Source organism: Mastigoproctus giganteus, chromosome 5 (assembly GCF_048544385.1).
Source record: "Mastigoproctus giganteus isolate SK-2022 chromosome 5, ASM4854438v1, whole genome shotgun sequence".
Taxonomy (NCBI): Eukaryota; Metazoa; Arthropoda; class Arachnida; order Uropygi; family Thelyphonidae; genus Mastigoproctus; species Mastigoproctus giganteus.
Window position 1 is genome coordinate 228,723,832 of NC_143579.1, and position 60,948 is coordinate 228,784,779.

General features: G+C 37.9%; 1 protein-coding gene across 1 annotated transcript; it reads right to left on the bottom strand.

The window, feature by feature from the left end:
- Positions 1-14,412: 14,412 nt before the first annotated feature.
- LOC150086198 (carbohydrate sulfotransferase 1-like) lies at positions 14,413-60,242 on the bottom strand. The gene is made up of 3 exons (XM_090373776.1): positions 60,156-60,242; positions 15,848-16,005; positions 14,413-15,675 (listed from the first exon to the last, which is right to left on the bottom strand). Exons 1-3 carry the CDS (start codon positions 60,161-60,163, stop codon positions 14,660-14,662), a joined length of 1,182 nt encoding a protein of 393 aa, XP_090229902.1. The 5' UTR covers positions 60,164-60,242; the 3' UTR covers positions 14,413-14,659.
- Positions 60,243-60,948: the final 706 nt, after the last annotated feature.

Consider the following 60,948-nt stretch of genomic DNA (forward strand, 5'->3'; position numbering starts at 1 on the left):
AGGGGTGTTTCCACGAATTACCGACTTGCCATTTGGCTATTCTTGAACGCGTTTGCATAACTATGCAATTCCTGAAATTAATCCAGCCTTTGTGCATTAAAACAAATGTCTCACTAGTCTAATAAAAGTATTTTTATTTATATTTTTGTATTTGTTCCTTAACTTTTGGGCATCAATGGAGTTAGTGTCCAATTTAATAGATATGTACCAGTGTTACGTACTTGCTGTAAATCTGGAACGACCATAGAGCCCCCCTTTTTCTTTTCTTTTTTTTTTTTGTATGCAGGAAATCAGAGATATCAGTAGCATCTATTAAGACTACAACGGATGATTTGAGTCAGCAGCAACCATCAGCTTCCTAGAGTCAGCAGCAACCATCAGCTTCCTAGAGTCAGCAGCAACCATCCTCAACATTCTTAGAAAAAGTGACATCAGAACACAACAGATGTCAACAGGATTGTTCATGAGTGCATCTGCTGCAAGTAGAAAATTGTAAGGGACTGGTTTCATGAAAGAGCTGCCTGCAAATGCCAAACAACGTTTGGAGCGGCGCACTCTCCAATGGAAAACTACCATACCACGAGGCCTGCCACAGAAGGAGAGTGGGAGCGAAAAGTAATGTTTTTGGAGGATAAATTTACATTTATGGCCATTTTAATAGGAAACAAGAGACCATTGTGTCAAAAGTAACCTTTGGGTAATTTTGGATAATTTCCAAAGGTAAAATATCTAGTAAAATAGCTATTGTAAAGAAAATAATAAAAGCAGACAACTCTACGTACAGTAGCTCTGTTAGCCACGTTTAATTTATGCCAACAAAAAATTAATTTATGGCTGACACACAAATAGTACTTCTCTGCTTCGGGAAAGCAATTTCAAAGACCTTTCCCTACTGAAGAGGCAGGGAGAAGATAGCAGCATTTAATCGGTCAATCATAATTAATCTGTCAACCAACACGGTGAAGTTCCTGGAAGGTGTTAAGAGAGTGGAACTGCTAAACACCAAAGGTTTCCTTCAGCCATGCGAAGAAGGGAATCATGTGATTTTTCTGAGTATAAGAGAAGATAATACAATGCCTCATCTTCGATTTTCCTTCTCTTTTTCTGTGAAAATCAACCCCATAATTCTGTTCTTTGTCTCAACTGCAAATTCAGCTGGAACCAGCCTTATAACTAGGAGCATGAGGCGGTACATGGGGTCTCAGCACTAAATGGGACCCTCTCTTGCTGGGAGTTTCCACTTACAATAAGCCTTCGGATACGATATTACCAGAGGAAAGAGGTGTTCTAATATCTGTAAAAAAATAATTTAATTGAAATAAATCTTTCCATATTTGAATGTGCGAAAATTATTTAGCTCCTCCTCACTCTGCAACAAATCTAACGAACTGTAAATGAAAAACAGACATTTCGTGGAAATATGAGATTGGGGAGGGGACGTTTTTATCTTTATTCCATAGAACAGCGTTTCTTAAAGTGAGGTCCTCCGTCAACAGCTCTGAGGTCCCCTCAGATCCCTACGGGTAACAAAGCTGTTGACGGAGGTCCGCGAGAAAAGTTCTTAATTAAAAAAAAAAACATTGAATATTTTTAAAATTAATTTCATGTGAACTGAAATTAAAATATCTAAATGTAAGCACATTTGTGCAAAAATTTATTTATTAAAATAGTTCTGTTTTAGGTACCGTAACAATGTACTTGCAGTAAGATCAATATATAATCTAGGGTCCCCGGGTTAAATGGGTTGGGCACGCTGAATTCTGATGGGATTCTTCCACTTGTTCAGATTACGGACCTAGGGGGGCATAAATTCAAATTGAGAAAAGACAGATGTAGAATAGCTGTGCAGAAATTGCCTTTAGCCAGCGGGTGGTTAATTGCTGGACCAAACTTCCATCTGTCGCTATGGAAGTTGATAGGTTAAATAAATTTAAGGAGGAACTGGACACACATAGGGATTTGTTTTGTATTTTTTTTTTTTTTTTTGGCTGATGCTGCATAAGCTCATACACTTGCTTTCTTGCATCACATGCCACTACTACTACTACCACCGCCACCACTACCACCGAAGTTTAAGAACTGCTGGCATAGAAATTAATTCCCAACCGAATCAAGAATCATCGAGGGCAATTTTTTATTCTTATTTCGTGGAAATTTATGAATACATACCATCTGTATTATTTCATCCTCAACAAATCTAATTAAATTTATAGTTCTCTTCGGGAAATTAACCATTGAGCCAAGGCAAGACATGGCCCGGGAGACCCAGATGCTTCGCGGTGCTCTTTTGGCTTGGCTTTTTTGTACAAAATTAATGCTAAAGGTGTAAATTCGGCTCAGGCTGGGACAAATGTCAACCACATACAGAGCATGAAATCTTCCTACAACACGAACACAATCAATTGAATTTTCCTCATATATTGCAACCAAAACATTCAATTTTATATTATTTGGCACACCCGAAAAGAATGTCTTAACATTACTGGCTGAGTTTCTACTTTCTTATCTGAAATTTATCTAACTGTTACTTTATAATATTATTCACAAAATTTAATTAATTATGACAGCTTAATGTTATTTAAGATGTGTACAGAGGCCTCCGCAGCCGAATGGTCAAGAGAGGAAATGCAGTAGCACATGTTCTTTGAGTAGACCGGGGTTCAAGCCCGTGACAGCTAAATAAGGTCGATCCGCCAAACCACACTGGACCAGCGTGGCAGATTATGGTCCATTTCCCCTCAACATGAATTGTTGAGGAGACTTCCATCCTGCAGTGGGTTGATTAACTGATAACAGCTACAGTTTATCTTTACGATGTGCACTTGAACTTTTACCGAGCACAGCCTGTTATGTGATGTACACATAAATAAAATAATAAGATAACCTTGAAGTACTTTCCCATCCATAGCTGCAATCTAGCTCATTTATCAACCAGTAGGTCGCGACCTACCGGTGGTCCGCAGAGAAATCTGGGTGGGTAGCAAAATTTTTCATAAAGAAAAAGGACCGCACTGAAAACAGTGAGTGGTTAGAAAGTCCTTTCCCATTTTTAAAAATTAATAGCTCGAACACTTCAGAATGGTGGCCCTAAAACCTGTCTCAAGCTTCTACTCTATTCAAAAGAGGAGCGTTAAGTTAATTAATGACCCTTCTCTTACAAAATCTCCGCAATCTATGTCTTATAGACATTCAGTTTCTGTTGCTTGCCTTTTCTATAGATATTTCCACAGGCACTGTTCTGAACTGGCATCTCTAATTCCTCCACTCAATCCCAATCAAGTGCCGCAACCAATCAGCATCCACTGACTATCCAAATCAAAACTCACAGAACCAATTTTCCTCTTCTTCATTTATCCTTTCCATTTCTGTTCTCTCTGGAAAAACCTTCTGTCATGTATTACCCGAAAATTAAAATCAACAATTCATGTGTAATTTCAACAAGTATCTTTCTTCTCAACCTTTGAATGGTACTAAATGCTATAGGTTCTAATATCTTTCCGTGTTTGGGGCTTCCTTAAAAAAAAAAAAAAATAAATAAAAAATGTTGCCTGTGGAAAGGCAATATTCAAAATGTATTTGTCGTTGGTGCATAAAAGAATTTTACTTTGAATATGAAAATGAGAAGGCAAATCAATGAATTCTTCCTTCTCTAAATACAACTTTTTGGTCGCATTACAGAAAAGGTTGAGAAACGTTGTTCTAACTGATACGTTGAAACATCATTAACTATTCAATAAGAGAGTTACGCATTAGAAAGGCCAGCCTCTAACCGTAACTTCAAGCGCGGCGCGAATTATACAACAAGAGAGCTCATTAAAAAGTCTTCTAACCGTGACTTAATGCGCAGTGCATGCCTCTACCGAAATCACGCAGTGCACTGTCTCTCTATAATGGAAGAGCCTGGCACTACAGCATTTCAGTACTCAATGTCAGGGTTAGACCGCGTCTCTAGTCCAATGACGTTGATCACTGATGCCAGATTGACGGTAGGGGCGTATATTTAGGACACAGAAGACTTCTCCACGTTCTAGTAGAGCTGTACCTAGTGTATATGAAAAGTGGACCAACCATGGAAGAACCACCAAACAGGAATTCCATGCAAGCCAGCAACGCGTTGTGGATCAAACGGGACTAGCGGAGGATATAATGTGCGGCCACAAAGAAGCAATTAACCACGCACGTAAGACAAAATAAGAATACACGAATATATTTTCATCAGGAGCATGCGCAGAATACCAGCAAGACTGGACTATCGCACACGAACAAGTAACTCATTGCTTATTATGTTTATAAACTGCGTGTCTCGGGTGAGGTCAGTTTGTCCTCCAGACAACCTGACCTCACCTGAGACCGACTAACTCAGCTACGTTGTTGGGAAAAAAAATATCATCCACTGATATATGGTATGATTTATTAGTGCTTCCAATTTGTGACCTAGAATAATGAAAAACTTCTTTATGCATAAGTAAACTGGAGAGAGACAGAGAAGCACCCAAAAACAATCAGAATTGTACAACCTTCCAGATTCCGTAGAACTCAATTTTGCGAGGTTTTACTGTAACACATCTTGACAAATTTTAATTAAAATGTTGCATCGACTCTACTTTATAAACACTATCCCCGAAGTAAAAAACAAAAACATTAAAGTACATTTAAAACAAGTTCTCTGCTATAGATCGCTTCAGAAAAACAGGTTACAAATAAAAAGGAAAGTGGAAATTCTCATTTTCCTGTCACGTGAACTTCGTCTAACCGCCACTAATACACAAACAGCCCTATGGATTACATCCGGTCCACCGGAAGCGAGCCAACTGTCACACCTACCGATCAACAATAACCTCGCGCAGATGGAAGTCATTAGATTTGTCTCTCGAAAGGTACTACACGCCTAATTGCGTTCTTTTGTACCATTTTCTCTCTTTCGGCCTGACTACGTGTTGAATGGAATCAGTTTCTGATTTCACGCTATGGAGAGATGATTCAACGTCTTTTAAAGCGCGCATTCGGGAAGTTGCACGGGTCAGTGGAAGTAATGTTTATAAACCAGAAAGTTTTATTTTTTCCGACACCATCTGCAAACTAGAGCGAACGCTGGACATTGAGTCCAATTAGTGAATTGGTAATGATATTTAAGATCATCTTCTAAATCAGCCCTGCCATTCTCCTTATGTCATCCGATTCCATGCCAGCTGCTTTACGTCCAACTACAAAAGCCTGATTGATAAACTCCTCACTACATTCATTTCCGGCTATTCAAGTTTTCTGGCAATCATATCGATTCTTGGTATCGACGTATGCTCTGGTCCGCTTGGCGGCAGGTTTTTCGGAGAACTTCTTTGAATTTAGATTCTATCGCCAGCTCCATTTCGATTTCTTAGCTTTACTCGATTCTCCTTTTTGAATTTCTAGCGGTTTTCCGGGATAACCTGTGTTCGATTTATGAAATTTCCAGCTGTGATTTTTCTATAATGACTAGAAAATCGGAATTCTTTGGTAATGATTTACATTTTAGTGCAGAATTCTGATATTCTGTTTTCATAACAGCAAAGCATACTCGAAATCATATTCGCACTACCCACTAATAGTAATAAATAGAACCTTTGATTTCCAACATAAACTACTGCACACTTAAATCGCAATATTTCCTCTTTGAATAGCGAACCATGGGCTTACTTATGGAAGCTATACCACCATTCGACTGATTCTGAAGTCGTGGTCAAGGAGAACACAAGCGAAAAAAAAAATTCGAGTAGAGTAGCTAAATACAGACTACTGCTGTTAAGCAGGTAGAAAAAAAAAGGATTCTGGGAAACAGAATACGTTAACAACAGCTTTTCAAGGTTGTGGTTCTCATGGTTAGAATACACCAGATGTATTGTCATAACTCCAAAAGCAAAAGAAGCTATGGCAATGGTCCGCTTAACCTTGGTCATTTAATTCGTGAAAAGCGCAACGCTAAGTGAAACAAAGATTTCCCCATACTAAAAGTTAGCCAATGAGAAGACAAACATTTCGACGATGAATATTGTCTTTCTCAAATTTGTAACTGTCTTGAGGCTCGTAGCCTCCTAAATACACTGGCAAAATACGTGGCTGAACCATGTAATCTTACAATGTCGTATGCAAATGATCTATACCACACGTCACATTAGCATATTACAATAAATGGATTATGCTAATACTCTTACTCATCATGATTATGCAAGGCATGAAGAGTGGTAAGAAGTGGCAGAGATCCATAGTTATCAGTGGTTACTTAGAAGTCATATGGATGGTATAAAATCTTGTAAATCATTCTCACTTAGAAATGTGTGGATGGTTGGACTCTTTGCTCAGGACCCTCCGCTCAAACCCTCTGGATCTTCCGATGCTTGGCCTCAAATTCCAATAACTTATATTTCGAACAAATCCACAGACACACACACAATTTCGAAAACCACTGCTTTAGAAAAGTTTGAAAGGACTAAGGCCATGAGTTCATAACTCTAAATGTGTTAGTAATATGTGTAAATTTATTTTCTACAGCGTTTCTTGTCACCGAAGGAAATATCCTTCTTGAACTAGTACGTGCATAAATTCCCAGAGGCTATAGGAGCGTAAATTAACTTAAGGTGATCCATGATCACCTTAAGTCGTTCCTATAACCATTCAACTGCCAAATCAAAGAAAGGTCCGCTTCTACTGGAACCAACAACATCCGACTTAGAATGACAAATAAAGCGATGCTTTTTTTGCAGAAAGTCAACATTCAGACTACGAACAAATTACTGATAACAGGAAGGCAGCATTTCGGTTCCTTTCTCTTTCAACACAGTGGTAAATTCAGTTACTGATTGCAGGCATGCTGATCTGACTAAGCGAAGTTCCAGTTCATCCCAAAGGTGTCCAGTAGGGTGAAGACCAGAGTTGTGGACAGATTAATAAAACTTTTGTATGCTCATCTGGTAAAAACCAAATCACTGCGGGCTACGAATGTGATGGTGCATTATCACGCCGAAACAGAAAAGGGCCTTTCCACATACTGCTACCATACAATGTAGACTGCTGGTAGGACATCCCTTAAGGCGTTTAAGGGATGTCCTACCAGCAAGTTTAAGGCGTTAGAATTGAAATCGTTGATACGTAATGAATAGAATTATTCTATCTAAGAACGAAATTTTATATATGAATTGAATTTTCTGGACTAATATCTTCTTATATATCTTCGAATAGTTGTTAGTCATTTTCAAGAAGAGGAGTCCTTTTAAAAGGAGAAAAAAGACCTGCTCTTTTCTTTCCAAGACATCGCAGTTTCTTCCCCTCGGAAGACTAGCTGTTACTCTTCTATTTCGTTTCATATATACCTAGGGCCAGGGTGGCATCCAACTTAGGTTGGGCTTTAGAGAACGCTTGTTCTTCCCTTAGTAGACCGTGTAAGTGATAGAAACCAGACGTTTAGTGTTCTGTAGGCCTTTAAGCTAAGACACCAATCACAACAACACACCACGCCATTGCACAAAAATACTGCATTGATTGGCCTTTACCATGAACGGCGTCTCTACGCTTCTGAGTGTCTAATGGCCCAGAAATACGTAAATTATCGAAATAAATAATAAATTTTCCGATCAGACGAACTGCGGTATGATGGATGCCTGGATAATATCTGCTGTTGGAGTGCATTTTATCAACAACGAAGTTCGGAAGAAATGTTGCAGTGCAGCAGTTTCTCAGGGTATGGCCTAGAACCTTTACTACTTGTGCAGAGAACCATGAACGCCAAAAACTACCTTAATGTTTTAGACAATTCCATGCTCCCTACAACATGGCAGTTATTTCGTATAAACTCAAGTTTTTTTTTCAACAGGTTAATGCCCCATGCCTCGCCGTCCGTGCTCTTCGCGAATAGTTTATGGACAATGGACAGGGCGGCGTTCCGGTTTCAACTCTGTGGAACACCCATACGTTGAAATCTAGACTCTGCGTCATTTCAATTCATCCTCTGTAGGATAATTTGAAACTGTGCAGGACCCATTTTGAGCCCTATAAACTCCAGAACGTCGGGTGAGGGACAGATCATCAAGTCCCCTATCGGTAACTCAACTGGTCTTCGGAAAGAATGGAAGGCTATTCCACCTACAGTCTATTATTCTTTGGCAGAAAGCCTATCAAAGCAGGTGCAGTGTACCACAGAGGCCAAAGGATGGGAGGGAGGAAGTGATATGATACTGGAGTGGCAGCGAAGTCTATGTGCAACCGACGTGTCCAGATATCTTTGGAGGGTAGCGTACATTATATGCACTTAAAACTCGCTTAACCACGGCTCTCCAGTAACCGAAAACCCATTCCTCATTACATCTGGATAAGAAGTCTTCTGCAATATAAAAATCATCCCACAAATATGACTATAAACCCCTGAACTGTGATTCTTTTTAACAAAGAAGTTTGGAGATTTCCAATAATGGCCTCCTGTAAATAATCAGTAAGGCGTAAACAAGCAAATGTTCCAAGTTACATTTGGATCTATTCCAGTTATTCGGCTTAAAACATCAATTACTATGTCAACGACATTGGCGATCTTTGAAATATAGCAAATCGGTATCACGAAACTGCTAACAATTTCAAATTACTTAGAAACTATCTACCACTTTCTCCTTGGTCATCAAATACATGTCATTTGAAATTCCTGCTAATTAATCAATATTTTCAATCTATTAATTTTGAATTAACTCAGCTCAAGCAAATCCATCACTGTTCTGCAATTCGGATTTACGTAAAAGTGTAAATAATTTGACAAACGCCGATGAAAGGATTCAAATATTTAATTTTCTCCTAATAAGGACACCACAAATACAGCTGTCTAAACAACATGACTCCAACTACCCAGTAGTCAGGAACAGCTTAAAACTTAAGCACTGACACAATTGATACAAAGTTCACACAGTACATTAATTAGAATGTTCTTAAACATGCACTAATTATTAAACAATTTATCATAATTCAATAAAGGCTACCTTTGGCAAATTCTTTCCAACTCGACTAGTTTCCTACATGTTTATTCTTTATTATTATTATTTTTTTATCATCTTAACTGCCACTATATTTAAAAGCTAAATGTTTTCCGAGCTACGTATTCTAAGGAAGTTTACTAAATTTCACTTTTTTTCTAGTAATATATTTTCATAAATGCACCAGTATTTGGCCATTTTTATCATTAATCTACGATTATAATCGCAGTTCATCTCTTACCAAGACGCGAAAGGGAAAATACATTAAAGTTTTATTTATTTAATGAAAAAATGTAATTGTGCAAGAATAGTAGTTCACAATCACAAGTGGAAGACTTTAATGGTGTTATGTGTAACATTTCTCATGCAGAAAATGTATACGTGCAGTAAATACCATTTTCCAGTTTGATGAAAAGGCAACGTTGAAAAATCGCATGAGTTCATTCCTGGCGTCGTTTACAATTCTGATTTAAAAAAAAAAACATCTTTCGATACTGGTGTTTAACTACGAATTTCTATTATTTGCTCACAACTAATCTGGACATTTATAGAACGAAAATATATTTGTTCAAATATCTATTTACATTTCTATTCAGGAATGTTTATAAATACGATATTCTAATTAAAATCATCCCACACAAGTAATAAATTCAAACCGTTGTCTTATGCACTGAACATAGTTTTATTTAACTTAATTTTCGATATTTCAAGCTTTAATTTCAAAACAAGCACACACTAATTAATAAGAATTACAACTAAAGGGAATTCATGCTTTTAATTATATATATAAAATTAACTTACAATCAATCTTACTGCTGCATGAATCAGAAGACATCTTCCAACGCACTAAAATAAATAAATCGTACATTTCCACTAGGGGCGCTATATACTAACTACCATTAAGACGTCTGCTTGATAAAAAATATTAAAATAAAAAATAATAATATTAAGAATAAATGCAAATCAAAGAATTAATTGAAAGTTGCTTGTATTATGTTCGACTTTAATATTAAATCGGCTGTACAATTTATTTTTATCAATGTACTACAATTATCAGAATTCAGATAATTCTATTTTTTTAAATATTTCAAGCTTCTCGAAGCTGTCGTGTTAACACATTTAACATTTTAGACTAGACTTTTGTTTATTCGTTAATCTCCAATAATGCGATAAACAAGAAAGGGGGAAAAAAAAAAAAAAAACAGGAATAAATCAACTGGTGTAATTAATTAAAGTAATTATGAATCAACAGGTAAAAAGGCACCTTACAGCAGAGGAACATTGCGAAAAATATGTTGTACTATTGTGAAAAATAGTTGAACCTGTCATATTTGCACTGAAAGCGAAGCAGTTGCATCACCATAATATTCTTACTGAAATTATTTTCGTTGTTGTAAGGTTTCAGGAGCACCAGCGACTATGGCCACCTTGTTCCGTATATGTAGTCTGTAAACTGCGTATGTTCTCAGGTCGATTTTCTGTTTCCTGGACAAAAAAACAGTTTCCAGGGGAAGAAAACCATGCTACCCTCGCCTGAAACCGACTAACTCAGCCACATTGGAAAAGAAGCCCATAAAAATTCCTCCCGTCATCGATGGGACTCGAACCCAGGTCTTTTCAACCCGTTGTGGGGAGGACGGTGATTCTACCAAACTGTGCTACCCACGAGGGCAATTATTTTCGTTGCTGCTTACAAACATCGAAGTACTCAATGCAACGTGAGGTATCCGCGTATAGGTATTACTAGAGATGAAAACTGATCCATTATTTTGGGTTTTTTTTTTTTTTTGGAGGTTCCATAAGACAACTACTTCTGTTCCCTTGTGTCGAATTCATATATCCTTCATGTAATCTTTATGTTATTAAAACACTGTGTTTATTATGTCTGTACAAGAATGTGTTTATTGGTCAATCTAGGTTGTGTAGGCTGAAAACCCCTTGCACTTTTTCTTCCACCTAAGATGGATTAACTGTAGTCCAAAGTGAAAACCAACTAATTAACGTCACCAAATACGGAGGATGCGGAAAGGTCAGGGAATGACCACCGCATATCCCGGAGCAATATGGCCTTAGTTGCTAATGCTCCTAAAAACCAAATAACAAACAAACAATTAACGTCATTTATAAGATAGATCAGTAGACCCGTTATCAGATTAGCTCGTTCTGAGTTCATTTTCGGTTTTGATAGTATCATTCTCGTGATTCTGCATCAATAGAACATGGATGTCTGTACTGACTATTGGCACACAGCACGACACTGAAAAAATATTAAACAATATTTTTAATTATATAATCCATATGTCGATGAGTGGTCCTGTTTTTATTTCTGTTAACATTTCGTAGTTTAATCATTGAGTGAAACTTGTTTATAATAAGCGTTAGTTTTTATTATTATGTCTGTTTATAGTAAAGAGGAAATGGAAGTGAGATGCTATTTGATGATCATATGGTTGAATTGCTGTAGTAATATTGAACATATGCTGAGAAACTAACTTATCTTATCAAGTTTAGTTTTTCTATATATGTATGTAGTTTCTCTATGTATATATGATGAGAAACTAAAACTTGATAAGTTTAGTTTCTCAGCATTTTCTCAATATTAATAGTACATGTTTTTGTCTTTGGCTTCAAGAGCAATCGCGAAATTTTACTTCCCCCCACCTTTGAAAAAGCAAAATTCAAGTGATATGGTTCCTTGAAATTACTTTTTTTAACGCAACTAAACGTTGAGATTATTTTTTTTTAAATAATTATGAAAATAATTTGTTTACTGCACAGCAAAATGACTATTAAAACAAATATTTTAAACCATGAAAAAGAGGAAGATACTAGAAGTTTTCACATTTTTCGAGAATTGCAGCTCAGTTAGGTCGAGTTGTAAAATGGTTCCGAATCCATTGTAATAGAAATTACATGTACTAGGGAGCTCTAATACCCAACACGAGGATACAGCTAAAAATATTAAAATAATTGCTTGTGTGTACAATCTGGTTCATTTTATTTTGAATAGAAATTTCATAAAGAAGCACTATTTCCAATACAGCAACCTTTTACTGTATTACATGATGGACTTTTCGTTCAACAGGTTGAATGCATCAGTTTCACCCAAGAAGGCTAAATGAACTCTACCAATGTAATCGAGGCAATGAAACGTACTCTACAATAAACTGAAAATATTTTGTAGAACAATTCATTCACATACTCACAAAAAATAAACTTTTAAAGGGTTACTTGGTAGTATATGATATTGTAAGAATATATTTCCAGCTGTGAATTAACAAACGCTATGCAGTCTACGATCAAAAGTGGAGATAAACTGAAACAGAGACCATCCATGTAGAGTAAAACCTGCACAAGTATGCCATTTCTCAAATACAATGCTTGGAATTGGAAGAATTTTTCGATTAAACTCTTGACCTTTTCTTTTCCATGACCAGATATTTGTTCCATGGAAAAATGTTTCTTGAATTCCACGCTTGAATTTTCTACTCCATACGAGCCTTCCCCCCCCCCAAAATCTAGTATTACTTTAATACATCACACACACACACACACACATTAACAGTAAGATAAAGTAGTATTAAGAAAATGTTAATGTTTTAACTCTTTATTTTAAGAGTAAAATGCTAATTATAGATGCAAATCCTATTATTCAAAAATCCCTATTGAGATGTTTCCTTAATAAACAGAGTAATAGTAGCAAAATATTAAGGAATTAGTATTTCACTTAGTAGAACAAATATATAGGTTAATATAATTCCTTTAAGAACAAAATACATTATTAAAATTTTAAATATGAAAAAAGCTTTATTTCATTTTTAAAATTATCTAAAAAAATAGTTTGATATCTGTTATTTTTTTTAACAAAAAAAAGTAAATAGCAAATTTTAAGTGTCCGATTTGTTGATTGCATTGTCTTACTTTTTCTTAGAATAATAGATATTTGCATCCAAATAGATTATCAAAAACGATGGCTGACCAAATTTGTTGTTGATGATGATGAAGAAACTGCTTCGCTTTCTAACTACAATTCTGTTCAAGTAAATGGGCATGTTTACCCGATATAACATGGAATCATTTAAGCCTAAGTATTCTAGCAAAACATTACCTTTTGAATAATACTGTTCAGGTTAAAAATATCCCATTTACTTACATTTTTTCCCCTTCCATATAGAAAATGAGACCGCAATACTTATGAACACCTTACATTTCAATGAAATAAATATAAAATTTCAAAAAACAAATACCTGTGTTGTTATCTTCATCTCTAGAAATCATTCTTCAGGCGAAGGAAGTAAGAATATTAAAATAGGTTTTAAAAATGGCCAGTGATTTTCGAACTGACAAATGCACTTCTGGAAAGATGTTAGGTGGGATACTGTCTTGCAACAAAATATTTCAAAAATACTGAAGTATAAGGACACTTAACACAGCAGACATTATCTCTACATTATGCAAAACAAGTACTGGGACCTTAAAATGAATATATAAACATTCATATCACTAACTTTAATATTCTCTGCCTACACTCCGCTATAACTTAATTTGAAATTAAATTTTCTAATGGTTCCACATGGCTATATGCTCTCAATTAAATTGAAAAAGTTTTAATGACTGCGTTTAGACTTAATGAAGAGTCCCTAACCAAAGGGAAAGCTGAAATCGCAGTAAAAATTGCGTTGTATGAGACTGGTCTCTCTGAATCCTGCAAATGCAAAATGAAAATTTCCAGGCACGTGAGAATATTCAAAAATCTGTTGATTTAAAGATGAAAGAAATGGCAGTTATGATATAGTTTAAGGATGAGTTACGTTGAAATATATATATATAAAAAATAAGATGACAATACATTTGTACAAGGCGAGTGCTCAGCATGCAGCCAAATAAATAAACAGAAGTGCTAACAATTATTATTAAACAGACAAGTAATAAATAACAAATATAATACATCTTAACGTTGTCCTAATTTGAGCTCATGTGCTATGCATTTATTATTAAACAGGAACTTCTCGAAAACAATATTATGTTCCTCTTATCACGTACCGAATTTGGAAATTTTAATTAGAGTAGGAATTCGATTGTTCGAAACTACCCACCATATACACCATTACAAAAAGAAACCGATTTATTCTGCACACGGTTAACTTTTTCATAACCTGATGAAGTATTCAAAGACCACAAAAACATTGACCTTTTTTATAAAAGATTTTCCCACCGCAGTGTACTATGGGTAATATCCAACAATCAGATTACTATCATGTACTGACTCTCAATAAAAATGGAACTAGAGTAGGAATGTATAAGGATGTCGATCACAAAGTATAAAACACCCATTCGTTAACACCGCCATTAATTTCAATGTGCATTTTTTGTTCTGAATTTTTCCTTTACAGATCACAGTTTAATATCACAACTGTCATTCATGGCGTACCCTTAGCAATCAAAGTGTAAATGAGCAAGACAGAGTTCAATGTAAATTATTCTGTTGTGATATGTAGTCCTAAGCTATTGCTTTCTTCAACACTACAGCGAATGCAAATAACGAGTATTGGAACTGCCGTCCAGAGAAGTTAAGTTTCGTATAAAACAACAACAGAATGCCTTAGGCATTCCCTTGAGATCATAGGTGTAACAACGTTCCATCGATGCATCTTCTTCCTTTTCTCCTATATGCATTACGTATCCAAACAGAATTTGATTTCCTTGTGACTTTTGTTGAGAACTTCTTCCGGTGATAACTCTGACTTATCTCTGACAATAGCGTAGCCCAACTTGTTCAAGACATTTCTGCAGTGTTGTTGAATCCTGAGGACCTCCTTGAAATCCAATCGCCTATACCAATCTGTAGCTGCTTGTGTGGAATTCCGCGTGGTCCTATAAGGAAACGTCAAATAGTAACCTAAACCAGCCGGTTCCGATGATGCTCCTCGAGTGTGGGTGTCCAAAAAACGCGTCACTTCCATAGGAACGGTATCTATGCCTAGGAACTGGAAAATTCGTTTGGTGGTCAGCGGAGGCGACAAAGCAAGGTCTTCGTAACGTAGAAGCATGTAATTGTTCGGAAACTTCCGTTGAAGGTCGCAGACGTACCTCAGATCGTATTCGACAAGACCGCAGAACGTCCTAGACGAAGAACAAGCTTTGTATTTGCCGCACCACTTGGCAATGTCCTTCTGCATGCGCGAATTCATCGTTCCTCGAGGATCCCGTATAAGATGAATAATTTTCAAATTTAAATCTTTACTTTCTTCTAAGAGATCAAGCGCTTGTTGTAGAGGTAGCCTGATGGTCTTGATTATACGGATGCGAGAAGACTTGCACTGAGAGCTCATGAAACATATGTTATAACAAATGGCTTTGGTCCGATCTTTGGCAGAACAAGTCTTCCAATATCTAGTACTACGTTGGAAAATCATGAAGTTATTGTTGCTGTAGGCCCATTCCGGATACGAAGTCCAGTCGGTGTAGTCACAGTTGAAAAGATCATGGGTCAGTTTACGAGCAAGGGACATCTGCGATCCTGGAATCATGCCACCAAAATAATGAAGAGGTTCAAAGTGATAGAAGGCAGAAGAATAGCTTTGGAGTAGGTCTCCGAGGAAGGACGAACCACTGCGAGCGTAGGATAAGATGAGGACGTGAATTGCCGAATGATTAGTGGAAGTTGAGATGTCTGCAGATGGTGAACAGCCTGAATAAAAAGAAAATAATAATAAGATAAGTTCGAATAGGTTGATGGTCTGAGTTTAACCATATTAGCAGATTGTAACGAAACTATATAAATACAAAAATGTAAGTAGTGCACCAAATAAGGCCTACACTATAAAACAAAAAGTAAAATAGTCACATGATATGGTACCTACTTAAGGGGGATGTTGGGAACCGCTGAGAACGACCAGGTGGATTGTTAACTATGGACATGTATCCCAGTAGAAAAACCGTGCAGAATCCACATATCAGTGCCATGAGGCTTGGGGCCATTTTGGTTTGTCGAGTCCTCGGCCAAAATACTTGCGATCTCCTGAAAAGATTAGTTAGGTAAGTTACTAGATGGGGAAAAAAAAAAAAAAAAAAGTAGTAAATAAATGTCTACAATTCATGAACTAAGATTTCAAAGACGCTAATACAATTAGCAAAAGACTATTGCATTAACGAACTATTATTATATATTTCTAAAAGCACAAAAGAAATAACATTTCTGTTTCACTAACTACAAGTCAAAGAGGTACTTATATATTTTGTTAATTGCGTCATGATAATTATGCATACTGCCCTACTATTAATATCTGGACACTTGCCTATCTACAAATAACTTTTATTTACAGGAAAGCTAATAAGGTGTGTTGAAACCCTTAGGCTTATGGCAGCCTCTAGTCTCCGTGGAATACCCTCCACCAGGCTTTTGGAAATGTAATCGGATATTTTTCTGCAGTCTGTCTTAGAGCGTCGACCTGTTCAGCTCCGTTTCTAGGTAGTCTCTCTTCACACGCACGCGACGATACAATTCACTCTACAGGTTTGAGGCAAGACTGTTAGCTGGCCAGTCCAACTTTCCAATACTCAAACCACTGCATCACAGCGCTAGCTGTACGATATAGAGCGCTGTCCTGCTGATTGAGGTGCCTCTAAAGCGTAAGTAAAGCATTATTGTCCAAGATATCTAGATAGACCGTAAAAACAACCAATGGTCCCAGGCCAAACCACGAAAAACGGCCCCAGACCTCACACTACCCTCCCAATCTACAACCGTTGGGATGATACAGTCCAGCAGGTAGCTTTCTCCAGGCATCCACCACACCTAGCCACGACTGTTACTCATCGCTCGAATGCACAGCGTTCCATTTGACTAAGGGCTGATCTGCAGATCTCTCCACCAGTCGTCCTAGTGGGATCTTCAGTGCTGTTGAAATGTCACGTGCATACCAATTTTTATTGTGGAAGCCTATAACATTCTGCGCAGGAAGTCCATCGATTGTGCCATCTTGCATTCACAATCGTACTTGTCTCCTCTTAAGGCATACATATTTATAGTTTTCTGACATGTGGTGCTTTCATTTGGCGTGTCCAAATATTACTGGTAGGGCAGTATATTTTGTTAAATTGCGTTACTTTCAGTTCTTTTTATTATTATTTTAAACTATATTCTTGTTTAGTTATAATAGTCCATACTGACTTAACATCTGTATTAACTGATTAAAAATATTTTGCTAATCGGTTGATTATGCCTTGTGCAGGCTACTTAGTTTTTAAAGTTACACAATAGATATCCCACTCAATAAAGGTTGCACATTCATTCTATCAGTTCATTTTACCTAAATATACAACGAACTCAATTTTCGACTTAACGAGTTTTATAGCTTTTTTAAGACATCGTTTTTGCGATTCTGAAGTGTTCTTTAAACACACTTTGCAGTAATGAGTAAACGCTTCATTTCACTAATTGAAAGGGCCTTTGGTTTGCTTTCCAACTGAAAGACCTCAGCAATTTTTAACAAATGAAAAAAGGTGTGCGCATCTCACACCAATCAATTTCCTAATGGGATTTTTTTTCATTTATCACCAAGGCTGACTTAAATCTATCTTCTCTAACTTGCAAGACAGGTTATTTATTTTCGAACGAAAAAAAAAAAAAAAAAAAACAAAAAAAAAGAATCAAAGTTTATGTGGAATCTATTATCAGGTAACAGCAAGCTCATCAAAGAGTAGTTTATTTGATAAACATGATGGATCGAACCGTGCAGCATATTTCTAAAGCTGTTTATATCTGATATCGAAGTGTTAGTCCTATTTGCTATTTGCTTTTCATATAATTGCATTACCTTGTTGTGTCTGATTCTAATATTTACTCAAATGACTGGAGATGTGCAAATGTATCCCCAATTCACAAAGGGGGGATCTAAGGGTGACACGAGTAATTACAGATCCATTAGTTTAACATCTGTCCGGGGAAAATAATGGAGTCATTTGTTAAGACGATTTGCAGGATCATCTAGACAAGACTGCAGTAATAATTCAGACACAGCATGGGTTTGTTAAGTCTTGTCTGACAAATTTGATTGGATACTATGATATGGTTACAAAGCAATTGGACGCAAAAAATAATTTTGATATCATATCCTTGGATTTCAGGAAAGCTTTTGATATTGTTGCGCATGAAAGACTGCTGTACAAATTGGAGCGGACAGAGAGTGGTAATCAATGGACGCTGCTCTTCGTGGACTAATGTTTGTATTAGTGGAGTCCCCCAGGGTTCGGTGTTGCGACTACTGTTGTTTTGTATATTTATCAATGATATTGATGAAGGTATATCAGGCTTAATGTCGAAGTTTACAGATGATACAAAGGTTGACAGGGTTGTTAATGGCAGTGTGCTGCAGCAACAGGATCTAGAAAATTTGGGCAGATGGGCTGAGAAGTGGCAACTGAAGTTTAGCATTGACAAATGTAAATTACTGCATATGGATAGAAGTAACCTCCAGAGAAACGTACCAACTGTGTGGTACTACGCTTAGGGTGATAGAAAATGAAAAAGATCTGAGAGTAATTGTGCAATCAGATATGAAGTTTTCTGAGCAATGCCGGCAGGCTGCCAGAGCAGGTCATGGGGTATTGTCAATGATATACGAGAATTTTACTAGTTGTAAAAAGGAGGTGCCTTTGTATAAAGCAATGGTCAGGCCCCGTCTTGAGTACTGCGTACAGGTCTGGAGGCCTCATTTTAGGAAGGATGTACAGTTGCTTGCGCGTGTACAGAGAAGGGCAACAAGAGTGGTGAGGTGAACGAAGGCCCTCTTACCAAGAAAAGCTTAAATTCTGCAAATTGCAGCGGCTAGAGACTAGACACCTGCGAGGTGATCTGATTGAGGTGTATGACTCCTTGAATGGGTTGAGCACGCTGAATTCTGATGGGATTCTTCCGCTTGCTCAGATTACGAACCTGAGGGGGCATAAATTCAGATTGAGCAAAGACAGTTGTAGAATAGATATGCGGAAATTTGTCTTTAGAGAGCGGGTGGTTAATTGCTGGCACAAACTTCCATCTGTCCTTGTGGAAGTTAATAGCTTAAATAAATTGAAGGAAGAACTTTTGCTGATGCTACATAAGCTCACGCGCTTTTGCTTTCTTGCATCACATGCCTCCATTACTACTACAAATAAATAAGTACATCACTACGCATCATAAACCAACCGCTTAGCTAAAACTGGAAAGCTAAATTTCTTTTAATTTTTAATCGACTCAAAGCTATGATTTACATGACGGCTTCGTACTTAACTATGGTTTGAAAATATTTTTGTTTTCAGCACTATTTCAAGGAGAATCACATATTACGCAGCTAACAAGGACTTATTAAGAGCTATTTTCTCATAATCTCATCTTAGAGGTGGTATTATATGAGCTATAATGACTTCTAGAGGATGGAATGGACAAGTCTTGACATGAACTAACTAGAATCTGAGTGCCAAAGGTGGTGCTTCGTAAACTCACATTGATTGTCAGATGTATAACGGTTTGTACGCAAATATCCAAACTGTGGCAGTCCACCCTGTGAAGTCCCATTAGGATCGTTTTGGATCCTTATGAGACTTCACATTGAATCATGTGTACATGATTCAATGTGAAAATAGAAGAGTTTCAACATTGAAATTTGTTTCGCCTCTTGGTAGAGACTAAGGTCCACGCATCACATTTGTTGAATATATGCTTCTTCACCTCCTCGGTTACCATGCCTTCTACCAGGCTGACATCTACAAAACAATTACTCCTAAAATTTCATCAAGGCATTGTGAAACCTCATTCTCGCCGATTCTAAATTAAGACCTTATTTATTAAAATTCGCTAGTTTCTGTAGTATGGAAAGATACATTACCCTTTAAAAATTATCCGGACACTTGTTTTCATAACCCATTAGACCTTTCCAGATAAACAGATTAAACAGGCGAATCAGACAGATACATCAGTTAGGTGCATGAACCAGACAAGTTAGTTGTTGTCCTCCTGGTATACAGCAGATTAATTAGTCTAGAAAGCAACGGAAATTGGTTCTTTCTAGTGAAAACTGTTGGATTGAATGGATAGGTGATGTGAGAGCTTGCTTGCTTGCTTTTATCTGGAAAAATCTCCCCACGTTTGGAATTTATGCTATCATTAAAACAGTATGTATTCTTTAGATATCTGTAATAATGCAAAATATATTCAATACGTATTTTTTCATCTTATTCCTGATTACTCCAGAATAAAGAAGTAGAAGTACCATCGGCTGTTCTCCGAATTTCGGTTGCAATTACAGGAAAAAGGCCTTGCTCAAAGTTGACCCGCATCAGTACACAAGTTTTCCCAGCCAAATTACGTTGTAGAGTCTGCTTCTTAAATGCGATGGAAGATGGTTAAATTAAGAAAATAGAAGGAAATGAAAATCTATGAATGTGTACTCTTTCCAAAAGATTGAGAATAGAAATTTGAATTAGGATTTACAACGTAAAACAATATCTTTAAGTATCTCATTCCCAACTCTTTAAGTTTCTACATTACTATACATTTCCTTTGCATTCTGTCCCCATTTATTAATTACAACGGTCGTTTCTATGGCAACTTCACCATGCCTTGACCGGTTATCTCCAGAGCCCTCCTTTGTTACCATGGTTACGCTTTAAACGATTGGAGTTCAGAAAGTCTCGTTTGTACACTTGACATTCGCCTCTATTCTTCCCCATCTTGCCTCTGACTTCTTTAACTGCAGATATTTTTACATTATAGGTAGCTGAACTTAACTCCCAAATGAATATCGCATTGCTCAAACATGTATAAAGAAAATCAAATGCTCTCTAATAATTCCTATAATATCATACCTCATAATGCTAATGTATTACTTTGTATTCTTATTATTGTCCAAGTCATCCAGATCCATAAATTATATCAAATATTCAACAAGAACTCTTGTACTTTATTAGCAAGTCGGCTTTCGAATGTAACTAATTAAAGATCCCCAAGTAAGGCGTCTTGTCTCAGAATAGTTAATCACTCGTAATTTGAGAACTGATACAGATCTTTAGTCTTTGCACCACCGCTGAGTTAGAACAACCTTAGCAGGAGTAGTTTCCGATGGAATTCTGTCTGTTGTCAATGCGGATAAAAATGCACGTACATTAGACGAACAAAACTGGCAAATTTTAAAGCCTCCCCCTTCTAAAATCACTTGTCGGTACAGCAAGGTCAAATGATACAATGAAGTGGACGTTTTCTGCATCGGCCAAAAATAAAATAAAATAATAACAGAATATCCATATTATTCCCCATTCCTACAATGTAATCATTCAATTCCACCCTTCTCTATACCCTCTCAGACATTAATAGGATATTCCAAATGCTGTCTAACCATCATCTTGTAAAGAGAGAACGTTTTTCTCCCTGTTAGCGAACGCCCTAGATATTTAACTCCTTCGAAAATTTCATGTCAGATTGAATCGGAACACCCTAGTCTTTTTCGTCTTCAACTACTTTTATCTCCTATCCCCCTCATCTTATACATGCCCCAGGTTTTCTGTTCCTTAAATCAATAGCCAATAAATTTTAGTTGACGTTTTAAATATCTTTTAAGATCTAATGCAACCATTAGATCTTAAAAGATATTTAAAACAAATTAGAATACAAATTTCTGGATATTAATAAGGTCTCCAGAAGTAATCTGAAGGCAATGCGGATTGGGCTGCTCCAGGATTTCCTTTACCCTAACTTTTTAGCTTCATTTATCTTGGTAAAAGCTTAATGACTTCTCACTGACGTAAACATTTCTTTGCGATTTGGGCATTCCACCCTTAGAGTAATGAACATTCCTCTGAGAATTCCTTTTCTTTCCGTCTCTTCTTTTTCCCCCACTCTAGCTGTATGATATCATTTGAAAAATGGAGTGTCCATGGACAATAAACTTCTTTAAGGAATTGGATAATTATTTCTTCATTTTCATCCGCTTCTTCTAACAGTAGGAGAGTCTAACATTTAACCTGGCGTTAAAAGCATTTGAAATACAACGGTATGTTCATTATCGGAGATGTTGGTAAAATGTAAACTCAAAAAAATGGAGTTCCTTTGTTTTTGATGCATTTCGCTATTACGCACAGGGTGTTTCAATTAAAATGTAACGAGGGGAGGGATCTACCCCATTTATTTTTAAGTTTACGCTGTTTGTTGTCTGGACCTCTTATATTTGAGTGGAAATATTCGAATTTGATGTTAAAATTAGACTAAGTATTACCACTGAGTCTCCGTAGCCAAGTGGTCAGGAGCGGGAGTGCAGTAGCACGCGCTCTCCGAGTAGACCGGGGTTCAAGCCCCCGACTGCTGAATACGGTCGATCTGCCAACCCGAACTGGACCAGCGTGGCAGATTATGGTCCATTTCCCTCAGCATGAATTGTTGAGGAGGCTTCCATCCTGCAGTGGGTTGATAATAGCTGCACTTTACCTTTTTTATTACCGCTGAGAAGTGGCACGCTATGCCTTCATGGGGCCCAAGGCAAATGGAATTTGAGAGACCATCTAAAGAAAAAACTAATAAATAACATTTTCGATTTCATTTTATTGTGATAACTGCCGAATTATTCCGCTGCATTTCATTTCTGCTTGGACATTCACTGAAGACTGGTTGATAAGTCGACTTGGCGCATTATAGCCTAAGCCGCCCATGCGCCATAAATACCAAAACCAAACTGGTTGATAAGATCGTGGTTACCTTCTCCCTGCTACTATACTGCCTTAAACGTAAGGGGAAGAAGAGCAGCGGTGTCGGTTACATACAAAGCAGCCTATTTTTTTTTTCAATTAACTCAAGGAACTATTTAAGGAAGAACTAAATATAAAACTTCATCAGAATCTGTAAAACCATTTTCGAAAAAAAAAAAACTTAATTTTCAAATTAATCTTCAACTAAAGTGCATTGACCTTGGCAGGTAGAAAGTTCCAATAAATATCACTTAAAAATATTAATAAAAAAACAGCAATGAGTTTTTGAAACAGTGATTTTGGTGCCCCCTCTGATCGGAGCCCCCTAGGCAAATGTCTTTTTGAAGATCTTGAGCGGTGCTCCCAAAACCTCTCTCAAGTTTCTAGATTCCATTCAAAAGAGGGCAGTTAGGTTAATTAACGACTCATCTCTAACAGAGTATCTTCAATCTCTGTCTCAGACGTTCTGTTCTGCTCCATGCCTTTTCTATAGATACTTCATGTGCACTGTTCTTCTGAATTGGCTTCTATAATTTCCACTCCCTCTTCCAAAGCAGTCCGAACACGTGCCGCAACCAGTCAAAGTCATTTTGCTGTTTAACTTCAAAAACTTGCAGAACCAACTTTTCTTATTCCTCATTTATTCATTCCACTTCCGTTCTCTGGAACAACCTTCCTTCATACGTATTTCCTTAAAATTACAATCTACAAAAGGTTCAAGTCTGATGTCAACAAATATCTTCTTTTATCGTCTTAACCTTCAACCCATGCAATGTACTAAGTACTATAGTTTCTAATCCCTCTCATGTTTGGGTTTTCGTAAAAAAAAAAAAAAAGAAAGAAAAAAGTTCCTTCAACTGTTAACGTTGAGGTGTTATTTTTTGTAACTATAATACCGTTGCAGGATTTTCTTCTGGGATCTCTTTGGACTGTTAATTCCTCATACCTAGCAAATTAATTCTAGCATTTTCTATAATAAGCTGACTTGGAAACCCTAGTCAGCCAAGAGATCCTGAGCTGTTGCCCATTTCGACACCAGTGCTACCGTTTTGGATCAGATCACAGCCAAGAGCGTGGTGCCCACAATTTGCTATTTTCCAATAAATACTATTCGCTAAGAAAAGCGATGGCCCTGAAATGGTGACCTTAGATACGGTATTTCTCTTTATAGTTTGCATGGATGAATAATTTTATTATTAACCCAAGAAACAATAAAATATACTCAGGAAATCTGCACCAAAAAATGAGAGCGAGTTGTTTGCATTTCTTTCAAGTCACTCGGTGCGCCTCTTATTGCAGTGAAGTTCAACTTCCTTTCGTTAGTGTATTTGCATTCAGAAGCAGTAACCATATGTCTGCTACGAACCAGTCGTCTTGGACATAATCCAGGTTACCTTATTGTTAGGCGTAAACGGAACTGAAGGTTAAGAAAGTACTGATCTGTAGTTAATCTAGTAGCGGGTTTGGATAATTTTGTCGAAGCTGCGACAAGTAAAACCGGTTGGGGGTTGAAAGAAGACTTACATGAAGCCTAGGTTGTTTACCTTCAACAAAACAGTGCTTCATGAACCCTGATAGTCACTAGGTATTTTTACATTAGCACACATTTTAAATATTCATATATTAAAATGTCTTGGTGGGGTTCTGCATGTAACACTGGATATTTTTGGAGCGTATGACAATTATGTAAAAATATAAAAATCCTAATGGCATACTCCCAGTTTTTCTTCCCCTCTCTTTGGCTGAGAATAATTTATGGATTCTTATTCTTAACCGGCTCTATATTTTAAATATATGACAAGTAGACTACATACATGTGCTGAATTCTTTTTTTTTTTTGTACAGGCCTAATTATTTAAACCTACATTTAGTTCATATCAAGATAACCTCTAAGGATTGGGTTGGGCTGAGGGAACTAAGGCCCCGAAGCATTATATTGTGTATATGCTATAACTGACTGGTCGACATACACTGAAAAAAAGAAACTTAATTTTTAGGAAATATGCAATATTTTTGTCAGACCGGCTAACTTGGCCACGAAATAAGTTACATGTAAAAATTCGACCGAATTTGTACCCAAGTCATTTCTGCACCGTGTGGAAGGAGAGCGATTGTCGCCATTGTGCTGATAGAAAAGGGGGAACCCTAAAGATACAAGGAATACAAAATATAAAAAATAAATAATAATGAAAAAAATTCACAACCGATCATAGAATGATCGTTAAACGATGTCCTAATATTCCTTTTCATTTCAGTTGAACGAATTTTATAAATAAGGCCCTTGACGCCTTTATAAATAAGGTTAAAACTTTGTTGTGATTTTAAGTAACAAGTCAATCCACACAATTGGCTACATTTACTGCCCTCACAACCAATTGTAGGAGGTCCGAATGCCGTCAATGACGCAAAGAATTTTCCTGGGATTTTTTCATAAAATGGTTGAGTTAGTCGGTCTGAGGAAGAATGCATTTTTTTTTTTTAACTCAGAAAAATCGAGTTTTTCATCTAACAAATAGGCAAATCAGCCACAGATCACAAGCAATTTACAGACATATTATATACGGCCTCAATATGGCCCAACTCACCGATGCGTTTGAAACCCTACGACATCTTTGTATATATTGTACAATGTAACCAGCATCTCAAGCTGACAGCTGCTCTGGGTGAAACAATATCTACAGTAAACTTATTGATTAATCATCCATGGATGTATGGGACGACGGCTTACTCTCAGACTCCGGAAGCCTCATCCTCAAACTAACCAGGCAAATAAAGTGTGACCTTGACCCATGCCATTAACTTCAATGATATTGGCAAGGACTTCTTTGCATTTTTCATTAAAAACTTTAATTAAATACGAACAAAAATACTGAAATTTTTCTAAATCCTAAGAAGCACAAAAAAACTTGTTTCGTAGAAAAAGTTTTTACTTCACATCTCTGCCAATGATAAAGCACGCGCACAAAAAAGCTTATTGCATTTCAGATTAATGACTTGGATGGGCTTGTTTCCAACTGCATAATTTTTGCAGATTTAGTTCCAAATTTGATATGTCTACCCGCAATTTTTTCATGACATTTGGCTGAGGTTTTTCATCCCATTTTCTTTTACTAAAGCTTCTGTAAAAATTACACTAACTGTACGTTCACAAGAACAGCCCTAAATGTAGCCAAGCGAGAATATTGTCTGGAATGGAAAGCAGGTTTTAAGAACAGAATTCAGAATGCCACCAATATTCAGGTTAAAGTTTCAAACACAAGAATGTTCAAGTATAAATCATAATGACAATTTGGATTATAGATAAACACGTTTATGATTTTATTAGCTTAGATATTTTAATGTATTCCAGATTGACTTTCATGTACCCAGAGAGAAAATTCCTACATCACTGGCTGGAAGCAACTAACGCAAGTCCTGAATGAAATTATCTGAGTGACGAAAATCCTAACCTTGACAAGTTAAGTGCATTTGACTAGCCAATTAACAATAATCCATTTGGAGTGATAGAGATAGCGTAGTTCCCTTTAAAACACTGAGGAAATTAAGTCCTTTTTAGAAGTTAAAAAAGGTACGAATTTATCATGTAATCAGAGTACATATGTCCATCTAAGAGGATTTAAATTTGGCAAATGTCCAGTTCGAAAGAGGGCTTACAACATGAATGTCAGTCAAGCAGGAAACTCGTGTTTTCACGAAATGTCTGGCAAGTTAAAAAAATAAATGAGGGAAGTGCATAAAGTACATGACATTTGAGTTTAATTCAGGCCAACGAACACTGTTTCCACTGCACTTGGGGGGCACCATTTCAGACATTTTTATTATTAATTACAGCTTCGTTATTGAATCGTTTTTAGGATTGATCCGCTACTATATCCTTCTGTTTTATCCTTAATATAAGTGCGCAAGTGCCCATCGAAATGACAGGCTAGTTAAATGTCAAATATTTGATTTATTTTTATATTCCTTATCCATTCCCCACGGTCCTTTTCGAAACATATTACAGGAACTTTGAACAAAATTACTTACCTTAAAAATCACATTTTTATCCTGGAATAACAATCATAATAGCCAATTAACAATAATCCATTTGGAGTGATAGAGATAGCGCAGTCCCCTTTAAAACAATGAGGAAATTATTTTTAGAAGTTAAAAAAAAAAAGAGGTACGAATTCATCATGTAATCAAATGTCCATCTAAGAGGATTTAAAATTGGCAAATGTCCAGTTTGAAAATGGGCTTTCAAATAGGGGGCTATCCCGGAATATTCCAAGGTATGTCTGTCGGGAGCAACTGTTAATGATGTCACCAACAGACTTCCAGATTTTAAGGGGGTAAAGATAATATTCATGTGGGATTCATATTCATGAGAATATTATTAATTCATGATCATCTGACGATTTGTTAGAAAAATATAGGACCATGCTGAAGAAATGCCGCGAGTTAGCTCACGATGTCTGTGTGCCTGAAATTCTGCCCAGGCACGATAGAAGGGATTATATGCTGAAAGCCTTGCGGATTAACTCAAGACTTGAGTCTGCAAGACTTTTGGGAGGAAATTTCTATCAGCTTGGCCGCACTTGTAGGTAGAAGGAATCTGTTTTATAGATGGGATACATTTAAACAAAAGGTGGTAAATTAATGATGTTGAAATTTCACATGTTTATTTAATGAAAATAACTTTCGAGCCTACAGGCCAGTAAGGCTCCTGGGGTTGATGGTATATACCCTATAATCTTAAGGGAGGCGGCAAGTGAGTGCATTGAACCATTGAGGCTAATTATGAGAACATCACTGACCTCCGGAGAGATTCCGTTGGATTGGAAAAGTGTCAATGTGTCTCCAATACATAAGGGCGGTTCTAAGAGTGAAGAGAGAAATTACCGGCCGGTGAGTCTAACTTCAGTAGTAGGGAAAATTATGGAGACAATGATTAAGCGTGGAATTCAGGATCATTTAGATAGAAATGGAATTCTGAAAGATACTCAGCATGGTTTTGTAAAAGGAAAGTCATGTTCAACTAATCTGGTTAACTATTTTTACAGGGTTACTCAAGAGCTGGACTTAGGAAAATAATTTCGACATTGTTTATTTGGATTTCAGCAAAGCATTTGATTCGGTTCCACCTGAGCTTTATAAACTGGAACAAGCTGGAATCACAGAGAAAATCCTTAGATGGATAGCTGGATGACTTCAGAGCAGGAGGCAGAGGGTTGTGATAAATGGTTATTCTTCAGATTGGGTTGACGTAAGAAGTGGGGTTAACCAAGGATCACTATTGGGACCACTGTTGGTTTTGATTTTCATAAATGACATCGATGAAGAGATAGGGGGCGTGATGTCTAAATTTGCAGATGATGTAAAGATTGGTAGAGTAGTTAATGATCACTGTCAAACAGAACTTCTTCAGAGTGACCTAGATATACTTCAGGGATGGTCAGAAAAATGGCAGCTATGCTTTAATCCAGCAAAGTGTAAGTCTTACACCTGGGAACAGTAACCCCAAAATAACTTATACACTTGTTGGAGTTGAACTGAAGCCAGTAGCGAAGGAAAAGGACTTGAGTTTTACGATACGGTGAGACACGAAGTTCTCCGAGCATTGTAGACAGGTTGCAAAGAAGACCCATCGATGATTTATCGAACAAATGCTAGTAGAGATAAGGACGTCATAATCCCATTATATAAGGCTATTGCTAGACCACACTTGGAACACTGTTCAAGTATGGAGACCGCACCTAAAGAAAGACATTGTGCTTCTTGAAAGGGTCCAAAGACAGGTAATTCGCCTGGTGAAATGGGTAAAAGGGTGTCCATATGAGAAAATACATGTGGATTGCAGAACTTGGAAACTAGGCACCTTAGAGAAGACTTGATTGAGGTGTTTAAGGCTCTGAGAGACATAATTAAAATGAATGAGGACGAAATTTTCACGGTTGTAAATGATTATAGATCTAGGGGCCATAATTTCAAGTTACGGGGGAGATGATTAGACTGGCTTGCAGGAAGTTTTATTTTAGCCAGCGAGTCATAAATTACTGGAATAAAGTTGCCTACATGGGTGGTAGAGACTGACAGTTTGGGAAAATTCAAAGGTCAGCTGGATAATTATCTATGGGAGACGCATAGCTTGTCTATTTCCTTTTCTCTTATTAATTAATTATTATTGTTTTTTTATTTCACTTATTATTTTATCTATTTATTTTATTTTTATTATTTTTTAGCTGGTGCAACATAAGCCATAGGCTTCTTTGCACCATGTGGCCATTGCTAATGCTAAGCGGGTAGCCAGGCGCGAGGGTGCATAAGTACACGTGCTTCATTGACCGGGGTTCAAGCCCGTTACTGCTAAATACGATGCTGGTTCTTGTATTCTCTCTATTTTGTGAACTCCTATGACCGTTGGTCGTCCAAGAGTATAAACGGAAAAATTTATTTGTTTATATATGCAAAATTTACAATGCACACGCCCCATCTTGGAATGAACAAAAACGGCAATAATTTAAACCATTTTGGCCATAGGTGCAAAATAGACACTAAAACTTTGTACTTAAGAAAACATTTGTTACAACCTGTCTAATAGAAGGTTCGAAGTTCGTTAGACTTCTAAATGCAATTCAACGCATTCACACAGCACCATGCATGAATTGAAGTCTGAATGGAAGATAATTCACATTCGACTCGAATTTCTGCAGATTTTACTTTTTTTTTTTTTTAATTTTCGGAAATACGTGCGAATTCCAGGCTGTTCTAGGGAGCAAAAATAGGTGGGATGAATGAGCAAGAGAAAAAGTTCTGCGAGTTTTGATTTGAACAGGGGATGCTGACTGGTTGAGGCACGCGTTCGGAGTAGATTCGTGAGCAGTGGAAGTAGAGATATTAGTTCAAAAGCAGTACCCATGAAAATATCTATAGAAAAGGTGAAGCAGAAACTAAACGTTTATGAGACTTAGTGGAGAGACTTTGCTTTGTAAAAGATAGGTCATTAGTTAACCTCACTGACCTCTTTTGAATGAAGTCAGAGAGATTTTATGTGCGCCACCGCTGATGTCGGGACAATATTCCATGGTAGGACAGACTTGAGTTTTCTACAGAATGAGTAGTTTGTGGATTGGATTTTAGAATTTTCTGGCGCATTAGCAGCAGTGGCTATTATGCGCCAAGACAAAGTAGTTTGTGTAGAAGAAAATAATCCAAGAGCGAAAAAGAAAACCCAGTTTTATGTATGCAGAGGAAGAATGTTTGTGACTTGATTTTGCCAAGAGTAGAAATCAAGGTATTTCATAAGAGGCATGTGATCTAGAAATATGAGTGTCATGGAAGATGAGAATAGGAACAGTACTCTCTTTATTCAAGAAAAAAAGATCAGGACTAAAGGTAACTACGTTTTCTTTGCCCCATTGAAATTACTCAGAGATCGGCATTCGAGGAATTGGGGGTAATATTCGAGAATTTGAAGCTGTTTAGGGAACGATTTTACAACTATAATAATTACATAATTTATTATTAATTTGCAAGATTTACTTAGTGAACTTCACAGAATATTACAAGGGCGATACCACGGGTATCAGAGACCGACGGATCAAGCATAAAAATCCTTCCCTAGGGGAATCTCTGGATCAAAATCAAAGTCTAACAAGCCTTGCTCTGTCCATTATCCGCATACTTTCTCTCATTAATGCAAAGCGAGTTGAAAATATCAACTATTTACAGGAAACACTGCAAAATTTACAGCTTGTTCTGCAACTTGATGTAAGGATTAGGGAGATCTCTGAATGCAACCAAGTTTCTAGAACTGAGTGGGGTCTTTCTAGAAGATGTTTAAGAATCTACTATAACTCTGTGTTTCTCCCTATGGTTGCCAATGCTGCTGGCGCTTGGTTCCATAGGGTGCGGACTGTACAATTTCAATCAAAATTGATGTCAATCCAGCGTACAATGTTACTTTGTATTTTGAAGATTTATCGAACAGTTTCAACACCTGCTTTGCAGGTTTTAGCTGGGACGTTACCACTCGATCTCTACGTAATTTTCAGAGGCTTATGTTATCGCTTGAAACGTCAGATTCCCACTCAGATCCTTGGAATTTCTATTAACACTCAAGTCGATGTTAAAGCTGAACGACAAAGAATTTGGCAAGAGTTGGTCAATTTGTGGCAGAGTAGGTGGGATGGAACAACACTAGGCAGTGTAACACGTAAGTTTTTTCCTGAAGTTGACTCTCTTATGGATAAACAATCTACAGTCTGGTTTAGCCTTGACTTGTTTACCTCCTATTTGTTATCAGGACAAGGATCATTAAATAAGAAACTGTTTAAATTTCGCTTGTCTCCTACGGAACTCTATCATTGTGGCGGTGTGGAAGATTGGCAGCACGTGTTGTACTATTGTCCCTCACACAATGAATTTCGAGTAATTCTGCAGAATGCAATTCCCAACTTTTCATCAGGATTGGAACCTAATTTTGTATCAAATGCCAGGAGTAACCGCGCCCTTCACTATTTTGCTAAGGCAACCTTCAATAAAAGGCTTGCAATCCTTTCTGCAATGACTACACCTGCGAATGTTTCAAATTCAGCTCAAGACTCTTCACCTTCACTGCAATGACGTCCATTTTCTCAACAAGATCTACAATTCTGGACTTGTGATCTGTGTGTGTTTTTTTTTTTTTGTTTTTTTTACTATTTTTGGCTCGTACTTTGTTTGGCTCTTGGCGTCCCTCTCTTCTGCTGCCGCCGGTTGATTGCCCCTGGTCTACCTTCCCGTGGTGGTGGTGCCGCGTTTCCGACCTGCCGATTCCGGGTAGCCAAACAGCCAGCTCACTTCTGGCCATTTCTGTAGAATCCTCTAATTTAAAAGTGAAACGAGGCGGAGATGAACTAACGTTCCAGGTGCCGCCCAAGACAAATACATACATATACATAAACGGCTGCGGACCATAAAAGTTCCGCAGCCATAGCTCTGATGAGAATGATCATTTCTTGTAACAAACGCTTATATTCTTTACAAAAGCACCTCCCTTGAAAGATTTCACTCTCAAATAAATCCAATGCGAAGCTAGAGTGTACATAAATTTATCTTTCCTTAGACATAAAAGTATTAATTCTCAGACTAGAGCGAAAATATGATATTTAGAAGGATAAATGTAGCTCGCGCAGTGAGATAAGGGTGTTTATCTTGCTCTAATGAAATACGCTAACTTAATTTATTGGGCACTTAGTATGGAGAATGCAAGCGGAATTCGCTTTTCTACCGGAGATCAGGTGACATCCCCAACATTAACGTGGAATAATTTCCTCAGCCAAAGCTCGTATCTCAGATATACGCCATGGTCACTCCATTACATTTAAGTTATTTTTTAGACTACTTGTTTACCTTTTCCTGGTCATAATAATTCGTTCTAAAAGCAATTATTGTCCATGGGCACACTTAAAAAAAGTATATTTTTAATAAGAGGGTGTCCTGCTTTTATTTACTAAATTTAATAAATTTTTCATTATGGACTTGCAACCAAACCAGACTTGCGAATAGAAAATTCTGTTTCTACCAACTGCATTCGATTTTTTGTTAAAAAAAAAAACGCCCTCTGCTGACATTGATTTTTTTTTTTTTTTTTGTCCAACTTATTTCGGGATGTCAGCTTATGTTCAAACTATCCCAGTCGCATGTCACCCGCCTGGTTTTCCTCATGATTCGCTTGCTTGGAAATCAATCACACGGATGACAAGGCAGAGTTGTCAAGCCCTAATGTTTGATAAAATAAGAATCCCTCTTTCGTCTTTGCGCCTCTATCTTCCTACAGTGTTTTGAACCTTCCAAGAAGATTAAATAGATTTTAAAAAATTGGTTAAAGTCACTCGAGTACTTGTCACACTTGGAGAAATACGATGGTATTAAAAGTGTCATCCTTGGAACCCATAGTTAAAAGGACAGTCCACTATTTCTCTAGTGTGAAGACTGTTCTAACATGTTTTTTTCCCTCTATTTTACATAAATCGAATACTAATCAAGAAAAACAGACAAAAGAAACACTAAGGATAAATCTTATTGAGATTTAATTCTTTTATTTTTCGTGTTGTGTGACAAACTATCCTGGAACTTTATCCATTAAGATAAAGTTAAAAGAATGAAATGTGGTCTCCATTCGTTTTCTTTAATGAAAACTGTTTAAGAATTTTTCAACTTGGTCAGTAACAGATGTCACTGATTTTGTAATTAAGTATGCAAGACGATTTCTTTAGTAAAGTACACTACCTTTCTAAAATATCATAACCGAAAAGTTGATATACGAACGCTGCTAGATCTTAATATACAGAATTTAGCTTAAGTTCATTTGCATATTGTTGGATTTCATACAATCGGGGAGATGAAATCCAACATCAAGGCCCTCAAGGATAGCACAGTGGTTATAATCGCACTGTTCTTCCACACTGGGTAGAAAAGCTAAAATTCGAATCCCAGCAATGGCGGCTGGTATTTGTATGGCCTTTCACATCGTGGCCGAGTTAGTCGGTCTCAGGAAAGGGTATTATTTATTTATTTTTTTTTCGGAGGGAAAAAAATAAGGAAATGAAATTCTGTCCAGCAAACAGGCAGATCGACCACAGGATACATGCAATTTACAGTTTTAGTTGCTTTGGCATTTAACATGTATTGGTGCAAACTGTGTCAAGGATCTGTAATCAAGGCTATTAGTTGGTAAAACTGCCACTGAAACTCAGAGAAGGGAGTAGGGTTTCCACTATGCGTTATTCCAGGATTTTCAGTTTGCAGCAATATGTAAATCAGCCTTTGAACACACATACTTGTAGACATATACTGGTGTGCAAAACTTAAGGACCAGTCAGGTTTTCACCTGTAGCTTCTCATAGGAGTGGCCTGGATATGGAAAAAGCATACCAAAGGAACCTCGTGAGGTACAGAAATGATGAAGGAAACAACACCGACAGAACAAAGGAAACAAAACGATACAGAGGGACTTTATTCAAAAATGGCAACATAGCACTGGCTGCCATGATACAGATGCATCACTGCCAAAGACGGAACAAAGGGAAGAGGTGATCCTCAGTAGGAGATAATGGCCACCCCTAATGTCGATGCAGGCTTTGCATCACCTGTCCATTCTTAGAACAAGGTTCTTAAGTTCTTGCGGTAACATCGTCCATTCCTCTGTCAGCGCCATTTTCAGCTGGTGAAGATTTTCTGGTGGGTGTGGACGTGCCGCTAAGCGTCTCCCCAGAGCGTCCCATATGTGTTCGATGGGATTTAGATCGGTCGAGGGAAATGGGCAGACCAATCCATACGAATAATGTCCTCACTTTCCAAAAGCACATCAGTGTAGTATACAATAAATAATATGAACTTCAGGATATAGGAATAAATCCCTAGATGTCTGGAATTATATCTCCCTCCACCAAGAATAAAAAAATTTCAAATGCACACCACTGAATGTAAAGAAAACCTGAGAAAATTCCATCAGCAACTTTGCCGTAACTCCCACACAATATGTCGATAGTTGGGCAATCTTACTGTATAGTGTTATAATTTATTGTTCTCTGCTGATCTAACCAAAAAATTGGAAAAGGGTCATTGTTGAAGACTTCAATTTTTTTTCTTTTACCCATTACAGATTAAAAACTAACCACTAATTATCCTATTTTAGGTAATCCAACCTTTTTATATAAAGTTACTTTAGCTAAAATAGGATGATTAGTGGTTAGTTTAATCTATAACGGATTAAAGAATAAAAAAATCTGGAAATCTTTGCAGTGTTCAGTGGGCTCTTGGACGTACCCAAAATATTGAAGACCTGTTCTTCCTGCACTGTTGACCTTATACAAAGAAAGGTCAAGAATTCAGTCGGAAAATTGAGATAACTTGAAGACCGCCGTCTTACAAGAATGAGATGACATCATCCATGACAGCAACTCGAAGAAGACAAAGGCAATTTCATAGGATTATGAATGTAAATTTTCCAGAAGAAGGAAATTCAACTCTTTCATTACTAGATGTAGGAAAATAAGTGGTTTTCCTTACCTGTTGATACAGTCGTAAATAATAACTTGATAGACAATTGTTTTCTCCTTGAAGTCTTGTAAAAGGAAGATAAATTACCCACAATGAAGTTTTCTTACGAGATCCATCAGATCTTCATTAAGAGTCGATTTTTATACTGCAGCCAGCTATCTGTGGAGAAATAATTGGTGACCTGAGATATATCTAGCGTTTTCCTTGTTTCTGGCCATCTGAACCAGCTGGGCGAAACCGGTTATGCAACTGTTTAGCATTTTTGTCTTCTGTTACTTCGGGTGTTAACTTACATGTGATGGATACAATGTCAGAAACAGAGGATTTCCGCTTTTTTGGACATGCTGACAGTCGTTTTTATACCTATAATGCACAATTGGGAAATGGATAGTTGTTTATTGTACTTGGGTTTCAACCTGCCATTTGAAATCGGAAACATAGTAGAGTGCTTTAAAACTACGTTAGACATTTATTTGTCGAGTTTATTCTCATTTCAGATAATTCGTGAAGCAGAATAAAGTAGTGTAGATCCTGTTTTCCATCAAATAGGAGTGGAAAAAGGATGGACTCCTTCCTAATCCCGTAAAGATTATTAAAAACGATGTATTATAGTCAAATGAGTGGTGATATCCGGAGTCGTTTCCTTATTGCAGGCTCTGTAATCAATGAAATCATTTGGCATAAAGCCATTTGGTTCCAGTGTCAAGTTTATGTACATGCTGATAGTTACTGATGCATTGCAGAACTCCATTTTCCTTTTCAGAGAAATTTTAACTCCTCCTGTGATACAATTATATTAAATGAGGCAACAAAAGACAGTCAAACCTAGAACCATACTGAGAGCATCCTTGCATTTAAGGGAAGTCTTTACAGACTGGATATGTGAAAATACATCTCCTGTTTATAAGAGTGGCTTGGAGAGATGAGTATTTATCTAGAGATCTCAGAGTTTGTTTTGTGCCATGGAAGATTATGGTATTCTTAATTAAGGATTTGATACAAGATCATCTTGATACGAATGTAATTATAAAAGAAATCGCAGGATGGCTTTGATAAGGGAAGATCATGTCTGAATAGGGGGTAAGAGGTAGTCACAAAGGAGCCAGATGCAAAGGATAATTTTGGCATCGTATCCATAATTTTAAAATGTAATATTGTTAAATAAACTGGAGCAGTGCAGCATTGGGGACAAGGTACTACTAAGAAGAAAAGGACGTTAAGTGATAGTTCAATGGCTGCGGGTCTTCTTCCTATAGGGTTTGGTGTTGAGTCATTTACCAGTCTTAAAACCGGTAAGTGACCCAACTCACTGGCCAAAAATTAAGAAACCTTTTGCAAGTTGCATGAAGATATTCAAAATTGGTATGCAAGGTAAGTTGCACATGGAATGATTATAAGTTCCTTGACATCAGATAAACGTACGCTTTCGCGGGGGTTCTTAGTCGATCTAGTCATGGCAAAACTAGGGATCTTTCCGCTTTTCAGAATGGTGTTATTTTTGGAGCGTGTTTTGTAGGAGCCACAATTGAGAAAATAAAGGAAATCACTGGTGAGTCGAAAGTAACCATCTCAAAAGTATATCAGTGAAAGATGAAAGGAAAATGCAGTTCTAAACGTAAGAAATCCGGCAGAAAGTTGGTACTCAAAGAGCAAGACGGCAGAAATTTAAAGTGAATTGTGTGGCACAATAGAAGGTATAGCAAATGACTGAAAAATCCCATTTAGGCAATGAAAGATCTATTTGTAACAGAATTGTGAAGTGGGAGTTGAAGAATGTGGGCTTTGGTTGTAGTGTTTGTATACGAAATCAACTACCTCTGTAAAAAAATCGAAAGATAAGACTACAGTAGTACCGTCAACGCCAAGGGCAAGACTGGAACAGTGGTGTAAGATCATGTGAAATTGTGAGTCTCGATTTAAAAACTTTTTTTCGCACCAGTGACAGGGTGAAAGTGTGGCGTGAACCCCACGAAGCCATGCATCCATTGTCTCTTGTCCACTCAAGTAGATGGATGTTATATGGGGTATGTTCCGTTGGCATGGACTGAGTACGGCCATATGTTTAGAAGCTTGTGTTACCTCTAATGAATACCTTTCTGTCATATCGGCCCAACTTCAATCCTGAATGATTCAAAAGACAACGTTCCCAAGATTTGCAACATCTGCCCCATCCGCCTAATTCTTCAAAACTTAATGTCTGGGATACGTTGGAAAGTGCAGTTCGGCTTCCCAGTTCTCTACAGACCATAATACAGCAGCTGACAAATGTCCCAATAGAAGAACGGTCAAATCTGGAGTTAGACTTCCTCAGACACCCAGTAGAATCCATGCCACGACATTTACAGGATGTAATTCGAGGAAAAAGGTGGCCCTACTAGATTTTGAATAAAGGTTTCTATTTTTTTTGTCAGCGAATGTATTTATTAATGATACCGATGTGAGCATCTCAAGTTTAATGTCTGAGTTTGACATTATACAAAGGTGGGCTAGACGGTTAACGATATTGATCAGGGTAAACAATTATCCTGTTGCATAAATCAATTGGTTACGTGACATCTGGAATACTAGATACAGGTTTGGTTTGGAACCTTTTGTAATAGAAATCAGTTAACCTCCCTAGACACAATGTCTTAGTTGGGATCTCTTTAGAAAGAATCTTCAGGACTAAGGAAAGTAGATATTGTTATCTTCAAAAAATTTAGAAATAAATAGTCAGTTCACAACAAATCTTAATGGAACTTTTTCGTGATAGATGGATAGGCGTTGTCAAGGTTATTCCTAGGACAATATGTTCAAGTATATGAAGAAAAGATTTATCGCAAAATTTGTGGACAAGTTTTAAAACACCTCGAAGCGATTGTCATATGACGAAGATAGCGTGACCATAGAAATAATTGTCAGAAAATCTTTAATATTCTTTCCTTTGACGATGGAACTAGTGCGATAAGCTGAACCATAGAAATAGATTCGAGTTTAAGGTCATCAAGATATGATTTTAAATTAAACTTGTATTTAGCTTTTCCATAGAAGGAAGTCTTTGATGAGGATAAAGATTGACGGATTTATGACATCTGGACATTATCAACTTGGTACCATAGATCACGAAAGAGGAGTGTTTATTACGCCGTGGTCTCACAAGGAAAAGAATGTGTAAACAATAAAGTAACCTACGATATTAAAGAAGAAGAGTTGTGAATTCGATACGTTCTGCTCTTAAAGGCTTCATTAAAGACAAAGACCGCAGAAAAATCAGAAGCAGGCATTCAGCAGTTGAATTTAGATTAAACGCTGCATCGATCAGTTTAAATTCGAGCGTAATCTCACAGGAGTCAGTCCATTTTTAGCTCAATAACAACAAACAGAATTAAGAGACTAATTAAAATTTACAGGGACCATCTTTATCTAATAGTTGGTACTTAATCACCAGACAATGAACATTCCCTCTTGTGACTGAGGCTTTAATACGTTAAACAAGAACTTACCACACATGTAAAGTGAGTTACAATCTAGAGAAAACTTAAAAATGCCTTAATTGCCACTTTCCCTGCATAATCAATTCATTAACACGCTAATAAACAGCAACGTGTTTATTATAATGGAAAAGAATTGTGGTAAAGAAGTTCTATTGGACGATGGGTATTAATCTGTTGATGGCTTCTGGCATAAGTCAGTTGTTTTTTTTTATGAAAAATTATCTCCGGAAGTTATACATCATGGAAATCGAGCAAAGTTTGGTGGTTTTAGAATAAGTAGTTAATTTATACCCCATATGACCAAAAGTAGTGGAATCTCCCTCAACAAATATTGCGTACTGTGCCAGAAGTCCCCCTTGCATGCGTATTGGCTCAGGCATACTAAAATCTCGTTGATTACCTTTGCAGAAGCAGTACGTTAAGCTAGTATGGTTGGATGCCAGATCAGAACCTTTCTTTGCGTTCACTAAGCCCTCTGAAACTCCAAAAATTCACTGCGAAAGATGTTATTCAAAGACAGTAGGCGATGTCTCAACGAAGACAGGTCGGATGGACGTCCTAATAAAGAAGATAGTTGGTGCCTCGTGCATGTGGAAAATCAAGGAGCATTACATCTGTCAGTACATTAACTATCCATAGGTAGTTGTATAGCCTTGAATTCAACGACAGGGTACTGATAAGGCCTATATCACAGTCACCAATGAGAAAAGGAGTTTGGATGTTGCTGGATTTTAGGTTACATTGCGCCACTGTGGCTAAGTCCGAACATGTGTTTTCAAGGGCTGATTTGCATATTGTACATGACATCATCACCGGTGATGTCACTGAATCACAGATATATGAATATGTGGTGTTGGTATGACCAGGTATTCCACTGAGGTGGTCAGACAGCATAGGATTTGTTTCTGATAGTTCCAAATTAGTCTGTTGGTGAAAGTGGTAATCACGTGGGAAGCCAAGTAGATCGCTACCACCAGAAGAAGAAAAAACAAACTCTGGACAATTATGTGCTATTCACACCATGGAATTAATAAGCAGGACAACGCGCCATTTTAGAAGAAGAAGAAATCTTTATTGCATACATTGAAGGTCACAAGATTGGTTTGTGGTTAAGCTATTAAAAAGTTGAACTGGCCAGCTCAGAACACGGACAAGAAACCAATCGGATTGGAATGCCGGATTATGCTGCAACCAAAAAGGTTTTCTTGCAAACCTGTTCTGGCTGTAGGAGGAATGGGGACCAATTCCAGCTAACACCTACCGGATGTTGATAGAAGTATGCCCAGGAAGATTGAAGTTTTCATACAAACCTAACACACAGTAGGTATTAAGTTTTTGAACTAAAAGTGCATTTGAAATTACTTGTGTCCGAATACTTTTGGTTGTACAGTGTAGATTAATTAGTCATGCGCATTGCCATTTTGATTAAAAGATTTCTGTCACGAAATACTTACTGAATTAACGCTTGTTTGACAGGAAATCTTTAAATCTGTGTAAGCAACTCTGGTAGGGAAGATCGTCTGCAATAGGGAGGGTCTCCACTGGTACAGCTAATGATTACCTTCAAATCCCTCGTGATTAAAGAGGCTTTGAATTTTCTCAGCAATCCTCCAACTTTGTAGACCAAGAAAGAAATTGGAAGATGTCCAACTAGGTTAAGTTTAGTTGATTCATGGCACGCGTCTGAAGTGTTAATGTCATGGCAAACGCATCACCTTGGGGAACTACAAAGTGACACAGTCTACCGATAGGAAAGCATTTCGACAAAAACCATTTAAAATTCAGAATGGTCTCGCTTTTGTGCCTTGTTCCACGACAGAACTCTACCAAAAACATCCAATAGTAAGCCATTCTCCATCGTCATCTGTTGCCATGGGAACGACTACTGGTAGATCTTCTATTGTAAGTTTTCCTTTTCAGCATTTTTCAAAAATGAAATGATTTTCTGTTGAAGTACTTTAAAAAAATTGCTGTTTTTGTTATTTTCGCTGAAGGGCATTAACAGCATGACGTCACAGTTGCGTCAATACAAGATCAGAAACGCATTTTTAAACGCCAGCAAATTCAAGATCTATAGTTAAAAAGCCGACAGACAGAAAAGAAAAAGTGTTTACTTAAAGTGCAGATCTCTGACTTAATCGATGCCCGTGTTATATCCTCTGGTGTTTGTTATAGCATCTTTCTTGGCATGACGAATTCATTGATTTCCCATTTACTTCCAATTGAGGACACTTCTGGCTTGTGCGCATGCGCTCGATATCAGCGACAGTTTCTTAAATCTCTAATGATCTTTGATTACTTCTGCTTAAAGAACGATTTGCCCAGTTCCAGAACTCGTTGGATTCACGCTCTACTTACCCCTCCCACCCCTTCCGTTTTGTGCAGAGGGGTAAAAAAGAAACCCCCCGATGTCCTAGGAGCTCTTTGGTCTCGCAACAAAGACTAAGTGCTTTGTATTTACATATCGGTTTCCTAAATTTGTTGTCCAAAAGACCAAACAGGAACTTGGCTATGTTTGACTTAATTCCTTAGCACTTTTTCAAGTGGTTCACCCATTTGCCATTACTCAAGTCATCCATGTCTCATGATGGATGTTTACTTTTAGAGGACTATAGATGGAGACCGCGGAGATGTTTAATTAGCATAAAATGTGTGCTTTGACATGTTTATATCACTTTGTCCTAGGCGACTGCTCTCGTGGATAGCACAGTTGATAAGATCGCTTCCACCTCACACTGGATGGAAAAGACCTGAATCCGCCGACGACGGGAGGAACTTTTATGGGCTTTTTTCACACCATGACTAAATTAGTCTATCTCAGGCGAGGGTAGCATGATTTTTCTCCCGGAAACTAGGTTTTTTCATCCAGCAAACAGAAAATCGACCTCAGAACACACGCAATTTACAGACAATATAGCTTTTGTCGCTGATGCTTCTAAAACCCTATCTAGGCGACTTGGAAACATCAAAAGGAATTCAAGGGTCCAATATCCTCATACGTATTCTAACAGATTACAAAAGGGCTGACGGCCTATGGATGAGTGGTTTCCATTAGTGGTACCAATAAACATCCTTAACGGAGTGTTGATGTGATGTTGCCGAATTCATCGGACCTCAACTCAAGTGCTGGAAATACACTGGTAAGCCAAAACATTAGACATTACTCACTCCTACCCATGAGTGGACGCATCCCACAGCACCCGGGAGTGAAGTCTCCGACAATACGAAGCCCATGCAATAGGAGAAAAGGAAGGACCTAAAGGGATTTGAACTAGGAATGATTTGCATCACTAAGAAGCCGAGAGGAGGGGGAACATCTCAACAACCGCAGGCATTTTCGGCTGTTCGAGGACCGCCGCAGTGAAGGTGTGACGGGAATGATTCGAAGAGGGATATACACCACCCAACGTGCCTGGACAGGAAGACCTCCACTGATTGGCCGTCAAGGTGAACGGCGGTTGACACGTTGGGAAAAACCAGACGGCTCATAATCCCTCAATTAATGGCAGACTATAGAGAAATAAAGACAAGAAAGAAAGAAGAAAGAGAAAGACTATAAAGAAACATTTCTGAGATCACACCATCCAGCGGACGCTCTCGATGACAGCCATACGGAGAGGGCGATCTGTTCATGTGCCATGTTCACGACTGTCATCGCCCTCCACGTTGAGTTGGGCACGGGAGCACCCTGGACAATTGACGACTGAAAAAGAGTCGCTGATCTGTTGAATTAAGGTTCCAGCTCCATCACGATGGACAGTGCATATTCGACGGAGAGCAGCTGCAATCAGACTGCAAGGTTGGACGAAAACAGGCCAGAGGCGGTGGTATCATGGTTTGCAGATGTTTTCATATAGACCTCAATGAATCCTCTCATCTCCATTGAACACACCCTCACTGCCAGATCCTACTCTGCATTGTTTTGGATCAAGCTTTGCCCCACATGGTGACTATGTATCCAGATAGCACAGGATTCTTTCAACAAGACAACGTCCCATGCACAAGGCCCGCCTTGTGCAGGAATGGTTCAAGGATTATGTTCAAGCATTTCGTGTGCTCTCCTAGCTGCCGAATTCCCCCGGCATCAATCCCATGGAACGTTTGGTGGATATGGTAGAAGCATAGTACGTCCCGGAGTTCACAAGCGCTCTGTTTCTGAACTCCGGGACGTTCTTCTGTCCAGCTGGTCCACAATACCCGAGGACACATTCTACAGTCTAGTAGAGTCGATGCCACGCTAGGTGCAAGCGGTTATCATGGCAAAAGGCAGCCTAACGTGCTATTAAGTAGGTGGTCAATGTTTTGGCTGATGGGTGTAGATGAAATCTGACACAAACAGTCCGACACGGAGAAAAATTCTCCTGGATAATTTCCAATCTGAAGACAGTTGGCATCATACTCAATAAGGTGATATTAGGCACTTGGATTTGCTCTTCTCTTCCTGTCCCAATTCAGTATGCATAAGAAGGCTGCAGATGTGGGCAGCATTACCTTGAGGAGGTAATGCAGAATCCTTGAAGATGGTTTCAATATTTTTCTGCTTTTCCCCGTATTCGTTGTTGGAAAAACAAAAAATGGTCTAATATAAGTCAAGCACATGGATTTTACTGCATTTTGAAGTCTATCCAGATATTCTTTAATTTAGTAATATTTTAAGGCACGAATTTGAGTTGACTTTACGCGTTTGAGTTGACCTTACTTGATCCCACGATTTCTAATTACGATTCATTTTTGTATCCTTGACAAGAGGATCAGACACACAAGTAAAAGAGCTTATGGATAAGCGACTTCGTTTACTGAATCTTTCAAGTGGGTTTACGTATGGAAGAGGAGTCTTTCGAGAACAGTTATTGGCTAAGGAGCTTACCTAAGACCTGATTCTTAGAAGAGGATTTCAGAAAGGCAACTATCAGAGATTTTACGAAGTCAGGTTTTGAACCGGACCAGTCCAAAAGCAACCTTATGTGGGTAATCCTTTTTTGCTTTCTGTTAGTACTAGCAAAGCATTTCGAGATTTCACCATGAACGCCACTACTTCAATAAATAAGATGGCGCTGTCTTATTTGCTTTTCCCCTTATATAAAAATGCTTACTTAGTGATCTTGTTATCAAGAACAAATCAATGAAAACAAATTTAAGCGTTTCAAGAAATCTATTTATTTTCTAGCTTTCAAGTAAATCCCTCTCTAATGGTGTTGTTTTGTTCCAGACAGATTCTTCATTACCCTCGCTATTTACTTGCTGACCTTCGAGCCTAGGATTTGAATCAGGAACTTGTAAATAGGGCACCCTAGTAAAAATCCTCAACAGTTCAGCCTGGTTTCTTTAAATTAAAATGGAGATACTGTAAACAGCTCAAAAAAATAACCTGTTCTCAAAGGGAGTAAAAAAAATCATGACCCTGAGGATCATGTCTGGATTGTACCTAAAAGCTATCGAAAAACAAAAAGTCGAAATTCTAAATAGAACGAAGTGAAGGAGTTTAATTTTTTTCCTTCTAGTAGGCTAAAAATTGGTCTTATACCCGTAGTAGTATAAGCTTATTTTCGTAAAGGGAAGTCGATTATCCGAAACTCGCTTATTCGAACAAAAGCTGGGAAAGTGGCACCACAGAAATATTTTAAAAGAACTTACCTTTCATTTAGCAATATCAAACGCAAAGCATTTTTATTATTATAAGACCAAATTATAGTTCCAGATTCTGCTGTTTACCGTACTTTTATTATGATTTGGAAAAGTTTGTTGATGTTTGGAATTCTGTGTACGTGATTTATGCCCTACGAGAAATTTTACTTTGAAATTAACTCGAATTACTACATGCAGTAGTCTGAATAGGCCACAGCTACTTTAATATACAATATATTGCCAAAAATATCCGAGCACCCTTGGGATTTGGGGATAATGAACCATGCCTACCAACTACGTTTCAGGAATAAGTATGAAAGCAACTGAGTTCAAGCTAGAATTCAAACATAAGCGCCAAAAAAAAAAAAATTACAGTTAAAAAAATATTTACAAGAACCTTCCACCTTATATTTGACAAATACTTCCACCCGATAGAGAGAAGAAGAAGAAAAAAAAAAAAAAAAAAAAAAACTTAAGTACAACGTTAGTCACTTGACTCTGGATCTACGTAGCCAGGAGTTTACTGTTTCCTTTAATGTTATCACAGCTAATAGAATGTTACAGAGGCCATAAATAGTGATTAGGTAGGCCATTAAGAGTGTCCTTATCTTCCCTGAAGAAGTTTATAGGATGCCCAAGTAGTAACGTTCCCAAGGCAGACGTACGAACACGAAACGCTCCTCCTAAGGCGAGCGAACATTACTTTTTCCAACGGGTACAGAATATTTGATGTAATCAGAAAACATTTCATACAATTAAAATTTTATGGGAAGGATAAAACTTTCTTCTTAAAATATGGCTTTGAAAAGCATTTGGTTGGTTAGGAGTACCATAGCGAAATCATGCGAGAATATTGAAAATAATTCTGATGTTCAGCAGGTTAAGCGCGCAACTAATACTTTTTACCTGTAGTGTTCGTATATGCCTGGAAGATCATAAATGGCAGACTAAACAAACGGGAGATGGTGTGGAATGGTTTAATTGGTAACAGATCGACGCTATTTCAGTGGGATGGAAATTTGCGTTGTTCCACGAATACAATAACAATCCTTAGAGAAACATGGCTCAATTGTCACCATAAATCCACACCGCTCCTCGCATGGACTCTTCGATATTGATCGACTATCCTTTGAGATAGATTTCGCCCATGGCGCGCTCGTGCTGCTGCCGTACTTTCGTCAGATTTCTATTTACGGAAACTGTAATAAGCAAACCTCGTTGTAACTAAATATTCGGTGATGTAATAAAGGCTTTTAACAGAAGACAGATAAAGGGTATTGAAATAAGTAGCCTATTTAGGAGTCAGAAACATCCATTACATTCATTGCTGCCATCTGTGGGTAGGATTTTTATGAGTCCCTGTAGATTAAGCAGACAAATTTTAGCAGGAATCTCGATTTCGTGATTGGTTTGCTCATATTGGTGTATTCCAAGCTAGAGGGCTGTGACCCAGGCGTCCTGAAGCTGTTTCCGTATCTTTAGAGAACAGCTTTTTATAATAATAGGGTGTTCAAAATGTAGAGGGAATGCATTGCATTTAAAAATTGCTCAACAAAAGTTGAGTACAAACTACAAGAGTTGAGTAGAAAGGAATGGTTAATTTGAAAAGGATTCAGAATTCGATAGCTCTCCTATCAAATATTTCAACTCTTCTCGTATCCCAGAAAATAAAACGTCACTTCAATATGAATCAAAGATCGTAAAATAGGGGTATCAAATAATCCAGTGTGCCCTCGTGATTGGTAGGATCGTCGACCTCCCCATACTAGATGGAAAAAGACCAGAGTTAGTCTCGTCGATGGAATTTATGGGCCCTTTTGCCAACGTGGCCGAGTTATTCGGTTTCAGGTGAGGGTAAAATGGTTTTTTCTCCCGGAAACTCTTTTCTTCCAGAATTTTATAGAACAGAAAATCGACCTCAGAACACAGGCAATTTACAGGCAAACAAGGAGCAAGGCTTTAGTGGGTAATGCTCCTAAAAATCCCAACTATAACAACAAATATTGTATTTTTTAAAGGAAAATTACTACACCTGTCCTGGTCACAAGACCATGGCTTAGACAATTTCAGGGTAAAGAAACTGCGAATTCTACCCTAATCAAAAAGATCTGTCAAATTTAAAGTTATAGGTGGAGGAAAAATAAAGAATTACCTGTCTATGTTGACAGATTCTGCAAAAAGAACACCACGAGTAATGAAGAACGTCTAGCAGTGTTAGTCTTTGCTGTCCTGTGAAATCCTGCTGTGATATAAATTAGTCCGTTTCTCAGGAACTGCCCTGTCATACTGAACCTTTCAAATGCAGAATACCTTGACCCATGGAAAGAAAGAGAACAAACCAGAATTTTAAAGCCAGTTACGCCTTTTTTATTTTTCTCTCTCTCTCTCTTTTTTTTTCTGATAGTCGCGTACTTTTTTTTTTTTACCTAAACGAACAGAGGTAAAAAAGAAAAGTGACCTTGAAGATTTTTGACCTTATGTCAGAACTATCGACACGGGAAGGAAGTAATAATTACTACTTCCTGTATTGACACAGGCAGCCATAATTAATTGTCCTGTATCGATACAGGAAGGCAGAATTATAAATAAGGAGTTTGTGTATTGATAAAGAAAGGTTTTTGCATCCTGCAATATGGAATCAAAATGGAAACTTCGAATCATGTCCAAGAAGTGAGTTGACGTCCTGTAGCAAATTCTGTCTGATATATTGAGCAAGGTACTCTGAATCCAGCCTTAGAAATGGATCAACAGGTTCTCGATGTTTTAGTTCTGCAGGTGGTGTTACTTAGGGACGTATTTGTAAGGGAGGCAGATGTTCTGCAAGAAAGACAGATGGCATAGAATCAGTGAGGATGAAAATACATGTGAGGACCAATAATTTAAATTTTACACGAATTGATTATTTGCTTATGAAGTACACCGTGTTGCCACTTTATTAGGTACACCTACCTTAGTAACGTGTTGAGCCTCCTTTAGCCTTCAAAACAGCCTGAATTCTTCTAGGCATGGATTGAACAAGATGCTGAAAACGTTGTGCAGGAATGGAGTACCATGCAGACATGAGTTTGTCACTCAGTTCCTTGAGATTCGACGGAGGTATAGGTCTTCAGCGAACAGCCCTTTCCAGCTCATCCCAAAGATGTTCAATAGGATTGAGATCCGCGGACTGGGCGGGCCACTGCAGCAAAGAAAAATCATTGTCATGTTCCTGGGACCATTCCATAGTGATTCGGGCTTTGTGCACTGGCGCATTATCTTGCTGGAAATGGAAATAACCATCTGACTGAGGATGAACTGTCAACATGAACGGATGCACTTGGTCAGCAATGATGTTTAGGTGCGATGTGGCATTCAGACATGAATCTATGGGTATCAGTGGACCCAACGTGTGCCAAGAAAACATTCCCCACACTATAACACTGCCCCTACCACCTTGCACAGTAGACGTCAGACATGACGGGTCCATGGATTCATGTTGTTTTCGCCAAATTCTCAGCCTTCCATCAACATGATGCACCAGGAACTTCGACTCGTCAGACCAAGCAACTGTTTTTCCAATCCTCGATAGTCCAGTGCTGGTGTTGCTGTGCCCACAGGAGGCGTGCTCTCTTGTTCTTCATTGATAATAAAGGTACGCGATGTGGCCGTCGGCTGTTTTAGGCCATTCGCGACAAAGTACGACTAGTGGTCCGTTGCGATATTTTGTTCTGCGCACCAAGGTTGTATTCCGACGTGATGTGCGACATTGTGGCCCGTCTGTTTGCTTGCACAATTCTAGCCATCCTCCTCTGACCTCTCTTATCAACAAGCGATTTTCTTCCACAGGAGTGTCATTGAGAGGATGTTTTCTCTTCGTTGCACCATTCCCGATACACTCTTGAATCTGTGGTGCATGAAAACGTCAGGAAAACTGTCGTTTCAGAGATGCTTTGTCCAGCACGTCTTACACCTACTACCATGTCACGTTCGAAGTCCGTTAGATCAGTCCTTTTCACCATTCTTGCTGCGGTTTGTACGCTTAACTGTTACCAGAAAGGTTGTTCTGCTGCATTTATATCCACAACTGTGGTCATGCGACTTGCAACGGTGTTGGAAAAACCATTTGCGTGCACAGCAGGGGTGTACCTAATAAAGTGGCAGCACAGTGTATATTCTTGTGTCTGCAATTCTGCCTAGACATTAATGGAGCGACTTTGATGAAATCTTTCGGGATTAACTGTAGGCTTGAAAGGCTCTACAATACTTATGGGAGAATTTTCCTGGAATGGCCAGTCTTGTTTTATAAAGGAATTTATATAGCAAAGGCCGTGTTCACTTGAACAGATTAGTAGCAAGGGTTATTGCTAATGCCATTGAGGAGCAATTAAGGGTATAGTGATATTGCTTGTTCAGATAGTTAGGAAAGTTGGCACATGATCGATAACTTGGATAAACACGATTAAACGTAGCATTCTTTTGAGTGTACAACAGTTAATGCGAGTACATTTCAGCATGTACGAAACTATAGAATTAATTATACACTGGTGTGCAAAACTTAAAGACCAGTCAGGTTTTCACCTGTAGCTTCTCATAGGAGTAGCCTGGATGTGGGAAAAGTATACCAAAGGAACCTCGGAAGTACAGAAATGAAGGAAACAACATCGACACAACAACGGAAACAAAACTGTACAGAGGGACTTTATTCAAAAATGGCACTTTATTCAAATTTGCCATGATACAGATGCATCACTGCCAAAGATGGAACAAAGGGAAGAGGTGGTCCTCAGTAGGAGATATGGCCACCCTCTGATGTCGATGCAGACTTTGCACTGCCTGTCCATACTTAGAACAATGTTGTTGAAAAGTTCTTGCGGTAACATCGTCCATTCCTCTGTCAGCGCCATTTTCAGCTAGTGAACATTTTCTGGTTGGTGTGAGTGTGCCGCTAGACGTCTCCCCAGAGCGTCCCATATGTGTTCGATGGGATTTATATCGGTCGGTAGAACGGGTAGGCCAATCCATACGAACAATATCCTCACTTTCCAAAAGCATATCAACTGCTGCATTACGATGTGGTGTTGCGTTATCATCCATAAACACGAACTCGGGGCAATGGCACCTCGGAACAGACACACATGGCGTGCACCTGTTACAATACCGCCTTTCAGTATCTGGAGTTGTGTACGTCCATCCAAATAACGCCTCCGAAGACGAGAACACCTCGATCGCCATATCGATCCCTTTCAGTGATGTTTTCGGGGTGATACTGTGTGCCAACTTCTGGCCAGATTAGCTGAGGTCCAGAATCGCTGCTGAGACTGAATTTACTCTCATCAGTAAAGAGTACCTTAACCCCCATTGCGCTGCTGTTCAGTCCTTGTATTCGATGCACCACTGTAAATGGTGTCTCCAATAGGCAGGTGTTAAAGGGACACAGCCTACTGGCCGTCGAGCAAGCAGGCCACCTTTGTGGAGTTGACTGACCACAGTAAACCGCGATGTCCTGTGCAGCTGGTTTGCAATGGATCCCGCTGTCTGGTGTAGGTCCCTTTTGGCCTGTAGGAGTATATAGCGATCATTATTGGGCGTTGTTTTTTTGTGGACGACCACCACTGGTCCTTCGAACAGCTGTACCTGTCGTTCTGAAGGCGGACCACGCATGTGAGACGATGCCATGGGCGATACCGAACTCTGCAGCCACACTCCTCGCACTTCGACCTTCGCAATTATTCGACCCCTGGGAAAGTCATCCAGATGTTGTCTACTGGCCATTTCGTTGTCTGTAGCACTGTATGAAACCAATCGAACGTATGTAACAATCGCGCTTACCATTCGGTAATTTGCACATAACTGCTACTTTTATCTGTTTATGCGAGTACTCTCATCACGATTCAAATTTTTGCATGTGCACCAGTTTTCTACTGAATGGCCACAGTTATGCAAATTGTCACAGGCTGTTTCGTTTGATTTTGTGGTTGGAATCTTTAGATTCCTTAACCTTAAGGAAAAAATAGGCGGCTCAAAGTCACTGTCCAGACCTTTTCTATGGTGTTAGTACGCAATTGGAAAACCAAGGCTGAAATACGATTGCCCGTTTCCTTTTTTTTTTTTTTTTTTTTTTTTGCAATTGGTATTCAGCTAACCTTTTTTTGGTACCAAGAACTTTAAATTGCTAGCATGATTTTCTCTAAAAAAATAAATAAATAAAACTCGATGTTTGTGTTAAGAAACATTACATTAGGTATACTTTTCGTGTTCTTTAATTTTTCAGTTTAAAAGATTGGATTAGCACCCCCTTTCTTCTCCTCAACAAATTAACTCGTTTCCAATCGATCTCTTCCAGAAATTGTGCTAAAACGTGACCCACTATCTAAATCGAAAATCGTTACGCTAACTTTGCTTACATCCTGTAAAAAGGATTTCAAAAAGGAACCATAATTGTTTTTTATTGAAAATGTCCGTGGAATATGTTGCACGTGCTTTTGATTAATTGTATATATTTTTAAAAATAAAAACGCCACCTTAGGACGTGCTTATTAACTGCTCTTTACTTCTTTTTTATGCATATAATATAAACGAGATGTCAAGAACTATTCATTAAGAATTCCATGCTTTATTCAATGGGTAGGAAACACCAACATTGTTTTCAGCTCTTACAGGAGCTTTTCATCCCAATAGATTGAAAAATTTATAAACTTCACAGACCAGGAAAAAAGCGCACCCCAACACATAAAACTCGAATGTTTATAAAACCACGATCACCTCTGGATAAGAAAAAATATAAAGAGAAAAATATCGTATACATCAAAATCAAAAAGACAATGGGTGATCAATAACAATTTTGCTTTCTACTTACCTTATATATTTGAATATTATACTGACTCTGCAGGTGCAGCTTTTCTTCGAAATTTGGAGATAAATATTTAAACAGCTCTGAGTGAAGTTTAAGTCATCCATTAACTGTTTATAATGCATTATTTTCTAACAACAAAAAACTAGAGAAAACCAAATAGGTTGATGTAATCTGTTCGTCATGCTATGCGCCCATAAGTTTTCATAATGACTCATGACCTTCACTGTTTGTTTTGTCCTTACGTAAAAATACACAATCCATTTTATGCGCACTGTATTTACACCGATTATATTACACATTACTTTATTTAACGCTTTTTAAAATATTCCTGAATAAATTTTCACATTTTTGTTACTCCATTATATTTATCGATTAAATTTAACGATAATTATGGGAAATACACGTCTTTGGCATTATGCCAACTGTTGGCAGCCGACATACGTTTAGCCTTGTTTAATAAATAAAAATAGTTGTAAGATTTAACTATAAAAAATAATTTAAATAATTTTATATAAATATTAATTTTTTTAAAATAATAAATGTTGAATAATTGACAGATCTTCTATAGATTTAATTTGGAGAGGCTAGAATCCAGAAATAATAAAGGATTTGTCTTTTTGCACTGGAAAACAATTATTATTATGATACTAAAGGTCACCAACTCTTCAGATTTGACTGGGAATCTTCAGTCCGGATTTTACTGTAAATTCTTGGAGTGGTTGAGAAAAAAAATAATAAAAACATTTAATTTCGTGGCTAATGTAACTTACTGTGTGTTGCTACGCTTTTTTCAAAGTATGTAATTTACATAACAATTTAATATTCTTATCACGTACTACAATGTTCAAGCAAATTTAGGATAAAATAACTCATTTGTTTGCCCTAAAAATAAACACTACATGACCTATCTCCCCGATTAGTGGAGCAATTGTCCATATGGTATTTTTTTCTAACATTTCCTTCAATGTTTCGCCTGTTGCCTATGCTCAGCCATATTGTTGTTTGACAGCTGTTCAACCCAATATGGTCGACATGGATGCTACAGCACTTTCACTTAGATGATCCGCCAGAAGTTGCTTTGTCTTAATAGAGCCGTGCTAAATGGCTTCCTCTCTCAATTCAAGGTCCCTTTTATTATGAGATGCGTCTATACAAACATTCCTGGAAGTCGGATTGTAATGCTTCTGAAGTGTTCCTTGTGTTATCGCTGATATAGCCAGATAAATGAAGCAGTAAATTCAAGGGAATACAATCTTCGATTTATTTTTAAAAAAGTACTTCACAATATAGATATGTTAACATTTTATGCTCACTTTGCAGACACCTTACGTTGAAATAGGGAAATAAAACTGCTATACCGATATGGCTCTCTGATAGAGAGCCACATAATGGTGATTCAAATTTCCTACTCCACCACACCCTAGAATTCAACCCTTTATCACGACTTCAACGGTTACATCAAGTGCTTCTTTCCTGTTTTCATTCACAGGATGTACGAGTACCTTGCCTTTCTCCCTGATAAAATGTTTGCTTACCTTATCTGCACTACTCATCGACAACATCCGAAACTTCCCACAAAAAAGGTCTAAGCTCATAAGCTCAAGGAAATCCTGTCGCAAGATATTTACATTTTATTTTCAGCTTCATAAATTTAATATATATGCTAAAAACAAGGGGACGATTACTTGGGCACAGCACCCATGACTGTCAAAGGTACAGGATGATTATAAAACATCCTATAAAAAATATGAATGAAGCACAGTTAAAAATAAAAAGTTATTCTTCATCACTGAATATCATAAAAATGTATTAACTCCGCCTTTATTCTACCATTTAGATCAAAATGGTCTAAAGGAAAAAATGAAGGAGTTAACGGTTGATGCCCTACTGGAAAAATAACTCCAGCATTGCTTAATAAGAAAAAAAAATATGTATTTTAATTTCATATTAGTATCAGCAAAATTATGCTGACAAAAAAAAAAAAAAAAAGGTTTACCCACTTCGTTTGTTTATCCCTACCATTAATTTCTCTAATTATTGCTTAAATGCATTCCCTCTACCCACTTTCACAGCTTTAGATGGAAGCCCGTTTCAAAGATCAACTACTGTCTGATTGAAAGAAAATTTTCGTACATCTATCCTGCAACGATCCTTCTTCGATTGGTCTCATTATGTGGGTTGTCGGAGTAAGTTTGCTAACAGCATCGCCTTAAGCATTTCAATTAGGCTCCTCGAAGGTGCCTAGTTTCCAGACTGCAATTTTGAGAACTGAAATCTGTCTTGGTAAGACTACGCTTTTATTCCCCTCGCTAATCTTATTGCTCTAATCTGTCCCCTTTCCACATCCTTCCTAAAATGAGGTTTCCAGACATGCATGCATAACAACGGGATAATCACTTCGCCCCAAAAATTCTTGAAATCCAAGTCCTAGATTGGGAAGGGAAAAATATACCCTGATCATAGACATTAAACTCCCTGCCCATCTTTGTATCATCAGCAAAAGTAAAATTAAACTTCATGTCTACGTCAATATCAAAACATTAAGAGCAGAAGGATTAAGAATATATCAATATAGGAGAACTTTTGGGAATGACTCCCCCCACCCACTAACTGGAAGATCCTAGTGTTATAAGGAGGTCCGTATTTCTCAGACACTATGTATAGATAAATAGAAATATGGCATCATTATATCGAATCCCTCCTCAAGCAGCTGAATGTTTAAGCCAGTCCCTAATTCTAACAGTACAATATGACATTTTTCTTAAAAAACAAGAAAAAAATTTCTTTCCTATATATTTTGATGAGGGCAATACTTGATATAAAACCTCCATCTTGCATGAAGATGGTTCTTCTAACCTTCTTTGGTCAATTAAAAGTATCTTTGTTTCATCAAAACAACACGCACCATTTCCAAATTTCAAGGAGATTGGTTGGGCAAAATGCCACAGCCACCGTATTTTCAAGGCCTAACACCGTTGGACTATACAAACAGACGGGGAGGAGAGCAGGTTTCCACTCCCTTCCACTCACCCCCCCCTTTGTGCAACCAGCAAAGATTTAAACTGCACAGTTAATTCAATGGTCTTGATGCTCACAAAAGAACAAAACTCCTTCAAAACAAGTTGCCGTGGTATTGCACTACCATGTGGACGATTTGTGTTGTGTCTATTATTAATTATTAGTCATATTGTACAAGGAAGCCTGAGGCTTATGGAAGAATAATGATATCCAGCTCAGGACCATGGTTTTGCCAAGCCCATACTCACCAGTTGTGAGCCCCTGGGGTTGTCCAGGCTCCACGAAGGGTGTGAAGGAAAAGTGTTGTTCTGCTGGGGCATTAAGATCATTGCATTAACTACTTAGGTGTATGTTAAGTGACAAAGCAACCAAGGCCACAAGGCGTCGATAAAAGTAGTAGGTGGTCTGAATGCACCAAATAAAAATGGCACCTTCTGCTGTTTTTAAATTTGCTTATTTTTATCATATATTTCTTGTAAAAATATACACCGACCGTTAAATTAATCCTTTGAATAACATTTTCGAAAATATTAAAATTTCTTAATCGTTTAATATTTTTGAAACAATAATATTCTCTTAAATAATATTTAAAAGTTTTTGCAATTTAGCTTCTTCGCGTGAAACTCTGAAACACGTGATTTTGTTTACACACAGTTTGCTTTCAATGAATGACAGTAATTATCTGGCGCGTGCGCAGACAAATTTTCTATCGAACCAGATGTCTTTCGGGTTGGATTTCCTGCCACGCCTTCCAACTTATTAAACTCACACACACACAGCTTGTGAAAAGGAGTGCCTGTCCGATACAAATGTTCCAGAAAACCGTAGGGCGTGTGTGTGACACTTTTGATTGCCTTGATAAATAAATTTTACCAAAAATCCATCATTTTAAAAACAAACCTCTCCTCCATGGAAAATCCAGGCTTCGATATACATCCCTGGAAAATGTTACCTAAACTTGACATTGGCACAATTTATTGGACAGTTTGGGATGGATATTTCCTCTAGCTCATTAGGCGTTATTGCCAGCAACGTCTAAGAGCACCATGCACACTTCCAGTCTTTTCAGATGATTTCACAAGAGCGATGAGTACCAGTGGAACTAGGACCAGAAGATAGAGGAACCATAATAGTAAATCGTGTGGATAATTTCGGACGCGTTTCTTGAAATGAAGAAAAGCCATTCATTGTCTTGTAGAATCAAAGAGCATTGTTAGATGGATGGAATTAAGTTATCCTGCGAATATTGATAATGGGCGTGATTTATCGAACATTTCTTGGGCAGTTTATCGGACTGCTGGCAGCGTGTTTTATCTCCCCCTTTTCGAGAGCAAAGGACTACTTTTACTTTGGACAACGAAATCAATAGCATACAATCGAATAGGAAGTACTCCAAATGCTTCAACGTGAACGATATCCTTATAGGCGGACTCAGGTCCCTACAAAAGCACGCGGTGAGATTTTGCCTCGTTGCTTTGGTCTACATGCACTCTTAAGTATTGATCGGAGATGGAAGACATTAACAAAGTTCTCCGAGTGGTCCTTGTAACAGAAGTGCGCGCATCTTGGGCATTACACTTGGTGCAGTAGGCCAGGCCAAATAAATTGAAGATTGCTTCTATGGCAGAAAACTGTAATAGGTAAGAACGAAAAACAGATAACACTGAAGTAGTCAAAATTTTTCAGCAATCTAACCGGTTATATCAACTGATAATTATTTAATTGCTTCAACAGGTAATCTTCAGCAAACTGCTGCTAAATGTTCAAAATGAAGTAGACTCTTCTAAGTGTTAAGGGCCTAAAAACTAAAGCCAAGAGTATGTTGTTCTGTTGTAGGGTTTCAGGCGATCAGCAACCTAGACAATATTGCGCAGTATATAATGTCTGTAAATTGCGTGTTCTTGGTCGATTTGCTGTTTGCTGGACGAAAAACCTTAGTTTCCAGGAGAAAGAACCATGCTACCCATAGAAATTACCCTCGCGATTGATGGGATTCGAACTCAGGTATACTCGACTTGGCATGGAGAGGATGATGATTGTACCAATTGTGCTACACACGAGGGCAGGGGACACTATTCCTATAAATTGCATGTATTCTGTGGTCGACTTACCTTCCCTGGAAGAAAAACCCGAGTTTTCGGGGTTTTCGTCCAGAAAACAGTCGACTGCCATCTATTCATGTCATTGTTGGACGTGTTTTTTTTTTTTGTATTTTAAAGTCCGTTTTACACAGTCATATTTTTATGGCATAAATTTGAACAAAAGTTATTTACCGTTTTACACAGCTTTGTAATTTATAATTGATGGCTAATATTTTTAGCTGTAGAATGTTTTAACACTTATTCCGTTCAATTTTGAAATGCCCTTCATACTTATCCTATTTCCATCTCCCCAAAGTAGAATCAAAACCAGAAACGTTCAAATACACATGTAAAAGACAGAAAACAATCGTGCATCCTGGTATGCGTGTATTTCGTAGTGGACAGATTCAAAACAATGTCACCAAAGGCGGTTAGAATCCAAGTAACCAATCCAGCTTAATGCAGAAAGATAAAATAAAGCCAACCATGTTTTTCCTACAACGAACTAATAATTCTTTACGCTTCCAAGAATATGTATACCAAATTGGCTATTGCCATGGTAACTGAATACACTCGAATTGTCGATTGTAAGATCTGGCCAAGCAGAAAAATCTTTTGTTAAATAAACATACTAAAATGGAGCTTGAAGCCAATTTCCTCTTTTTCTTCCAAGGTTATATTGCCAACGTGGTAGAATGTGGGAGTACAATCTTCTAATTGTCAGAAACGAGTGTTTGTTAGGAGGTACAAGACATGACGCAAACGTTCTAGTTATCTAAAAAGGTCCTTCATTAATTAAAAGCGAGGCCTGTGGTATTAGGCGTCGAGTAAACATATGTTTATTGGTGTTTTTAAGTCCCCTTTCTTTTATTCTAGCCTTCCCTCCCGACATTCACAGTCCCAAATTAGAAATCTCATTAGTGGAAGTCACATTCAATTTGTAATGTTTGAAATCGGAAAATGTTCATGTTTTGTTGCCATGGCCTGTTTTAGCTTTCTCTGGAACCGAAAGAGTTGTGTTCATGTAATATATTAATCCCTCTCTCGCTATTTTCTCTTTCTACAAGCACAAAACAGCCTTTTGACACCAACATGACCCTTACTACACCTTTTTTTTTTCCTATCCCTTCACTGGATGGCGTATAGTGATTTATTGCTGAAGAGTAATCTGTAACCAGTGTTCTGGTCGTAATCACTGTAATCGAAATCAGGGTAAAACTACCATCAACATTGATTTTGAGGTCTGGTTTAGTAAATACTTTGCAATCGAGCTAAACTTACATCTCAACTTAGGTTAACGTCAGATTAAAATGCATTTCCGATGAAAATAGCTTTCATCAGAAAGGCGTACCCCGCGGTAAAAGGTTATTGATCTCCTTAATTGCAAGGTTGCTGCGATGTTCCACTAGTGTAATACTACGAGTAAATAGCAATTTTAATGCGAAGTAGTGTAATTTATTGGAAACATTCAAGAGAAAAGTACTAATTATTTCTAGTGTAACAGAGGCAAGTGGTAGTAATTTGAGAGATCAGCGAACTTTCAGAAAAGGATTGATGCCCTTTCCAGGAACAGTTTATGGTTCTCTATAAATATGGGTGCAAAGCCTGAAACCAGTCCATTTTGTGATAAGCGCTCCTTTTAAACAACTGGACTGGTTCTCCGTCTCAACTTCCTCTTGGGACATTGTATGACTCGAGGAGTCAGTTGTGTTCTCATGGTGTAGACATATTTAGCAGTTGCGTCGCTAAGTTTGAGTCAACTAGCAGTTTATCAGAAAACAAATATTTACAAAGATAAAGTTAAGTTGTTTAAACAAACTCGTTGTAGAAGAATAACAGATGTCATGCTGACCATATATTTTAATTTAAGGAATTTATGCCACGTTTACAAGTTCTGGTATTTTATTCTGGGTACATATTAACCTTTTCATTTAGCATTTTCTTCGTTATCTTTTCTAACGAACATGTATTTCGTTTCTACACTTGTTATCAATTTGGTTAGCACGAAGAAAGCACTATGGACTTCACACTTGAAAATTGTGTGTTTAAGCCTGGGGGACGTCTGACTGTAAACAGAAAATAATATTATTTTATCTGAAATTGGTTTATTATGAAATTTCCTTGTGTTATCACTGGGAGTAAATACAAACCTACGCATTCCATTCCCAGAGTGTGACATTGTGGGAAGTGGATGATTTATTCGTTCACCCCTTCTGGTATAACCCAAGAAAACGTAGGCACAAAGCATACGACTGTTAATGGAAAATTTAAGACTTTGTACCAACAATGTGATCATGGAAAACTCTTTCCCCTGAGGAAATAGAGGATGTGAAATCCATTACTGGGGATTAAAAGAAAGAACCGAAGTTGACGCACGAACAAACCCTAGGGCACACCAATCCTGTGAATTACTCTTATTCTACTTAAAAAGGTAAACAGTCATTGGCAGCTGGAACTGATCCTATTCTTCAGAACCTCGTGTTGCATTATGAAGTGCTGCTTGATGAGATCTAAGTTTCTGAATTAGAGTTCCATCGTGTCTGGAGATTAAAGTTCTGTTTAAGTAAAATGCACCCGAAACGTGATACTTTGAAATTGCATATTATTGGAGAGGAATTACAATAAAACAATTTTTTTCAATATAAAACGCTAATGGAGCCTTCAGTTCGCAAGATAGTCCACATTTTAGGTTTCACTTAGAATTTGGTCTGTCTACTCATATTGGTTGGACCGCTAATTGAGAAGTTCTGGAACTAGGAGTTTCCTAGATTTTTCTGCAGTGGTCAGAAGAACCTTTTAGAAGGTTCTGCTGACCACTGCAGAACCTTTATTGACCTTTTAGAAGGCGCTGCGTTCATCTGTCTGCAGATCAGGATCACCAAAACATGAACATTTTAAAAAGGGTATTAAGTCCTCTGGAATACGGTGAACCTTTTCGAAGTTATTGCTACCAAGGAGGGTGGAACCTCACTATAATGACGCAATATCGCTGGACATTGATCAGAAACGCTCTTGATCATTACAAAAGAAAAAAGATCCACTACATTTTGATGTCATTCATTACAATACTTGCAAAAATTTCATAAAAATCTATAAAAGGTAATATCTGCCATCAACATCCATGAGATATACCACATTTCAGAATACAAAGAAAAAAAAATCAAAAGCTTAATTTATTGCGTTCTCTAATAAGAATGAAGAACAATCCACTGACGTAACAGAACAAGGAGGTCATGAATAAAAAGATGGACCAAAGCCAAGTTGTTAGACCTAGATAACATCGATATGCAAGACGCTAGTAGAATTTTAATCTCGCTTCCCCCCCCCCACCCCAACCCAGAGTATTAAACTCCCATACAGTGATAATTATATCGACTTTAAGGAATAATTTTTGGACGGAAACACATGTCAAGGCAGACAATATTGAGAAATAGCTTCCAAACTCGCGATAAATATCCACTTTCTCTTCGACAACTCCATTAAGGGTTGGAACATAAGTATTTTTTACTTAAATTGTTAATATATCACCTGAAACCTCTTTGAAATAAGATTATTGCAAAATTTCAGCCCTTGAAGAATTTAAAGATGAGATCACGATGTCTAAGTCTTTGGGTTCCTTTAAAGACTCCAGTATTCTATCTAGTCATCAGGATCAGAAAATAGCGTTTCGAAATATGCTAACAGAATGTTGTTATTTAACCCTCTCCAAAACACATACTGAACATTGCATGGTCCCTTGTCAAAGTTTAAATATTCTTTTAAAATCGTTAAAAATTAACAATTCCATAGTCTCAGCTTACCTTGAAAAGCACATCTTTTTGTTTCGGAAAATCAATGCAAGAAGAATTGCACACTACAGACTTCTCTCCTCCACACTTCCTCTATCTATACCACTGTTTATCAATTTACAAAGAACGAAGAGATAAATGTGTGATTCTGGGAAATACTAGGTTCAAAGTTCCATCACGTATTACTTGAGTAATACGTGATGGAATTTGCACAGGGAAGAACCACCCCTCCCCTTTCTTTCGCGTTTTAAATGATTGGGGGAGAACTACTTGAAATTATAAGTTTATTAAAACCACTAGGAACAGCCCAAGCATTTTAAGATCTCGAATTCTGATGGACAAACCTTTCTAATAAATAAAACGAATGGGGGGGTTGGATAGAAAAATCTTAAATGTGCACAAGATTCTTGAACTCCAACAAAAGACGATTCCTTAAGTTTATAACCAGAAAGCATTTCGCTGCTGTCTTAGGTAGACATCTCTGCTGGAGCTTTACTACCAACCTAGCAACACACGCACACTGATGGCGATTGTCATGGATACCAGCCAGCGCCACCCGGGAATAGAGAGATGGTTTAGCTAACGGTCACTAAACTGAAATAAGACATACTCACCCGCTCATGCTGAACCCGGATTCATACACCGGTTTGCCAGAGAGTTTCCGCTCCTACTCACACACCATGCACGGACACCGCCATAGCTCTACTGCGACCGATCTTTCGCTGCGGCACGTGGGGTAGTCTGGTCGTGTGACGTCATGCAGGTTAGGTGACGTACTGTCTAGCGCCATGCTGTAGGACGAAGGCTGGAGGTATGTAGGAAATGTGGGATGCGCCGTCTTGGCTAGCCGAAGGTCAAAGTGCCTCCAGACCGGTTTAAAAAAAAAAAAAACAAAAAAAAAAAGGCGGACTGTTTAATGAGGGAGTTTGCGGGGGGAGGGGGTATATGTAAACGTTAAATGCAGCGTCGGTTAGAGCAGAACGTCGGGCGGAGCCGGTAAACAATGTCGAAGTTGAAAGGGGTGGTGTAGGGGAAAAAAGTAGACGAGAATAATTAGGCGGGCTAGGGGGAAAAAAATGATTACGGACTTGGGTTAGGGTTCATGGCCGAACACTGCAGCCAACGGATTTCTTTCTTCAGGAGGGCTTGTTCGATAAAGCAAAATAAACCGGTGGGGACAGGGTCGTACCTCTCCTAATTTAACCCTCAGGGCCAAAAAGAGGACTTCTAGGCGAGTTTGTTGTTTTACTCTGGAGGTCAATCACCCTTGAGGTCAAAAGGTCAAGCAGGCAGGTGGTCAGTGGTTGAGTAATCATCAATCGCATATTGTAGTTCGAACCCGGGACAACATTGTCGAAGACTCTCCCAATGTCTTTCCAATCTCCTGTGAATAGATCCATTAATTAC

Excerpts from the sequence above, each read along its gene's own strand:
- LOC150086198 (XM_090373776.1), bottom strand. Across the intron at positions 15,676-15,847 it reads GTTCCCAACATCCCCCTTAA|GCTGTTCACCATCTGCAGAC; the intron begins GTAGGTACCATA and ends CTTTTTATTCAG.